Source organism: Triticum dicoccoides, chromosome 5B (genome assembly GCF_002162155.2).
Source record: "Triticum dicoccoides isolate Atlit2015 ecotype Zavitan chromosome 5B, WEW_v2.0, whole genome shotgun sequence".
Lineage (NCBI taxonomy): Eukaryota > Viridiplantae > Streptophyta > Magnoliopsida > Poales > Poaceae > Triticum > Triticum dicoccoides.
The window spans coordinates 359,260,575-359,332,663 of NC_041389.1; positions in this window are offsets into that span (position 1 = coordinate 359,260,575).

The following is a 72,089-nucleotide window of genomic DNA, read 5'->3' on the forward strand; positions in this document are numbered from 1 at the left end:
TAACTGTCAACCGATCGGGTGTCTGAAGCGACGCCTCGAAAGGTAAAATAAATAAATTGACATGCCGCAGTCAGGCGTCTGGGCGACACCACGTAAAGGGCTTATATTGGAATGTAAATGACAGTGCGTGCCACAGTCGGACGTCTACGCGACATCTCGGAAAGGGCTTATAATGAAAATAAATAACAGTGCTGCCACAGTCGGACGTCTGAGCGACATCACTGAAAGGGCTTATAATGAAAATAAATGACAAGAGTGTCACAGTCGGACGTCTGAGCGACATCACAGAAAGGGCTTATATTGAAAGTAAATAATAAGAGTGCCACAGTCGGACGTCTGAGCGACATCACAGAAAGGGCTTATATTGAAAGTTAAAAATAAGAGTGCCATAGTCGGACGTCTGAGCGACATCACAGAATGGGCTTATATTTCATCATCCATATTCAATAAATTCATGAAGATAAATCACTCACAGGAAATAATCAGTACATAATAATAAATGGCTTAGTCCATCCACAGGAGTAATCATTTAACCGTACTAAACACTCATGTTTGTTCACCGGAGACTTGTCACCGAGACTGACACTGAGACTGACAAAGATAAGTTGAACACAGTCCTTGACCAAGATACTGTTACTTGAATGATTTTGACTCTGCAGAGTTTGTACTACTTAACCACAGCTAATGGATTTCAGTAGTCACGAAGGACTAGTTCCGTTTACGGTATTTCAGTAGAAACACATCTAACCAGTACACACCCATTTCCACCTCACGATGCTAGGAATCACCCTCGGCAACGTTCAAGAAATACTTTGAGACGGGGAGGCTACAACCTCGAATAGCATGGGATCAAATTTATATACGCGCACTCTAAGGGGTGCCCCCCTCTCGGTCCCAACCGGAAACACCCATGCCCCCTGACCGGATGACTGGCTTTAATCTAGGGCCATGGAACCCTCATCATGGCCTCTCTATCTGGTGTGTACAAGGAAAGCAGTTTGCAACTTACTAAACCATATTCTTTGCAGAAAACATGTGGTAGCACAAAAGGAAGGAATGGATGATAACGTGACTTGATCCACGTTAACACTGGAGTTAAATGGTTTGGTGTAAGACTGGCATGCTTCAACACTACCATCTTATCACCTCTCATGTCACCACATGATCATGTAAACTCACATCAAATAACATATGGAGTTCCGAAGCTCACTTGCATCTGCTTTGCAGGCAATGTAACACTTATTCATATAATCATGCCATGAACTAACTACTCAATGCAAACATGCAAAACACTCATCATATCAAAGGTTCAAACATGCTTGCCTGGTTCGGAGTAGTCGGAGTCTAGCTCGGTGAAGTTCGCGGTTCTGTCACCTCCTCCGGTATCTACGGTATAACGAAAATACGCACTAACGTAAATACCGTGTGTGCACCAACAAGTGTTCCAAATATTTTTCAACAAAATATGATAAAAACTAGACAGAAAAATAAAGGTGACAGAAAAAGAATCAATCAAAAATCATTTTCTATTTAAAAGTTATTAAAGATTTAGCCCAGCGACTTGTCTGTAATGAAACAGAAACTTTCCAGGCACTTTCCAGGAAAAAAAAGTTCGAATATGACAGAGAGGCTGACGAGGGGGTCCCACTCGTCAGGTTTAAAAGTTGGAGGGAGAAAAACAGAGCGCGTCGGCGCCCGAAGGCTGCGGTGGTTGCCGGCAGCGATCCACGGCAAGGTAGAGGGAAAGGAGGGTACCTATCGGTCCCTTGGGTTCTTCCGCACCTGTGGGTGGTGGAGTTGGTCGTCGGCGAGCACCACGTCGAAGGCGGCCTCAACTCTGGCGGACGGTGGTTCGGTCATTGGCGGATCTCGTCGGGGAGAGCTACAAAGGTGGAATTGAAGCTCGGGTTAGAGTACTGGGTGCACCAGAGGGCTGCTGACGCGGTTTGGGAGGCGGGGTGGCCTCACCTGAGTGGATCGAGCTGGAGCCCAAGGCGGACCGGGGCGGTCGGAGACGGAGAAGGAGACCTCCTCGCGGGGCTCTGGTGAGGTCGAGGGAGTGGTGCTGGTCGAGGGCGAGCTAGGGGTGGCTATTTATAGCCGGCCCGAGGCGGCTCCCGCGAATGTGATAACTCCGGCGGCGGTTGCGGCGATGCAGTGGGTTGTCAGGTGATTTAGGTGGCTGGGCATCAATGTGGTGATCCAATGGCATCATCCAAATGCTAACCTCAGTTGGATTAGGCTTGCTCCACGGTTTCGACGGAACGACGCTTCACGGGCCCGTCGGCGGCAGAGAGCGGGCCCTGTGCTGGCCAGGCCACGGCGACGGTGCTGCAGTGTGGGCTGGCAAGAAGACGGCCACGCAGAGGCCTCGGGTGGTTTGGGCGGTGCTGGACGGCGCAGAAAGCTGGTGCTGGCTCCCGCTGGCCGCCACGGGTGGCTCTGCCACCGCAAAAGTTGCCGGCATCGGCGAGGCACGCCGCCACCGACACCTGCGCCCGTCCAAGAGAACGTGCGGCGCTCTGGATAAGGAGGAGGAGCAGTGTGCATAGCGCCAGAGCATGCACTGGTGAGATCGACGCCAAGTCTCTGAAGAAAACGACACTAACGGCCGACTGAAACACTGAATCTCTGAGCATGAACAGTAACAGTGCAGGCCAGGTGTTCGATGAATTGATTTTGGCATGTGGAGAATTTATCTGGAGCTGATCTTTGGTGAGGTGGCCTCCCAATGCACCTGGGGGCTGCTTGATTTTTGGCAGAATTTCTGGGAAAGGAAAAATAGGAATTTCACCAAAAATGATGAATCTGGTCCAAACTTGCAGTGAGCAAAACTTGAAAAATTTGAACTGTGGAAGAGTGGATCTTGATGGATCTAGGATGGGGGTGCTAAGGACTAGCTAGAGGAGTTGGTTTGAGATCAAAACTCAAAAGGATTCAGGTACTTCCTTTGTAAATCACCAAGGTCCAAAAATAAAGACAGAAATAGTTTTGGGGTTAAAATAAATGGAATAGAAATCCAAAATGGGTTGAACTTGCTAGAATTGGCTACTTGACTTGACCCAAAGTGGAGGGAGGTGTTTTGGGGGAAAATTTTAATATGAGACAGGGTGAAAGGGGATGGTTGGAATAAAAAGGAATAAATCCAAAACCCTAAGGGTTTCTTTTTAATTGAAAAAAAATTCAAAAATAAATTGTGGTGAGTCAACACCAATGAAGAACCTTCAAAATCAAACACCAAGGTTGAGGATGACCCAAAAATAAAAATTTGACATAAGAGAAAATATATGAGAGGGAGAGTCTTTTAAAAAGATTTTGAATAGCCTCCTTCAAATCAAATAAAGAATTTGCTGAAAACCAAATAAATTTTTTTGGAGCGTCACGACACCTACCCCCTTAGGAAAAATCTCATCCCCGAGATTTCAGCTGATCCTCAAATAGGTGTGGGTGCTCTGTCCGAAGAAAATCCTCTCTTTCCCATGTTGCTTCATTCTCGGTGTGATTGCTCCACTGAACTCTGAAAAACTTGATTGTTTTTTGACGGGTCCTCCTTTCAGACTCCTCCAATATTTTTACTGGACGTTCCCTGTAGGTGAGGTCTGGGTGAACGTCAATGTCTTCATGGGATACATGCTTCTCTGGGTTGCTTACACACTTCCTTAACTGTGATACGTGGAACACGTCGTGGACGCCTGACAATTCTTCGGGTAGGTCTAGCTGGTTGGCTACGGTGCCTCTTCGTGCAACTACATAGAATGATCCGATGAATCTTGGTGCTAGCTTTCCTTTAACCTTGAATCGTTGCAAGCCCCTCATAGGAGATACTCGCAGGTACACATACTCACCAGGTTCAAAACTGACTCCCCGATGTTTTTGATCGTAATAACTCTTCTGTCGACTTTGGGCTGTCTTGAGTCGGTCCCTGATTAGCTTAACTTTCTCCTCAGGTTCCTTGATCATGTCCGGGCCGAAGATACAGCTGTCTCCGGTCTCTGACCATTTTAGCAGGGTACGACATCTCCGCCCGTACAAGGCTTCAAAGGGTGCCATTTGTAGGCTGACTTGGTAACTGTTGTTGTATGCGAACTCTGCATATGGCAAGCTTTCTTCCCAACTAGTTCCATAGGTGAGGACACATGCTCTCAGCATGTCCTCTAGAATTTGGTTTACCCGTTCAGTTTGACCATCCGTCTGGGGGTGGTATGCTGTACTGAATGCTAATTGAGTTCCCAGAGACTGTTGTAAGTGGTCCCAAAATCTAGAGACGAATTGGGTGCCTCTGTCAGATATTATAGTCTTTGGGACTCCATGCAGGCAGACGATATGGGCAAGATAAAGCCTGGCAAGGTTCTGAGTGGTGTGGGTTGTCTTCACCGGGATGAAGTGTGCCACCTTAGTCAGTCTATCTATGATGACCCATATGGCATCATTTCCGTGTCGTGACCGAGGTAGTACAACAATAAAATCCATTCCAATCTCGTCCCATTTCCACTCGGGTATCTTGTTTGGCTGTAATAGTCCGGCTGGTTTCTGGTGCTCGGCCTTGATGCGTTGACATGAATCACAACATGCAATGAACGTGGCTATGTCCCTTTTCATACCGTGCCACCAATTTTTTTCCTGAAGGTCCTTGTACATTTTTGTTCCTCCGGGATGGATTGAATACGGAGTGGTGTGGCCTTCAGCTAGAATTTGCTGTTTAAGGTCCTCAATATTTGGTATGCAAAGCCTATCTCCGTACCACAATATTCCCTGCTCATCTATGACAAATTCTGAGGCCTTCCCAAACTCACTTTCATTTTTATGCCTTCAATGCTAGGGTGTCCATGCTGAGCCTCCTTAATCTTTTCTATCAGGGTACGCTGTATTTCCAAATTCGACACACTGCCTTTGGTGACCATTATCAAGTTGAGTTTAGCAAACTCCTGCTGAAATTCAGGTCTCAAATTTTGTATATTGTCATTGCCCGAGCTAGGGTTCCGACTAAGAGCATCCGCGACTACATTTGCTTTTCCCGGATGGTAGTGAATGCCAACACCATAATCTTTAACCAATTCCAACCAGCGTCATTGTCGCAAATTGAGTTCCGGTTGTGTGAAAATATACTTGAGGCTTTTATGGTCCGTATATATTTCACAACGGTTTCCAAGCAAAAAGTGTCTCCACTCCTTGAGTGCATGAATGACTGCTGCCAATTCCAGGTCATGAGTGGGATAATTCTCTTCATGCTTTCGTAGTTGCCTGGAAGCGTATGCGACCACTTTGCCTTCTTGCATTAATACGCATCCGAGGCCCTTTCAGGATGCGTCACAATATATTTCAAAACTCTTGTGTATGTCTGGTACAACCAATATTGTGCTGTTGTTAATTTCCTTTTGAGTTCTTGGAAACTTTTCTCGCAGGCTTCAGTCCATACAAACTTTTTATCCTTCTTGATCAACTGGGTCATTGGTTTTGCTACGGTGGAGAATCCTTCAATAAATCTTTGGTAATATCCTACCATTCCCAAGAAACTTCGTACAACCATTACGCTGGCTCGTGATTTCCAGCCAAGTATGGCCTTGACCTTTTCTGGGTCTATGGCAACACCTTCTTGGGTTAGTACGCGGCCTAGAAAACCAACCTATCTTAACCAAAATTCACATTTGCTCAACTTGGCGTACAATTGATGTTTCCTTAGTTCTCCCAGTACGATCCTGAGATGTTCAGCATGCTCTTCTGGTGTCTTGGAGTATACCAGAATATCGTCGATGAATACCACAACAAACTTGTCCATAAATTTCATAAATACTTTGTTCATGAGGTGGACAAAATATGCGGGGGCGTATGTCAGTCCAAACGGCATTGCTGTCTTTGGAATATCCTCTGTCCGTACTTTTAATTGATGATACCCTGACCTCAAATCAATTTTTGAGAAGACCTTGGCTTGCACGAGCTGGTCAAATAGGTCATTTATCCACGGCATTGGATATTTTTTTTTGATGGTGACCATGTTGATTGCTCGATAGTCTATACATAATCTTAGTGTCCCATCCTTTTTCTTGGCAAATAATACTGGTCAACCCCAAGGTGAGGAGCTGGCTCGAATAAATCCTTTGTCAAGTAACTCTTTTATTTGCTTCTTTAATTCTACCAACTCGGAGGGTGCCATTCTATAGGGCTTCTTGTAAATGGGGGCGGTTCTAGATGCTAGCTCAATGATGAATTCTATTTCCCGGTCTGGCGGCATGCCTGGTAGCTCTTCGGGAAATACGCCGGGGAACTCACATACCACTGGAACTTTGCTTAATTCTGAGATGTCCACCTTGTTCAACCTTGGTTGCCGTGATATCTGTCTTTCCTGAGCTGAAATCTTTATTGTCTTCCCATGATGGTGGGTAAGAATCACAGTCCGATTGAAGCAGTCAATAAATCCTTTGTTGGTGGTTAACCAGTCCATTCCTAGAATAACATCTAGTCCCTTATTTTCCAATACGTTGAGGTTTGCATGAAACTTTAGTCCCTCAAGATTAATAACCACACCTTGGTAGTAATTCTGAGTAACTTGCTTAATCCCAGGGGACTTGATGATCATGGATTTTTCCAAGGGAAGCATCGAAAAATCATTTTGCAAAGAAAATCTCCTTGAAATGAACGAGTGAGAAGCTCCAGAATCAAACAAAACCGTGGCAGGTATTGTGTTGACAGGGAACGTACCGAGTATGATATCCGGGGCATTCTGTGCTTCCTCCCTGGTCACATGGTTCAGGTGACCCTTCTTGTGGTTGTTATTGGGGTTGAAGTTGTTTCGCTTGGGCATTGAATTATTGCCACTGTTGTACGGCTTTGGGGCCGAGTTCCTTGGCTTGGGACACTGCTTGGCATAGTGTCCTTCTTCTCCACAAGCATAGCAAGTAACGCCTGGGCGATATGTGAACTCCTTGTCCCTTGCATGGAAATTTTTGATTGGGCGTGAGACATTGGTCGTGGGTTTGTGTGCCCCACCTTTCTGAAAATCAGTCTTGCTCCATTGGTTGCGAGCAAGTGTAGTCTGGTCCCTTTTGCGCTTGCAAAAATCCTCCAAGCTGCGTCGCTCATTTTCCAAGGTAATAGCCTTATCCACTAGTGTTTTGAAATCTGGGAAGGTATGTATGACCAGCTGGCATTTAAGCGCTGGTGCCAGACCGTCCAGGAATTTTTCCATCTTCTTCTTTTCAGTCATATGCTCTTCGTTGGCGTAGCGAGACAATAGTGTAAACTAGCTGTTATATTCAGTCACTATCATGGTTCTCTGTTTGAGGTTGTCAAATTCCCTCTTCTTGATCTTCATAATACTTCTTGGAATGTGCGCCCCATGAAAACCTTCCTTGAATTCCTCCCAGGTTATATCATTTTCATTGGGGTGCATGTGTAGGAAATTTTCCCACCATGATGCAGCTTCTCTAGTGAGATAGTGGGGTGCATATAGTACTTTCTCACGTTCTGAACACTGTGCAATAATTAGTTTTCTTTCCATGTCTCGAAGCCAATCATCGGCCTTAAGAGGTTTTTCCGTATGAGAAAATGTTGGGGGACGCGTCTTTTGTAGCTCAAACAATTTGGATTGCTGCTGATACGGTCCATGGTGATTTCCCATATTGATGACTTGGTTCATCATTTCTTGGTGTTGTTGCTGACTCTGTTCATAAAGGCGGTGAGGGAGTCCTAGATTGGGGGGTGTCCGGATAGCCGGATTACCATCATCAGCCGAACTATCGTCGGCCGGACTATCATCATCGACCGGACTCCAAGATTATGAAGATACAAGATTGAAGACTTCGTCCCGTGTCCGGATGGGACTTTCCTTGGCGTGGAAGGCAAGCTTGGCGATACGGATATGTAGATCTCCTACCATTGTAACCGACTCTATGTAACCCTAGCCCTCTCCGGTGTCTATATAAACCGGATGGCTCTAGTCCGTAGGACAACGAACAACATCAACCCTTACAATCATACCATAGGCTAGCTTTTAGGGTTTAGCCTCCTTGATCTCGTGGTAGATCCACTCTTGTAAACATCCACAATATCAATATCAATCAAGCAGGACATAGGGTTTTACCTCCATCAAGAGGGCCCAAACCTGGGTAAAACATCGTGTCCCTTGTCTCCTGTTACCATCCGCCTAGACGCACAGTTCGGGACCCCCTACCCGAGATCCGCCGGTTTTGACACCGGCATTGGTGCTTTCAGTGAGAGTTCCTTTGTGTCGTCACCGATAGGCTTGCTGGCCTCTTCAATCAACAACAACGCAGTCCTAGGTGAGACTTTTCTCCCCGGACAGATCTTCGTATTCGGCGGCTCCGCACTGCGGGCTAACTCACTTGGCCATCTGGAGCAGATCGAAAGCTGCGCCCCTGGCCGTCAGGTCAGGTTTGGAAGCTTAAACTTCACAGCCGATATCCGCGGGGACTTGATCCTCGACGGGTCCGAGCCGCATCTAAGTGCGCCGCGCTGCCACGATGGGCACGACCTAACTCTGCCACCAGACAGCGCCTTGGAGGCCGCACTCGAATCCGCTCCGACCTATAGTCCGGAGCCGATCGCGCAGATCGAGGACGGGTGGCTGGACACCGCCTCGGGAGCTGCAACCTCTACGGCGATGGAGCCGAACACTGACCTTGTCCCGCACATAGCTCATGACTCCGAGGTGCCGGACTCTCTACCGGACTCCGACCCTCCTACGCCCGTGCCAGTCGAACCCGATTGGACGCCGGTCATGGAATTCACTGCTGTGGACATCTTTCGGCACTCACCCTTTGGCGACATCTTAAATTTGCTGAAGCATCTCTCATTATCCGGAGAGCCTTGGCCGGACTATGGCCAGGATGGTTGGGACGCGGACGACGAAGAAATTCAAAACCCACCCACCACCCACTTCGTAGCCACTGTCGACGATTTAACCGACGTGCTAAACTACGACTTCGAAGACATCAACGGTATGGACAACGATGATGGAGACAATCCAGAACCAGCGCCTATAGGGCACTGGAAGGCCACCTCGTCACATGACGTTTATATGGTGGATACCCCAAAAGGGAGCGACGACGAGGATCAACGGGGGGTGGCAAAGGATAATCCCGCCGATAAACAACCAAAGCGGCGACACAAGCGCCGCCCTAAACCCCGCCTCAGCAAGAACATCATTCCCAATGACCCAGCGTTAGAGCAGGGCCAACCAGTGGACGACGAACATGCAACCAAGCAACCGTCCGGACAAGACGAACCAGATGATCAACCCCTTCCCGGAGCAACCAACAGTCCGGACAACCTCACACCGGACACACCACCGGAGCACAAGAACCTTCACAAAAGACTCGTCCCACTGCAAGAAGTTTGAAGAAGGAAAAACGGAAGCTCAAAACAGCGGAAGACATACTCAGAATGAAGTGGAACAAAATACTAAAGACCGCAAGCAAATATGGCAATGGCCATCACACAAAGAGCTACCCGAAGCGCAAGCTGCTGCCAGAATTTGACGAGGAAGCCATAGATCCCTCACCATCAAAAAATAAAGAGGCCGCCTGGCCGGATAGACGGCCAGATGACAGGCCAAAAGCGGCAAACGGCGCCGCACACAAGCTGACCTATGACCCTGGGAAAATAGACGGCCCAACTAGGTCCATCTATGGGCCAAAAAAGAGGGCCCCAAGAAGTAACACAACACGACAAGTGTACGAAGACAGAGGCACACCCAAATACAGGGGCGCCGCACACCCGGTATGTTTCACCGATGAGGTGCTGGATCATGAATTCCCAGCAGGGTTTAAACCCATAAACATAGAGGCATATGATGGAACAACAGACCCTGGAGTCTGGATAGAAGATTACATACTACACATACACATGGCTAGAGGAGATGACCTCCACGCCATAAAATATCTACCCCTCAAGCTCAAAGGGCCAGCTCGGCATTGGCTCAAAAGCCTCCCAGAAAACACTGTTGGAAGTTGGGAAGAGCTTGAGGATGCATTTAGAGCAAATTTTCAAGGGACTTATGTCCGCCCTCCGGATGCAGACGATCTGAGTCACATAACTCAACAGCCCGGAGAGTCAGCGCGCAAATTCTAGAACAGGTTCCTTACCAAAAAGAACCAAGTAGTCGACTGTCCGGACGCGGAAGCCTTAGCAGCTTTTAAACACAACGTCCGAGACGAATGGCTCGCCAGACACCTCGGCCAAGAGAAGCCAAGAACAATGGCCGCGCTAACAAGCCTCATGACGCGCTTTTGCGCAGGAGAAGACAGCTGGCTAGCAAGATGCAGCACCAGCGACCCGAGTACATCCGAGATCAGAGATGGAAACGGAAAATCACGGCACAGGAAAGATAAGCGCCGGAATAAGGAAAGAAGCCCAAAGAGCACGGCGGTTAGCGCTGGATTCAAAAGCTCGCGGCCAAACAATAAAACACAGCCTCTTAAGGACAACAGTGACGAGCTATCCAACTTAAACAAAATTTTGGATCGGATATGTCAAATCCACAGTACCTCCGGAAGGCCTGCAAACCATACCAACCAAAATTGTTGGGTTTTCAAACAGTCCGGCAGGCTCAACGCCGAACACAAGGGGCTCGATGCGCCAAGCGAGGATGACGACACACCACATCAGCAGAGCAACGGAAGTCAGAAGACTTTCCCACAAGAAGTCAAAACAGTAAACTCACTTCATGTGATAGTACGGAAAACCAACACGGCACTCACTAAGACAAGTGCCGAACGGTCCACCCCAGCGGAACACCGGGATTGGATGTCAAAACCCATCACTTTCAACCATCGGGATTATTCCAGAAGTATCCGGAACGCAGGATGGACTGCTCTGATATTGGATCCCATAATAGACGGACTGCGATTTACGCAAGTTCTGATGGACGGTGGCAGTGACTTAAACCCGCTATATCCGGACACAATCCGCAGGATGGGGATAGACCCTACTACAATTCGACATAGCCGCACTTCCTTCAAAGGAGTGGCGCCAGGCCCTTACGCCAGGTGCACAGGTTCATTATTACTAGAAGTTGTGTTCGGGTCACCTGACAACTTCCGACGAGAAAAGCTAACCTTTCATGTCGCCCCATTCAAAAGTAGCTATCAAGCACTACTGGGACGTGAAGCTTTCGTCCGCTTTAACGCAATACCACACTACGCGTCTCTTACGCTTAAAATGCCCGGTCCACGTGGCATTATTTCATTAAAAAGGTCGGCTAAGACCGTGGACACGGCTGGACAGGTCCGGAATAAATAAGCTAGGGGATACCTAGCCGCACACCCCTACAAGGGTTTGTGTATATAAGCTATAATGGACTACCATAGGCTCAGCTTTCTACATTTATATTTCAATTTTTTATGTAACTTTTTGCACGATCTCTTTTTCAAACTAAGTTCCTCTCTTTTTACAGATGAACAACGTGCACACCCGTCTAGGATACAACACAACGGAGACACATGCGCAGACGTGCAGTAGGGACCCGTTTCAAGGACTCTTTTCAGACTAAGACCCTACATAAAACTTTCTTACTGTCTCTTGTTGCTATAATCCCCTGGTTTCCCATTATAACCAGAGTGGAGGCTGGCGTTTTGGCATCGTCCGCGCCAGAGGAACCTACCTGTACCTGGACACAAGGGGCTTAGGGCATTATTCCGCCCGCTATTGTAAAAGACCGAACACCTTCGGGAGTGTTCGACGTCTCGAGTTAGGCCTTATATGCATCAGCTCCGAATCATGTCTTTGGTCAAATGTTGGGTTTGCCCGGCTCCTGTGTTTTGCTGCCTTACGTTCCGTATCATCGGCTAACGCGGCACCAGGAGAACTACTGCGATTGTGCCCCAGTTCGGCTGGGCGAGCGCCTCAGTAGAGAAAGCCGAAAACTGACTGTCATGATACAGCGAGAGACTGGTTAACCACTCGATCGACCAAGGGAATGTTTAGAATTCCTCCGCTTTGAGGAAGGGCCGTTTCCCGGTCAGGCACATACGCGCCCCGAATTCAGAGAGCGCGGTGCCCCCAGGGGCTATGTCGTAGCCCCACCCTCGAACTCCATGGCTAAGTGAAAGTGATAAAGCATTATAGTCCCTTTGCCTCGTTTGCTACGCTACCACCTCCTTTACAGGACCGAGATGTCGGATTAAGTGTGAAAATGCGCTATTTTTTGCGAACACCCCCGCACCTTGTGCGTGGGGGCTGAAGCCGACGACTGCCATCTTTCAGGTTATACACACGTATACATGAACGGCCGCATAGGAGATATTACATTACTTGAACGCACAAGTATAAAAGGCGCTTACATCATAAATATTGTTTTACAACATGAAACATTCATTTTAACGTAACATTTTTTGAACACTGCGACTCTATTACACAAGCACCATGCAGCACTTCGCCAAAATAGTGCTCGGGGGTAACCGGCTATCGTCCGAACCCAAGGTCGCAACAGCGGTGGCATCCATCTCTGTCCAATGTGTCTTCACACGGGCGAGTAACATCCGCGCACCCTCTATGCATGCCGACCGCTTCATCGCCTTCATATGCGGCACCGCCCCAAGAAATTGCTGCAATAAGCCAAAGTAACTCTTCGGCTTGGGCCTATCCGGCCAGACATGGGTCACGATATCCATCATGGCAAGCCCGGACAACCTATTCAGCTCAGCCCACTCGGCCAAACGGTCGGTCAGCGGAAGCGAACGCTCCGGACGATGGAATTGAGACCAAAACAGCTCTTCCGTCCCGTGATCCTTCTGGATTCGAAAATGCATAACGGCATCCGCCGCACTCGCTGCTAAGTCCATATAAGGGTCCTCCGGACCCCACAGTTGGCCCAGCTGAGCATACTTTGGATCCGTAAACCTTCGGCGCAGCAGAAAAGGCTTGCCAGCTACAATGTCTCCGGCCTGGCGCAGCTCTTCCTTTATAGCCCGCATTGCAGAGCGGGCATCCTTGGCATCGGCGGTGGCCTTCCCCAGGTCCTCTTGCACCACCAGGCGCTCCTTCTCAAGAGCCTCATTGCGGTCGGTAGCATCTTTTAACTTCACGGCCATTTCAGCCATCTCTTCCCTGCTTCGGCAGTGTGCGGCCCTTTCAGCCGCTAACTCTTCGGCCGCCCTCGAGGCCGCCGCATCACTCCTTCTGGCCTGCTCCTTGGCTTGATCAAGTTCGGCCCGAAGGCTCTCCACAGCAGCGGCACTATCTGCATTTCACACACATGTAGTAAGGAGACGGCTTCGGCTCCCTTACCAAGTGACCGCATAGGAACACTTACCTTGCGACTCATCAAGCCGCCTGTTGACCAGCGTGATGTCCGCATCCGCAACGATGAGTTGCCTCTTTAGTTCGGCAACTTCATCAGTCCGGCTGGCCCCCGGACGATCCGCCACCTACATAGGTACGGCGAAAATTTAAACCTGCGATTTTGATCCTCGGCACGCTGTTGCTTTCGACAACCTACCGAGTCTCAGGGGCTACTACCCATACAGGGCGCATTCTATATGCAAAACTGTCCAAAGGTGTGTCATTTTTACGTACCTCAAACCCCGCCAGCAAACTACTAACGACATTATGCAACCCGCCTTCGGCGGATGAAATCCTTTCAATCACCACACTCATTAGTGCATGGTGATCTTCTGAGATAGACGCCTTCTCAAGCAGATCCTTCGGTCGTACACTCGCTGGCGCCGAACTATCCGGCTTCACCAAACCCGGGGGCTCCCTCCTTGATGACACTTCTGACTCGTCTGCCCTATCCGACGGCGCCCCGGACGGAGGCGTTTCGCTCTCCACCATATCCGGAGGAGGTCCCCCGAAGTCGAGCTCATTTGCGAAGGACGGTGATCCGAACTATAAGGTAAAAACTTTAGTTATCCTCAGAAGCACAAATAGGGATGCCCTTTACTATAAAAATCCTTTCTTTTTACTTAAGGATCGTTGGAGGGCTGATCCTTTTAGGGAGACTATGCGGTCGGGGCCTCCCCGGACGCAGGACCCTCCGGCGAAGATTTCTTCCCCCGTTTAGGGGCCTTGGCCCCCAGGTCCTCGGAGGCAATCCTCTTCTCCCCTTGGAGGGAGGGATTCTCGATCCCCCCTCTTTCAAAAGCCTCCTTAGGCGAGGTAGTAGCTTTTTCACTTTCCCCTTCGCCTTCCTCTGGAGGCGCAACCTCCAACATCCGGACCAGCGTGGAATCCGGCGCGGTCTCTAGGAGGGGGGCCGGACACCATATTAATTTTGCTCCCGCTATCCACTCCTGTTTAAAAGGAAGTTGGTCATAAGGTGGACCACCAAAGGGCAAACAAATGATGTGTCCGTACTCGGAGCTACTTACCTGAGTATCCAGGCAATTGCAGCTTAGGCCAGCATCCTCGGTCAGTTCCGGACGCACCTCTTGTGATCCGAAGAATAATTTGTACATCTCCAGGGGTGTCATACCCATGAAATGTTGAAGAATCCGAGGTCCCTCCGGATTAAATTCCCATAGTCGGAGAGGACGGCGTTTGCAGGGCAAATAACGCCTGATCAGCATAACCTGCATCACCACGACCAGATCGATCTCCCTCGCCTGGAGATCTCGAATCCGGCCCTGCAATAGGGGCACGTCCTTTGATGGCCCCCAGTTGAGCCCTTGGTTGACCCACGACATCAACCGTTGTGGAGGTCCCGGGCGGAATAAGGGCGGCGACTTTTGTTTGCGGCCCCTTGGAATGGTGATATAGAACCACTCTTGCTGCCACAAGCCAAGCTCCTCTTGGAAGGAGCCTGCGGGCCACGGGGCGTCGGCCCTCCTACTGACGGCCGCCCCGCCGCACTCCGCTTGACGCCCCCCAATCATCTTCGGTGTCACATTGAAGGTCTTCAGCCACAAGCCGAAGTGAGGGGTGACGCGGAGGAAGGCTTCGCAGACGACGATAAATGCGGAGATATGGAGGATGGACTCCGGAGCCAAATCGTGGAATTCCAACCCATAGTAGAACATGAGCCCTCTCACAAAAGGATCTATCGGGAAGCCTAAACCCCGACGGAGGTGGGATACAAAGACGACATAGTCGTCGGGCTCGGGGGCGGGGATGGCCTGCCCTTCTGCAGGCAACCTGTGCGAAATCTCGTCAGTCAGGTACTTGGCTTCCCACAGCTTTAGCACGTCCTCCTCCGTGACGGAGGAAGGCATCCACCGGCCCTGGAGGTCGGAGCCGGACATTGTTGAAGGTCCGAAGCGCTCGAATCTGGAGCTCTAGGTGCTGGAACTTGGGGCGGGAGGAGGATTCGATGGAGGATTGAAGAAAACAAACGAGCCTTGGTCCCGTTATAAAGGAGGGAAATACCAAGAGCCGTCTCCGTGACCGTTCGGGACTCGCCTTTGATAGAGGGGGCGTGGCGACGGGCGCGGTTGGGTTACCCACGTTCGTATTGATGAGAATCCCGGATTAAGGGGGAACACGATCTCTGCTTCGACAAGACGTGCCAAGGAAACCGCTTCACCAAATGCGCTGAGGTGGTAAAATAAAAAACGTAATGGCTTGGTAGTGGTGTGACGTCACGCCGCAAAAAACGTCAGCGGATTGAACTTGTGTATATATATATATTATTCTCTCTACGGTGGAATGTGGAATTTATTTTACAGAGCCGGACACTATCCTGGTGTTCACAATCTTCTATGAATTATTCGGAGGGGGAACCCGCCTTGCAATGCCGAACAATATGCGCTCCGGACTCATCGTCATTGAAGCCTAGTTCAGGGGCTACTGAGGGAGTCCTGGATTGGGGGGTGTCCAGATAGCCGGATTACCATCATCAGCCGAACTATCGTCGGCCGGACTATCATCATCGACCGGACTCCAAGATTATGAAGATACAAGATTGAAGACTTCGTCCCGTGTCCGGATGGGACTTTCCTTGGCGTGGAAGGAAAGCTTGGCGATACGGATATGTAGATCTCCTACCATTGTAACCGACTCTATGTAACCCTAGCCCTCTCCGGTGTCTATATAAACCGGATGGCTCTAGTCCGTAGGACAACGAACAACATCAACCCTTACAATCATACCATAGGCTAGCTTTTAGGGTTTAGCCTCCTTGATCTCGTGGTAGATCCACTCTTGTAAACATCCACAATATCAATATCAATCAAGCAGGACGTAGGGTTTTACCTCCATCAAGAGGGCCCAAACCTGGGTAAAACATCGTGTCCCTTGTCTCCTGTTACCATCCGCCTAGACGCACAGTTCGGGACCCCCTACCCGAGATCCGTCGGTTTTGACACCGACAGGCGGCATACTTGAGAAAATGCGGCATCACTGCCTTGCTGACTTGACTGTCCCTATGTGAAGTTGTTGCTTGTCTGCGTACCATAATTTTCTTCTGGCGGACTTGGCATGGAACGAGTCCAAGGACGAGGCATTTTCCACTCTGGGGTAATTTTTTTGTAAAACTTGTGAGAAAAGCTGAGTGGCATAATAAATAAATTTGCAAGATGGGAAAAATTAAGAACTCCAACATTTTTCAAGGAAATATTTGATTGCGCACGGAGAAGGACCGCTCAGTACATATCTTACACGCAAGAATAATTATACAATACCTCACTCAGGATGTGCGTACACATTCCTGACATGTTATTTAGGCTACTGCACTTCTCCCAGTTCCTACATGATGCGCACACAAACTACTTCTCACAACCTATATACATATAAACATATCATACAAGCTGACACACTGCACGGCTGCTGGGCGCACTTAGTCGGAGATGGTGAGGATTTCCCTTGGCCTGCCAAGGGTAAGGTCCAGTGGTGCTAGAGATTCCACTTCCTCCTCAATAATAGGTTCTAGACATGAAGCACTGAGCTGTGGAGCTGGTGCGGGTGCGGTAGGTGGTGCAGCTCTTACTGGGGTAGGAGCGATGACTCGGTCAAATTCTTCAGTAGTAGGCAGGCGTCGAGCAGTGGCGAGGGTGGCAGGTGTGTGGGATGCCGAGGACGAGACGTAAGTCAGTGGTGGAGCTGTATGGAGAATCTCCCTCCTGTTGGCAGAACAGCTATGCACGACGGCCATACGAGCAGCCACGAGGTCGTCCACAAGGTTATCAAAAGCTGCCTCGAGTGCCTTGAGATATTCAACCAGCATCTCAATAGCCTCATCCCTCTCTCCCCTAGGGCAAGCAAAAGCATAGTGACATGTGTAAGGCACGTGGCAGGGGAGATAGCGGTAGCGATGAGTCTTCATTGAAGGAAGAACATCCCGAAGACGAGCTATCGCCTCACGGGCAGCCATCTGCATAGCATGCCTCTCCGTAGGCATGGCTCTTCCCACAAACCGGAAGCGGCAAAACTCAACACGCCCTCCCTTGAATTGTACCGCGGCCTGATGCATGGACAGACTGTCGTTGATCTTGTGCTGGTAGAGTGTGAACTCCGGACGAGTCGATGGCCCGATCGCGATTTTGACGATGGAGGTGAGGAGCTTGACGAACCCCTCAGGTACGTTGGCGAACACCTGTGACTCACAGTCGTTGCCAGCCATCTACAAAAGTAGGCAAAAATTCTGAACGGTGAGATCATAAATTTATGCTAACTATCAGAAAATGACTACATTTGCAAAATATTAAAATAGCACTAATTACGCTAATAACTGATTAGCGATCGCACCTAGTGGCTTCCTACAGTCAGCCTCGCTCTGGTACCAAGTTTGTCACGACCGGTTTTTCAATAAAAAGCTTATTGAGAAACCGACCTTTATATAAACCAGTATAGGAAAAATCCTCCTTACTGGTAGACAAATACTTGATACAGAAGTCCAGTAGTATTAAATATTATACAGGGTTGAGCTGAGGTTGCTCAACAGTTTATTACAAGCGCGCCAATATTATACATAATGGCGGATATGACACAAGGATGTGGTGGCATACTACGGACTCGTAATAAAGGTGGTGGTGGATATGTCACAGTGGAGTGGGTAACATGACTCCTACTCTTGCAGCTCATCGAGCGTCGAAGTGAGGCTCGATGAATTTATTCGGGTAGCGGAAGCGTGTATGATACAAGTGACCAAATCCAAGATCGCACGAGACTGACTGGGACTCCTCTAGGCGTCGGACTCGCTATCGTACTCTTCATCCATGAGATCGCCTTCATCAACATCTGGCCAAATCAACAAGCCAGGTGAGTACTTTGAATGTACTCGCAAGACAGTTCAGACATAAGATATAACAAATGCAAACATGATGCACCATGAGCAGTTAGCAATGCACACTCAAATAATAAATTTACACGGCATGTAGAATAAAATGGAAGTCAGGCTAGTCCTCCCGAGATCCCAACAAAATAACTGTCAACCGATCGGGTGTCTGAAGCGACGCCTCGAAAGGTAAAATAAATAAATTGACATGCCACAGTCGGGCATCTAGGCGACACCACTAAAAGGGCTTATATTGGAATGTAAATGACTGTGCGTGCCACAGTCGGACGTCTACGCGACATCTCGGAAAGGGCTTATAATGAAAATAAATAACAGTGCTGCCACAGTCGGACATCTGAGCGACATCACTGAAAGGGTTTATAATGAAAATAAATGACAAGAGTGCCACAGTCGAACGTCTGAGCGACATCACAGAAAGGGTTTATATTTAAAGTAAATAATAAGAGTGCCACAGTCGGACATCTGAGCGACATCACAGAAAGGGCTTATATTGAAAGTTAATAATAAGAGTGCCACAGTCGGACGTCTGAGCGACATCACAGAAAGGGCTTATATTTCATCATCCATATTCAATAAATTCATGAAGATAAATCACTCACAGGAAATAATGAGTATATAATAATAAACGGGTTAGTCCATCCACAGGAGTAATCATTTAACCAGACTAAACACTCATGTTTGTTCACCGGAGACTTGTCACCGAGACTGACACTGAGACTGACAAAGATAAGTTGAACACAGTCCTGGACCAAGATACGGTTACTTGAATGATTTTGACTCTGCAGAGTTTGTACTACTTAACCACAGCTAACGGATTTCAGTAGTCACGAAGGACTTGTTCCGTTTACGGTATTTCAGTAGAAACACATCTAACCAGTACACACCCATTTCCACCTCACGATGCCAGGAATCACCCTAGGCAACATTCAAGAAAAACTTTGAGACGGGGAGGCTACAACCTCGAATAGCATGGGATCAAATTTATATACGCGCACTCTAAGGGGTGCCCCCCTCTCGGTCCCAACCGGAAACACCCATGCCCCCTGACCGGATGACTGGCTTTAATCTAGGGCCATGGAACCCTCATCACGGCCTCTCTATCTGGTGTGTACGAGGAAAGCGGTTTGCAACTTACTAAACCATATTCTTTGCAGAAAACATGTGGTAGCACAGAAGGAAGGAATCGATGATAACGTGACTTGATCCATGTTAACACTGGAGTTAAATAGTTTCGTGTAAGACTGTCATGCTTCAACACTGCCATCTTACCACCTCTCATGTCACCACATGATCATGTAAACTCACATCAAATAACATATGGAGTTCCGAAGCTCACTTGCATCTGCTTTGCAGGCAATGTAACACTTATGCATATAATCATGCCATGAACTAACTACTCAATGCAAACATGCAAAACACTCATCATATCAGAGGTTCAAACATGCTTGCCTGGTTCGGAGTAGTCGGAGTCTAGCTTGGTGAAGTTCGCGGTTCCGTCACCTCCTCCGGTATCTACGGTATAACGAAAATACGCACTAACGTAAATACCGTGTGTGCACCAAAAAGTGTTCCAATTTTTTTTCAAATAAATATGATAAAAACTAGACAGAAAAATAAAGGTGACAGCAAAAGAATCAATCAAAAATCATTTTCTGTTTAAAAGTTATTAAAGATTTAGCCCAGGGACTTGTTTGTAATGAAACAGAAACTTTCCAGGGGCTGAACAGAAAAGGCCAGAAAAATGTTTCAGATTGAAAGCGTATTTGCCCGAAGGCACTTTCTGAAAGAAAAACAGTTTGAATATGAGAGAGAGGCTGACGAGGGGGTCCCACTCATCAGGTTTAAAGTTGGAGGGAGAAAAACAGAGCGCGCCGGCACCCAAAGGCTGCGGTTGTCACCGGCGGCGATCCACGGCGAGCTAGAGGGAAAGGAGGGTACCTACGGGTCCCTTGGGTTCTTCCGCACCTGTGGGTGGTGGAGTAGGTCGTCGGCGAGCACCACGTCGACGGCGGCCTCAACTCCGGCGGACGGTGGTTCGGGCATTGGCGGATCTCGTCGGGGAGAGCTACGAAGGTGGAAATGAAGCTCGGGTTAGAGTACTGGGGGCACCAGAGGGCTGCTGACGCGGTTTGGGAGGCGGGGGTGGCCTCACCTGAGTGGATCGAGCTGGAGCCCGAGGCGGATCGGGGCGGCTGGAGACGGAGAAGGAGACCTCCTCGGGGTCCTCCTAGCGGCTAGGCGGGGCTCTGGTGAGGTGGAGGGAGTGGTGCTGGTCGAGGGCGAGCTCGAGGTAGCTATTTATAGCCGGCCTGAGGCGGCTCCCGCGAACGGGATAACTCCAGCGGCGGTTACAGTGATGTAGTGGGTGGTCAGGTGATTTAGGTGGCTGGGCATCAACGTGGTGATCCACTGGCTTCATCCAAATGCTAACATCGGTTGGATTAGGCTTGCTCTGCGGTTTTGACGGAACGGCGCTTCGCAGGCCCGTTAGCGGCAGAGAGCGCGCCCTGTGCTGGCCAGGGCACGGCGACGGTGCTGCGGCATGCGCTGGCAAGCAGACGTCCACGCGGAGGCCTCGGGTGGTTTGGGCGGTGCTGGATGGCGCAGAAAGCTGGTGCTGGCTCCCGCTGGCCGCCACGGGTGGCTCTGCCACCGCAGAAGTTTCCGGCGTCAGCGAGGCACGCCGCCACCGACACCTGCGCCCGTCCAAGAGAACGTGCGGCGCTCTGGATAAGGAGGAGGAGCAGTGTGCATAGCGCCAGAGCATGCACTGGTGATATCGACGCCAAGTCTCTGAAGAAAACGACACTGACGGCCGACTGAAACACTGAATCTCTGAACATGAACAGTAACAGTGCAGGCCAGGTGTTCGATGAATTGATTTTGGCATGTGGAGAATTTATCTCGAGCTGATCTTTGGTGAGGTGGCCTCTCAATGCACCTGGGGGCTACTTGATTTTTGGCAGAATTTTTGGGAAAGGAAAAATATGAATTTCACCAAAAATGATGAATCTGGTCCAAACTTACAGTGAGCAAAACTTGAAATTTTTTAACTGTGGAAGAGTGGATCTTGATGGATCTAGGATGGGGGTGCTAAGGACTAGCCAGAGGAGTTGGTTTGAGATCAAAACTCAAAAGGATTCAGGTACTTCCTTCGTAAATCACCAAGGTCCAAAAATAAAGACAGAAATAGTTTTGGGGTTAAAATAAATGGAATAAAAATCCAAAATGGGTTGAACTTGCTAGAATTGGCTACTTGACTTGACCCAAAGTGGAGGGAGGTGTTTCGGGGAAAAATTTTAATATGAGACATGGTGAAAGGGGATGGTTGGAATAAAAAGGAATAAATCCAAAACCCTAAGGGTTTCTTTTTAATTGAAAAAAAAATTCAAAAATAAATTGTGGTGAGTCAACACCAATGAAGAACCTTCAAAATCAAACACCAAGGTTGAGGATGACCCAAAAATAAAAATTTGATATAAGAGAAAATATTTGAGAGGGAGAGTCTTTTAAAAAGATTTTGAATAGCCTCCTTCAAATCAAATAAAGAATTTGCTGAAAACCAAATAAAATTTTTGGAGTGTCACAGACGAGCGGCTTCACCTTCTTCTTCCTCGGCTTGGGGGCCATGACAAATGCCAAAAGAAGGGTGAGGCGCTGGCGCCAGATCTATGGACGTGGCGGCAAGGTTGGGAAGGAGCAAACGAGAGCCGAGCACGGTAATCTACGAAGAGCGAGCTGCACCGGCAATGGGCGAATACTGGGCCTGCCAGATATCAAGGTGGCATGGGGAAGTGGAGACACCCACGTCCCATCAACCACCATGTGTCATCAAGGCCGTAGGCGGTTAGGGCCCGCGGTGCTCTGCACTTGCCCTTTGGCTTCGTCTGGAAGCCAAGTCTGAGCGTGCCTTGGGCCCGGGGGCTACAGTCGGCATCCTGGATTTCGGGGTATCCAGCCCTACCTGCCTGCGGCCCACCACGTGGCTCCATCAACGGCCTGGTACGGCCCGGCTTCAGCATTGAGAACACAAGACCCTCGCGAGGGGCCAAGCCTCGTAAGGCGGATGACACCAAGACCCCCGAGGGGATCGCCCTCGTCAGGCTGGCTTTTGAGGGGCAGAGAGTTCTATGCAAGGTTTACCTCATGAGGCTCAGCTGACGTGAGCCATGATGACGAAGGCTAGGCGGGCACCAGGAGGGCGCAGAGCGCAGGTTTCCTCTTCGGTGCAAAGGAGGCAAGCCACAGGTGCGGAGTCCCAAGGAATCAGCCAAAGGTTTCCATTTCGGTGCAACGAGACCAAGACCGCCAGGATGCCAGGACGGTGGTAATCCACGAGCCCACCGCAGCGTCACGACCAGAGGCTTTTCGCAGGCGAAGAATACTTTGTAAGGATAAGCTGTACTACTTGTCCCCTTTCAAAAACGGTCGTTGTGGGATCCCTTCCCGCCAACATTTGGGAAGAGGACCAAGGACACTATAAGTAGGACTAGCCACCACCATAGAAGGGGGGAGAACAAGTCGAACTAGCGCACACCACACCAGCTCAAGAACACCTCACCTCCTGAGGCCAGTTCATCCACTATACTATTTCATCCTCAGCCCTTCGAGGCAATCCACCAAAATGCTAGAGTAGGGTATTACACCGCATGGTGGCCCGAACCAGGATAAACTGATGTGTCTCTTTGTCTCTTTGAGCTTGTCACGCTAAGCTTAGGAGGATCGCGAGTAGGCAGGCTGGGTAGGTTGAGATCTCCGCATGCACCCAGAGTTCGAACCTCTCAAGGGTTTGCGGATCCCTTAATCCAACATACAATTTGCTTATCCTTTTGTGCAGTTCCACTAAAATAAAGTGCCACTGTGGTGACAGTGACGACTCATCTTGCAAAGGCTAATAAAATGTTGCACGAGATTACCAGCAGAATTTGACGGATATTTTGGTAACTCTAGTCACCATTTTGTGCAGTTCCACCAAAATTGAGAGATGTTGCCCACATGAAATTTTAGTTGAACTACACAAGAAGCTCATTACAAAAAAAGTGTTTTGTGGAGTACACAAAAAGGTCACAATAGCAACAAGGTGAAATGGATATCCCTATCTGTCCAAAAAGATAGAAAGAAAATAGTTCCTGGTCAACAACAAGATACGAAACATACATGAAATGAAAAGAAGCATCTTGATTATGTTCATGGGAATCACACAAGGATAGTAGAAATTTTAAAACGTCACCAATGCTTCATGTTACCGGAAGCATTATGATCAACAATGACATTCGTCAAATATGGGATTACTTTAATGGTGGCATTGCTTGTTTACCAGATACAGTAGATCAACATCAACTAAAGAGTTGTTTTAAGGGCATGGGACCATGGGGACACCACGACACTCAGTAGTGTAAATAAGCAACTTACTTATCATACTGGGTAAAACAAGAGGAGTACCATTTGTAACATAGTTTAATTGCATGATATCGCTGGAGGCATTAGATAGACAATAACACTGGTTAGACATGTCCTTAAGGTAACAGTGTGATTGCTTCATTTTACATGCACCCTTACATGAACAACAGCAAAAACTTGGTATACGGACATGCGACAGTGGATGCATCAGCATAATGTACGTACCAGGAGGCATAAAGTGGTGATGGTGAGGTTTTTCATACTCTATGAGCGCAGCAAATCTAATCCTGGAGGCCTTTTACTATGTGAGGGTAGCAAATCTAATCCTGGACATACTCTGTTGACTTGTCCACCAGCCGCCACTTTCTATCCCTTTTTCAACCAAATACTAGATTTGTTCCTTATTCAGTTAGTACTGCCTTTTCCCTTTATTTCCCTTTTCCACCAAGAGACCGGTTGGATATCCAATCTTACGTTCCCCCTGTTATTTCCTCTTTGAATCAAGTCCTAGATTCATGCTACAAATTCCCCTTTCTTCGTTGTTTGAACCAAGTCCTAGATTCGACTGCATGAAGTAGCTCCCGCGCCGCCTCGCCGCCCCACCCTCCCCGAAACCACTCCCCACTGCCAGTCCGCCATCGCCCCGGCCATCCCTCTAGCCCCCCCACCCGCGTCGAGCTTTTTCTCTGGCGATCCCACGCCACCGCCTCAGCCCCCACCCTGAACCCTAAGATAGATAGTGTGGTATGTCTCCGGCAAGCCTCCTCCCCACTGCGGCTGGTTCTTCCTTAACTACGGTGAGCCACCCCCACCCCCTGAAAATTGAGTGACCCAAAAGTCGATTCAGTCGACTGAAGGGTAGCTAAATCGAAAAGATGCACATGCAGACATGTGGGGAGTTGGGGCAGTAGAGGAAGGCCGCTTTGGAAGAACTTATACCCGAGGGTCGTCGGGATGTCAGCGGCGACATGTCGGATCTGTGAACAATACGGCGGGGAGGAAGAAGGGTCAGATGACCTCCCGAGCCGGCACTGTGTCGGAGAGAACGGCATGGGCAGAGGATTGGGACATGCCGGCAGCTGTGGGTTTCCTCCCTTGCAGCCGATGACCGCGTGAACAATGCACTAGTCCTCTACACACACCGGCCGAAGGGATCCGGCCGGATCTATGACACCGGCAGAGAGAAAATGTCGATACCACTGTCTTTTCCTAATAAAGCAAGCATTCAGGCCCTTGCCTATATATATATATATATATATAGTGGAGTGATTATCTTTTACTCTCCACAACAAGCGTTTTAATTTGTGTACATGGCATTAAAGAAAAGAAAGTCTTTATTTAATGCCACTAACTTCACGACTCCGACTTACTAGTACGGTAGTAGTATTGTTTCATTGTGCTCCCCGGTCATCCATTCATTGGACAACCTCATAGGTGAATAAACATACAACACTAGTATTTATATAGAACGAACCAGCTCGATCTATTTTTGCTTTGAGATATCGATGATACAGTTTGACCACATTGCATCAATGGACTCAGTACTTTGAAGTAACCTATACGTATATGCACGTTTTACATTCTGAATCACTAGCTAGAACTTGAACTGTATTTGTTTGCATGTACCACATTTTCCTTTTGGTTTTCTCCTCCATGGCGCAATTCATCGATACAAAATTATACTATGAGTAGTTAAAAGTTGAGGGTGGGGATTTTCCCGGGCAGTACATGCGGTAGTTTTCATGTAGGCGGTTTGGCAGAGAGGCGAGGAGGCTGAGGGAGTAGTGGATTCAACTTACTGCTGGAAAGGTAGGGCTATGCGATTTGACGATGTGTTCTGCTGGAAAGATGGGGTCTTGTGATATGACTACTCACTATAGTCATGAATTACTGGCGCTACGACCAGGGTGATGCCCCCCATCCATTCCCACTCTAATCTGGTGCATGACACATCGACCCGAATTCTGGCTCTCCCACATGTCGACGAAGTACGCAAGAAGGAGCAAAGAATCATGTGGCATATATAGTGTATATACTAGTACTACTACTCATGTCGGAGGAGTGCGAACCACGGCAGCCCAGTGAACCAGCAGGCGATTGGCCATTGTCACAGCCCCAGTTCAGGCCTTGCTTGTCTCTACATAAGCATCTATGCATCATGTTTAAATTTAAAGAAACTTGAAATGGCGATTGTTTAAACCCTAGCACCAAATGAATGCAAATAGGCTCAAATAAAATCATTTTTCAATGAACCCAAAATGCCTTTGAAAATGTTCATGATTTTTGATAAAGGTGAAAACCTGTGCCAAAAATGATGAACCTATTTCTAGGTTATTTCTGGATTCTTGAATTAAATCATAAAGTATTTGCATTTGGGCATTTAAATGCTAATAAATAGTTTAAATGCTCAAATAATCATAAACTAAAATGTTTGCTGTTGGTTATATTTCAAACAGTGGCATTGATTAGTTTCATGATTTTTGGATCTGTTTAAGTATTTTAAATAAAGCCCTAAAGACTACAGAATATTAGAAATAATAGAAAATAGAAAATAGAGGAGAGAGAGAGAACTTACCTGACTTACCTATCGCGGCCCAGCTGGCCAGCCCACCTGCGCAGCCCAGCCCGCCTGGCCCCTCCTCTGTCGTCTTCCTCCTTGCCAGGAGGACGGGTGCGTGCCCGACGCACGCGCACCGCCGTGCGCCACCTCCTGCTTGACGCCGAGGGCCTGGACGCCTCTGGCGTTGCCACGCACCCCCCTGGACCTCTCTCACTCTCCCCCGTGCTTTCCCCCTCCTCTGTCTCGCTCTCCTCCTCACAGCCGAGCGCTGCTGTCGCCACCGATGCCGTTCGCCGTAGCTGCAGCCACCGCCTCCCCCTGGCTTCTCTGACCGGCCCAGAGGCTCCGCCTCGACCCCCTCTTCCTCCCAACCGAGCCACGCCCTGCCAGAAGCCCTGCAATGCCGTCCTCGATGCCATCTTCGTCCTCTGCACCGACGGCCGCTGTTGCTCGATTCGCCGCCATAGAGCATCCCCGGCCTCGCCCTCGCGCTCGTTGGACTCGCGGTGAGCCGCTGACCCGTTCCCCTCTTCTTCCCATGCCGTTTGGCCTCTCTAGCCAATGTTTCCGCCAAGCCCGAGAGCTCTTCGCTGCCGGCCATGTCGCCACCATGGCTACGGCTGCTGAAGCTCGCAGTAGATCACACCGCTGCACTCAATGCCTCACCACGAGCCCGTAGCACGCTCCAGCTCGCCTTCCTGTGCCCCCTAGCTCTCGCTCGCGTCTCGCCCGAACTCCGGCCGCCGCCGCGAGCTCGCTTCCGACGAGCTCGGTCCACCCTAGCTGCTCCCGCTTGCCCCGTTAGATGTGCCACTCCTCTAGCTCCCTGTAGAGCCAAACCCCGTCGCAAACCACCGTCTGTAGCACTGTCCCGAGCAACTCCGGCGAGGTCCCGCCGTTGCCGTGGTCGCCGGCGTCACTTGCTGACGTGGCGCCGGTTAGTTAGCACTAATGACCCTACTTAACAGCCTTAGGGCCACTGCCATGTGGGCCCCTATGCCGATTAGGTTAGTCTAATTTTCTATTAAGATTAGTACTAATCTGGGTGGGCCCCACGTGTCAGCTTTGACCTTGGTCAAGTCAACGTTGACCGGTCCCACCTATCATACACCCAGACCAGCCTAAGACACTGACATATGGGTCCCACAGGTCAGGTTTGACCTGGCCGACCCAGTTGACCTGCTGGCGTCATACCTATGTCATGCTGACGCAATAACCCTTTTCTGGATTTATTCTTTTACAGGAAATTCCATAAAATAGTGCTAACTTCTAAAATTCATAGTAATTCAACCGTAACTCCAAATGAAATAATTTATATATGAAAAATGATCAGAAAAATCCAATCTATCCATCTGTACCAGTTTCATGCATGTTTAAACAAGTTAACTTGCTGTTTAGTGCAAAACATGATAAAGCACTATTTAAGATCACAAATGTGTTTGAACTTTGAATCTTTGGTTCAAAATAGCTCAAACCCATCTGGTTGTAGTTGCATTAGCCCAATACACTCATTTTACCATGTCATGATCATGCATCATACTGTGCATTGCATTGATTGTGTTTCTTCTCTGTTATCGGTATTTGTCCCCTCTCAATAGACGTGGTTTCGACGATGAGATCGATGACACTGATGAAGAGCTATATTATCTTCGGAAGTGCCAGGCAAGAAAAACCCCCTTGTTCATTCCGATACAATCCCACTCTCTCGCTCCTGCTCTCTTTTACTGCATTACGACAACAACGATTCATCTATTACTTGTTGCGGTAGCTGAACCCCTTTATCCTTTGCATGACCTGTCATTCCACAGTAAATAGATGAAACCCACTAGCATGACTAGGAGTTTCTTGAGCCCTGTTGTGCCTACTCATTCATGCTTGTTGTCATGCCTGCTACTTCTTAGAGTTGAGTCAGGTCTGATTCATCGAGGATGAATCAGAGGTGTGTGAACATGTCCTACTGTGTGTGACCTAAGTGTGTGAACACGATTTGGTAAAGGTAGCGGTGAGAGGCCATGTAGGAGTACATGGTGGGTTGTCTCATTGCAGCCGTCCTCAGGAACTGAGTTCTGTGTTTGTGATCCATGATACAGTTACTACCACGCATTGGGCCCGAAACCAATGGACCCTCTCGGCTTCTTAATCACCCTTGTCCTCTGTCCAGGAGTTGCAAGTAGTTTCTGGTGTTTGTAGTATGCTGGGGGCCGTGGGCAGCGCTGACCGGAGGGGTGGGCTATGATGTGGTAGGCACATGGCCGGGTATACCGGGCGCCCGTTTGGTGTCACGGAACCCTGTACACATCGTTTGGGGCTATGAGCGAAACTTCGGCCGGATCTCCTCGCGGATGGAACCCGAATAGGCGATAAACCTGGACTAGAGACTTGAGTGTTTAGGTAGGTCGTGTCCGACACCCATGTTGGGCTTCCGCTTGAAGGTTGCCGAGTACATGTCGTGTAAACGGCGGTAAGTGGTGAGAGCGTGTGTGAAGAAGTACACCCCTGCAGGGTTAACATCATCTATTCGAATAGCCGTGTCCGCGGTAAAGGACTTCTAGGTCGCCTGTATAGTTCATAGACAAGTGAAAGTGGATACTCTAAAATGCGCAAGATAAGTGTGAGTGCTATGGATGGCGTTCTCGTAGGGAGACGGGAGCGGATCCATAGTGGTGTATTGATATGGTGAATATGTGGACTCGTGTGCGCCACCTCAAAAGAGTTACTTGCAGTTGTATTTTAGGATAGCCACCGAGTCAAAGCTGGCTTGTTGCTGTTAAACTCCACCATCCCCTTTGTTGATAATGATGCATATGTAGTTAGTTCTGATGTAAGTCTTGCTGGGTACATTTGTACTCACGTTTGCCTATTTTATGTTTTTGCAGAGAGACCTCGATCTCGCTAGTAGTTCCGCGTGGACTTCGACATTTAGCTTGTTACCTCAGCTACGATCTTGTGCCCTCGGCAGGATCTAGTAGATAGTCAGGCTTCTCAGCCTTTTTCATTTGTAGATGTCTGTACTCAGACATGTTAAGCTTCCGCATGTGCTTTGACTTGTATGCTCTGAATGTTCGGTCGTGAGACCCATGTTTGTAATATCTCGCTCCTCGGAGCCTATTGAATAAATACTTGAGTCGTAGAGTCATGTTGTGATGCCATGTTGTATTTGCACATATCGAGCATATTGTGTGTATGTTATTGAAATGCTTGGTATGTGTGGGATCTGACAACCTAGTTGTTTATCCTTGGTAGCCTCTCTTACCGGGAAATGTCTCCTAGTGTTTCCACTGAGCCATGGTAGCTTGCTACTGCTCCGGAGCACTTAGGCTGGCCGGCATGTGTCCTTCTTCGTTCCTATGTCTGTCCCTTCGAGGAAATGTCACACGATGAATACCGGAGTCCTGTTAGCCCGCTACAGCCCGATTCACCGGAGTCCTGCTAGCCCAGTGCTACAGGGATTCACTCGCTGATGACCGACACGTTCGATGTTGGGTCATGGATGCCTGTCCCTGTAAGTTTGTGCCACTTTGGGTTTACGACTAGCCATGTCAGCTCGGGCTCCTTATCATATGGATGCTAGCGACAATATCATGTACGTGTGCCAAAAGGCGCAAACGGTCCCGGGCAAAGGTAAGGCGACACCCGTGGGACTACCGTGCGTGAGGCCGCAAAGTGATATGAGTTGTTACATGCTAGATCGATGTGGCATTGAGTCGGGGTCCTGACAGTCATAGAAAACAATGTGGTGATATGGCCATAAAAAACAATGTGCTATAGTCTAGTCTGTAGCATGTACGGTACTAGTCTTCCTCCTCGCCTCGGTTCATCGCCATCATACTTTCCCTGTTCCTGTGTTTTTAGTATCCTGCGAATCAAAGAGGCCCTTAGACTGGTTTAGGTCCAGTCGTTTTTTATAAATGTGTTATGTCTAAACTTTCATGAACGTGCTCCGGTTTTTATGAAAATAATCCAATTTGCATGTAGTAATTCATTCATTTATTTATTCTTCTGTGGGGGGTTTGCATGTAATTCGTGAGGTCTGAAATGTAAAGTATGCCAGCATGGCTGCATATGCTCCGAGTCGTGCATGCACTACGACCCAGAAGCTCCATGTCCCACATGTCGGTGAAAAGGAGCATGTGGAAATAGAGGAGTACATATAGGAGGATAAATGCATGAAAAAAATATGTACTATGAAATGTAGCTGCGGTTCGAAAAGGAGACCTAAAGTGATGGCAGGTATAGGTCGCATGCACCAAACTAGTGGTACTAGACGTACGACTAGTTTTTCCCTAAAAAAGAGGTACGAGTAGTCATTACTCCTATTATATTAACACAAGTCCCATCTGATAACAGCGTCCATGCTACAGCTAGCTCTTCTCCCTCATTTCTCTTTTCTAATTCTAACCCAGCCGACGCGTGGTGGGCGGGGTGGGGATTTGCCGATGGTCGGTTTGCTCAACCACGGCCCCACCTCACAGTGAAAATGTTATGATTGGAGAATGGAGCGTACGCTCCGTTGGCAAGGCGAGGGAGTTCGCAGCTAGCCCACCAGGGTTTGAGTCTCGGCTCGAGCGCTTGGTACTCAAGGAGTTTTCTTCTATAAATAATGCCAACATGCAGGCTAGCCCGGGTTGGTCTCGTTTTCTTAAAAAAATGTTACAACTGGAATAAAAGTGCCATACACTAATAAAACATTAATGCCACGAGACGATGCACTGCTAGTTATAGGAGGCAAGAAGGAAATGCATCCATCGACGACGTCAACCTCCTCGACTCAGGGCGCTGGCCCACCGAACGGCGGATAAGTAGAAGCGGCTTTCGTGGCCAGGTCGACGTGCTTCTGAACAACGGCGTCCAAAGATTCCAGCTGCTGGAAGAAGGCCAACTTCTTTCAGTCCTCGCTGGCCTTGCAGTGGCCTATGTAGACGATTTCCTCGTAGGCGTGGATGTGCAAGTCGACGGTTTCTTGCAAGGTGAGGCGTTGTGCCGCGAGCGCGGCCTCGAGGTGCACATTCTTCGTCGTGACCTCCGGCAACTTCAGGGATACCAGGGATTGAAAGAGTTCGTCACCATGGAGGCTAATGAGGGTGGCAGGCAATGAGGAGCCTGGGCACGAGGGCTGGAGTAGTACGGCAAGGTTGTCCACTCGCTTCTTGACGGCGGTGAACTTGCGGATGGAGTGGACCATCATGTCGTCCATGCAAGAGATGAAGCTGGCATCGGCGAGGGCTACAACGCTGGCGGTCGCAAGCACCATCTGGAAATGTTGCATGGTGCGGGGCAGCAAGCCGACATCTTGGATGATCTGGCACAGCCGACTGCCGCTCGCGACATCGCCTCGGTAGGTGCTTGTGGCTTCTGGTCACTTGGTCTTGGATTGGAGTGAGCAGTGTTGCGCAGAGACTAGGAGTAGATGGATTGAAGTGATGGGGCGCCTTTATATGAGAGTCCAAACTCTGTTGCATTCACATCGTGTTGGCTCTATTCTGCTTCTCCAATTAATTCCCTCTGCATGCTAATTGAGGATGGATCATTGATCGTTCAATGTCTCGGGAACCACTACCCACTCCCTCCTTGGCATTCAAGCCGTATCAATGTAAATGCGGGTCAAGAAGAGACTAGTCATTTACTACATTGTGCACCATCACCGTGCGGGGGTGCGACACGAATGGCACAGGCATGTTGTACTTGTTCCAGTTTCTCGCTTTGAACTCGTGACGTGTAGTAATGCTCAGTTTTGAATATATAAGTTTGGTGGTCACGCCAATATATACAACACTCCCTCCATGTAGGTTGGGTTGCCAAAGTCAATATTAGACACAAAATACGATCATGACTGACCAATCTACCTCCGTCCTGGTTTATTGCCCCCCATCATAATCTGTGCCAAATTCTGGACCATAAATTTGACTAACAAAAGGTTCATGGAATTCACCAGAATTATATCATTGAGAACTATGTTCAAATACAAATCAAATGGTATAATTTTTGTTGACATGCACTAATGTTTTGTCAGTTAAATCTTTGGTCAAAATTTAGTACAAATTACAAAAGGGAGTAATAAACCAGGACCTAGGTAGTACACTAGGTCGAAGACAGTGATACTACAAATAATTAACACCAAATAAGAGCAAGGGATCACACATGTCATTTATGACTGGAATAAAAATGACATACACAAATATAACATTAAGGCCACAGGCGATGTAGTGCTGGTTATAGGAGGTAAGAAGAAATATGTATCCATCTATGACGTCCACCTCCTCGACTCAGGGCGGCGGCCCACCGAATAGCGGCAAGGTAGCAGCGGCTTTAGTGGCCAGGTCAACGTGATTCTGAACAATGGCGTCCAAAGATTCCAGCCGCTGGAAGAAGGCCAACGTCTTTTTGTCCTTGCTGGCCTTGTAGTGGCCTATGCAGACGATTTCCTCGTAGACGTGGATGTGCAGGTCAACGGTTTCTTGCATGGTGAGGCGCTGCGTGGCAAGAGCGGCCTCGAGGTGCACATTCTTCGTCGCGACCTCCGACACCTGCAGGGCCACCAGGGCTTGAAAGAGTTCATCACCATGGAGGCCGATGCGGGTGGCAAGCAATGAGGATCTGATAAATCGCAATTATACGGGATAGTTGTAGCCTCTTTCGATAAGTCAGAATGTCGAACCCAACGAGGAGCTAAAGGTAGAACAAATACTCTCTCAAGTCCTATCGGCCACTGATATGACACTACGCACGCTTGACGTTCGCTTTACCTAGAACAAGTATGAAACTAGAAGTACTTTGTAGGTGTTGTTGGATAGTTTTGCAAGGAAGTAAAGAGCACGTAAATAAAGACTAGGGGCTGCTAAGGTAAAGAAACAATAAAGTGAATATAGCGAGTGTGGAAAAGTGGTGGTAGGAGTTGTGGAATTGCCCCTAAGCAATTGACTATGTTACTAGACCGAAAGCAAGTTTTATGTGGGAGAGGCATAAGCTAACATACTTTCTCTTCTTGGATCATATGCACTTATGATTGGAACTCTAGCAAGCATCTGCAAGTACTAAAGATCATTAAGGTAAAACCCAACCAGAGCATTAAAGCATCAAGTCCCCTTTATCCCATATGCAACAATCTACTTACTCGGGTCTGTGCTTCAGTCACTCACGCCACCCACCATAAGCAAATCATAAACATATTGCAAACCCTACAGCGTGAATCTCTCACGCTTGTGAGACACGGAGGGCACAATAGGAGAGAACCAATAATAAAATATGCAACTCAAACCAATCATAGCAATTCATCAATCACTGATAGGACAACGAAAATCTACTCAGACATCATAGGATGGCAACACATCATCGGAAAATAATATGAAGCATAAAGCACCATGTTCAAGTAGAGGGTACAGCGGGTTGCGGGAGAGTGGACCGCTGTAGATAGAAGGAGGAAGGTGATGGAGATGTTGGTGAAGATGGCGGAGGTGTTGGTGAAGATCGCGGTGATGATGATGGCCACCGACGGCATTCCGGCGCCATCGGAAGCAAGGGGGAGAGAGCCCCCCCTTCTTCGTATTCTTCCTTGACCTTCTCCCTAGATGGGAGAAGGGTTTCCCCTCTGGTCCTTGGCTCCCATGGCGTGGGCGTTGGAAATATGCCCTAGAGGCAATAATAAAAGTGTTATTATTATATTTCATTGTTCATGATAATACTCTTTTATTCATGCTATAACTGTATTATCCGGAAATCATAATACACGTGTGAATACATAGACCATAACATGTCCCTAGTGAGCCTCTAGTTGACTAGCTCGTTGATCAACTGATAGTCATGGTTTCCTGGCTATGGACATTGGATGTCGTTGATAATGGGATCACGTCATTAGGAGAATGATGTGATGGACAAGACCCAATGCTAAGCATAGCACAAGACCGTGTAGTTCGTTTTCTAGAGATTTTTCAATGTCAAGTATCTCTTCCTTAGACCATGAGATAGTGTAACTCCCGGATACCGTAAGAGTGCTTTGGGTGTACCAAACGTCACAACGTAACTGGGTGATTATAAAGGTGCACTACAGGTATCTCCGAAAGTGTCTGTTGGGTTGACACGGATCGAGACTGGGATTTGTCACTCCGTATGACGGAGAGGTATCTCTGGGCCCACTCGGTAATGCATCATCATAATGAGCTCAAAGTCACCAAGTGGTTGATCACGGGATCATGCATTACGGTACGAGTAAAGTGACTTGCCGGTAACGAGACTGAACAAGGTATTGGGATACCGACGATCGAGTCTCGGGCAAGTAACGTACCGATTGACAAAGGGAATTGTATACGGGGTTTGATCGAATCCTCGACATCGTGGTTCATCCGATGACATCATCGAGGAGCATGTGGGAGCCAACATGGGTATCCAGATCTCGCTGTTGGTTATTGACCAGAGAGTTGTCTCGGTCATGTCTGCATGTCTCCTGAACCCGTAGGGTCTACACACTTAAGGTTCGGTGACGCTAGGGTTATTAGGAAGACTTGTATGTGATTACCGAAAGTTGTTCGGAGTCCCGGATGAGATCCCGGACGTCACGAGGAGTTCCGGAATGGTCCGGAGGTGAAGTTTTATATATGGGAAGTTGTCATGCGGACACCGGAAAGTTTCGGGGGCATATCGGTATTATACCGGGGCCATCGGAGGGGGTTCCGGGGGTCCACTGGGAGGGGCCACCCCTCTCGGAGGGCCACATGGGCCACAAGGGGCAAGGAGCCAGCCCCTAGAGGGCTGGGAGCGCCCCCCACCTTGGGCCCATGCGCCTAGGGTTGCGGGGAAACCCTAAAGGGGGCGCCCCCCTTGCTTGGGGGGCAAGTCCCCCCTCCCTGGCCGCCGCCCCCCCTCTAGATCCCATCTAGAGGGGTCGGCCCCCCTTGCCCCTTCCCCTATAAATAGAGGAGTGATGGGAGGGCTGCTAAACACAACTCAAGGCGCAGCCCCTCCCCTCCCCAACACCTCTCCTCCTCCGTACGTGCTTGGCGAAGCCCTGTCGGAGTACTGCTGCACCAACAGCACCACGCCGTCGTGCTGTCGTTGGAGCAATCTTGCTCAACCTCTCCTTCCTCCTTGCTAGATCAAGACGGAAGAGACGTCGTCCGTCCCGTACGTGTGTTGAACGCGGAGGTGTTGTCCATTCAGCACTTGGTCATCGGTGATCCGAATCGCGGCGAGTACGACTCCATCATCACCATCCCCTTGAACGCTTCCGCACTCGATCTACAAGTGGTATGTAGATGCAAACTCACTCCCTTGACTCGTTGCTTAGATGAACTCATAGATGGATATTGGTGAAACCGTAGGAAAAAATTTAATTTTCTGCAACGTTCCCCAACAGTGGTATTAGAGCCTGGTTTATGCGTAGTTCTCTATTGCACGAGTAGAACACAATTTTGTTGTGGGCGTAGATCTTGTCAACTTGCTTGCCGCTACTAGTCTTATCTTGCTTCAGCGGTATTGTGGGATGAAGCGGCCCGGACCAACCTTACACGTACGCTTATGTGAGACCGGTTCCACCGACTGACATGCACTAGTTGCATAAGGTGGCTGGCGGGTGTCTGTCTCTCCCACTTTAGTTGGAGCGGATTCGATGAAAAGGGTCCTTATGAATGGTAAATAGAAGTTGACAAAATCACGTTGTGGTTATTCGTAGGTAAGAAAACGTTCTTGCTAGAACCCAATTGCAGCCACGTAAAAGATGCAACAACAATTAGAGGACGTCTAACTTGTTTTTGCAGCAATTGTCATGTGATGTGATATGGCCAGAAGTTGTGATGAATGATGTATGATATATTGTGATGTATGAGATCATGTTCTTGTAATTGGAATCACGACTTGCATGTCGATGAGTATGACAACCGGCAGGAGCCATAGGAGTTGTCTTTATTTTTGTATGACCTGCGTGTCATTGAAGAAGGCCATGTAAATTTACTTTACTTTATTGCTAAACGTGTTAGCCATAGAAGTAGAAGTAGTCGTTGGCGTGACAACTTCATGAAGACACGATGATGGAGATCATGATGATGGAGATCATGGTGTCATGCCGGTGACAAGATGATCATGGAGCCCCGGAGATGGAGATCAATGGAGCTATATGATACTGGCCATATCATGTCACTACTATATATAATTGCATGTGATGTTTATTATGTTTATGCATCTTGTTTACTTAGAACGACGGTAGTAATAAGATGATGCCTTACAACAATTTCAAGAAGTGTTCTCCCCTAACTGTGCACTGTTGCTAAAGTTCGTCGTTTCGAAGCACCACGTGATGATCGGGTGTGATAGATCCTTACATTCACATACAACGGGTGTAAGACAGTTTTACACATGCAAAACACTTAGGGTTAACTTGATGAGCCTAGCATGTACAGACATGGCCTCGGAACACGGAGACCGAAAGGTCGAACACGAGTCGTATGGAAGATACGATCAACATGAGAATGTTCACCGACGATGACTAGTCCATCTCACGTGATGATCGGACATGGCCTAGTCGACTCGGATCGTGTAACACTTAGATCACTAGAGGGATGTCTAATCTGAGTGGGAGTTCATTATAATAATTTTATTAGATGAACTTAATTATCATGAACTTAGTCTAAAAACCTTTGCAAATATGTCTTGTAGATCAAATGGCCAACGCTCATGTCAACATGAACTTCAACGCGTTCCTAGAGAAAACCAAGCTGAAAGATGATGGCAGCAACTATACGGACTGGGTCCGGAACCTGAGGATCATCCTCATAGCTGCCAAGAAACAATATGTCCTAGAAGGACCACTAGGTGACGCTCCTGTCCCAGAGAACCAAGACATTATGAATGCTTGGAAGACTCGTGCTGATCATTACTCCCTCGTTCAGTGCGGCATGCTTTACAGCTTAGAACCGGGGCTCCAAATGCGTTTTGAGCATCACGGAGCATATGAGATGTTCGAAGAGCTGAAACTTGTTTTCCAAGCTCATGCCCGGGTCGAGAGATATGATGTCTCCGACAAGTTCTATAGTTGTAAGATGGAGGAAAACAATTCTGTCAGTGAGCACATACTCAAGATGTCTGGGTTGCACAACCGCCTGACTCAGCTGAACATTAACCTCCCTGATGAGGCGGTCATTGACAGAATCCTCCAGTCGCTCCCACCAAGCTACAGGAGCTTTGTGATGAACTACAACATGCAAGGGATGGTGAAGACCATTCCTGAAGTGTTCTCAATGCTGAAGTCGGCAGAGGCTGAAATCAAGAAAGAACATCAAGTGTTGATGGTCAATAAGACCACTAAGTTCAAGAAGGGCAAGGGCAAGAAGAACTTCAAGAAGGACAGCAAGGATGTTGCCGCGCCCGGTAAGCCAGTTACCGGGAAGAAGTCAAAGAGTGGACCCAAGCCTGAGACTGAGTGCTTTTATTGCAAGGGGAAGGGTCACTCGAAGCGGAACTGCCCCAAATATTTAGCGGATAAGAAGGCCGGCAACACCAAAGGTATATTTGATATACATGTAATTGATGTGTACCTTACCAGTACTTGTAGTAACTCCTGGGTATTTGATACCGATCCCGTTGCTCATATTTGTAACTCACAGCAGGAGCTGCGGAATAAGCGGAGACTGGCGAAGGACGAGGTGACGATGCGTGTCGGGAATGGTTCCTGTTGGTGTACTAGAGTAGGGGTAACCTAGTATCCCAAACTTGTGCATGGGCAGTCGCAGCACCCCGCGGCAAGGCTTGCCGGGTGACCGCAAAGGTCCTCTGTGGTTCCTTTGGAGCCATTCAAGAACAAAGTATTCAAGGCAAGGAGACAAGGCCCCGGCAAGAGGAGCTTGCCGGGAAGGCCAACCAAGGCATCTCAAGGAACTTGCCGCGACACGCCACGCGTCCCGGCGAGGCCAGGTGAGCGACAAGCTTCCGGACACGACAAGACAACGACCGCGGCAAGGCACTTGCCACGGCAAGCTACCACTCTATACCCGCGCTCCAGCACATCCACCAACGTGTCACCCTGGGGCCTTTCCAGGCGCGCGTGGCAAGAGGCTGTGCAGCCAGCGGTGCACGGTGGCAAGCGACGCTGACAAGATTGCCATCGTGGCAAGCGGTGGCGTCCCTGACGGTCCTTTTTTGCACTATTTGGGCAACGCAGATGGGCATTTATTGCCTTTGTCCCCTGCCGTCAGGGTTAGGTATGATACACTGTACAGGTAGTTGTACCAACCGCAATTCCTTTTCCATTTTTACCCTTGTCTATGTTGCCACCTGTCGGTGACCCCTTTAGCATATAAAAGGAGGCCCATGCGCAACATAGAGGGGGGTTCGAAGGCTGAAAAACACTCACGCTCGGTCTCGTTAGCAGCTAGTGTGTACTATAGCACTTAGCGCTCCCGAGCAAGAACTCAATACACTCAGACATGCAGCAGTAGGAGTATTATCTCTCCGGAGAGCTCCGAAGCTGGGTAAACTGCTTGTGTGCTTCGCCTCGATCCGCTCTTCGTGCAATCTCCTCCCCCCGCCGAACCGAAAGGGGCTCGGTCCGCCGGTCCCATAGGTGTTCGTGGATCAGTTTCCCCGACATCTTTGGCGCGCCAGGTAGGGGGCGTCGAGGTTGTGTGGACCTGATCCGGCGTTCACACGAGCTGGATCTTCATCTTCTTCATCAACATGCCACCAAAGAAGAAGGCTTCGGGGGCAGCTGTTCCATCCACGTCGATCCCACCACCACCGGAGCAAACGGGTGGTGGGGTAGACACCGACGGAAGAACGGGCGTCGACGAGGGAGCTCACGGTGCCGCCAGGTCCAAGGACAAGGCTGCGCAGACCTCGGCGTCCGTACATGCACCGCGCCCATCTCAGGAGGCGCAGGACTGACAGCGTCATGGTACTCTCGGTGCCATACGTTCGTTGGACCAAGATCAAGCTGGTGGATCTCGGGGTGCTCAAGACCAGCATGCACGCCAACATGCTGGCACGAGCGAGACACGGTCGCCTGGACGGGATACTGCTCCTTCTAACATAGTTAGAAGTCCGAGCATATCCCGCTCCTCGCACCGTTCGCCACTACCACCCACCACTTCAGCAGAAGCTTTGGCGCGAGCTCAACTGGTGGCGGTGCAAATGGAGGGCCACCATTCAGAGTCTCATCGGCTTCGCCAACGGCGACACTCCGCGGTAGCTGAGTACATCGCTGCCGCGGCAGGACTGCCAGGCACGAGCCGATGGCGACAAAACTGGTGGCGGTGCAACCACCATGCACACTCCACCCCGAAGGCCAAGATCGCCGACTCGCCGGATCCACCTCGACGGCGACTCCACCACATCATCAGATCCACGAGCTCGTCGCGATCAGCGCCAAGTTCTTCACGAACGATAGCAAGAAGACGCTCGTACTCGCACCGAGCGCCGAAGAGAAGCGCGGCGTCAATCGGACCAGCGCGCTGGGCCCTCTGTCGACATGCATGCACCAGGGGAACCAGGCGACTTGCCGTACGCGGTAGGTTGCCCTGCGTTCACTCGTGAGTTGCGGCAAGTCCAGTGGCCCAGCACGAAAAATTTCAAGCCAGATGTACCAGAGAGGTACGACGGCAAGTCGCATCCGTCGGAGTTCCTCAGCATCTACACCATCGCGGTGCAAGCTGCTGGGGGGCGGGACGACAAGATCCTTGGCAACTACTTCCCGCTGGTGCTCAAGCCCAATGTCAGATCCTGGCTCATGCACTTGCCGGACAACTCCATATCCTCCTGGGCAGACCTATGCCATCAGTTTGTCGGCGCCTTTACAGGCGGCCACAAGCCTCATGGCCAAGAGAGCGACCTTCATCTGCTCGCCCAGAAGGAAGGAGAGCCCTTGCGCAAGTATATTCAGAGATTCAGCCGTGTACAGCACAACATCCCAGATGTCCACCCTGCCGCGGTAATCAGCGCGTTCCATCAGAACGTGCGAAACCGCAGGATGCGGGAGGAGATGGCGACGTGCAAGATCAGAGACGTCAGTGAGCTATATGCCCTGGCCAACAAGTGTGCACGTGCTGAGTAAGGGAGGAAACTCCCCGGAGAGAATACAGGAGCAGGAGGATCTGATAGTGAGTATGCTGCTCCGGCAAAGAAAAACCGGCGGCGGAACAACAGGAAGAAGAAAGGCAAATATGTGCTAGTCGTTGAGCAGTCCGGCAACGGAGGTGGCGCCAAGAAAGCCAAAGCTGGTACCTCCGGCGAGGAGATTGCCGCAGGCACCAACTACCAGGCTGTGGCGGTCGCCGACAAGCAGGACGGCACCAATAAGCAGTACTGCAAGATCCACCGCACCAAGGGCCATGACCTCCAGAGCTGCAAGAAGGTCGAGCAGCTTGTCGAGCATAAAAAGGCTGAATACGAGCGACACGACAAGGAGAAGGCCCATGAAGGTGCTGGAGGAGCCGGCAAGAAACGCCCTAGCCGAGGAGGACGCTGCGGCAAGGCCAAGCAGCAGCAAGGAGACAGACCTCCCCGCGGCCGCGACAAGGATGAAGATGACGACGACGATGAAGATATGGATGATGACGAGACTGATGAGCAGGAGTTCCAGAAAGCCACAGAGGTCATGTGCGTTGACGGCGGTGCTTCTCTGCATACTTCACACCGCCAGCTCAAGTAGTGGGTGCGGGAAGTCAATGCCGCAGAACCACCCGTCGAGTCACGCAAGCCTCTGAAATGGTCCAGCACGCCTATCATCTTTGATATTGAGGACCACCCTGATCGCATAACTGCAGTCGGGTGCTTGCCGATGTTGGTTTCACCAACTATGTGCAACCTCAAGGTCACTAAGATGCTAGTTGACGACGGGGCCGGCTTGAACCTGATCTCCTCCGCGGTGCTCCAGAAACTCCAGATCCCTGATAGCGAGCTCGAAGAGACCGGCACATTCCAAGGAATCAATCCGAGGAGGAGCAAGCCGAAGGGAAAGATCACGTTGTCGGTGACATTTGGCAGCGAGTTGAACTTCAGGACTGAGAGGGTCACTTTTGACGTTGCTGACTTTCCGTTGCCTTACAATGGGATACTCGGTCGTCCAGCACTCGTCAAGTTCATGGCAGCCTCTCACTATGCATACAACATGCTGAAGACGCCAGGCCCGATAAGTGTCATCTCTGTCCCTGGTGACAAGAAGGATGCTCTTATCTGCGCCGACAAGATCTACCGGGAAGCAACAGCCGCAATAGATCGCAAGTCACTTGCCGTTGAAGCTCCCGGGGGGAAGAAGAAGACCAAGTCCGGCAAGAGTTCTGATGCCCACTCCGGCAAGCGCACCTCTTCGGAGTGCTGCGCTACCGTCGAGGAGGCACCATCGAGCTCCACCGGCAAGTGTAAGAAGACAATGGCAGCTCCACCAGAGACCAAGAGGGTGTCCGCCAAGGAGGACGGCACTGGTGTTACCTTCACCATCAGTGCCACTCTCGACCCTAAATAGGAAAGCGCGCTCGTTGCTTTCCTGCGGGCGAACGTCGACGTGTTTACGTGGCAACCGTCTGACATCCCCGATGTTCCCAGGAAAGTAATCGAGCACCATCTTGCCGTTTGTCCTCATGCGCGGCCCGTCAAGCAGAAAGTGAGGAAACAAGCAGTGGAGCGCCAAGAATTCATCGCAGAAGAAATCAAGAAATTGGAAGCAGCAGGCCTTGTCAGAGGAGTGCTCCATCCTACGTGGTTGGCCAATCCTGTAGTCGTGCGTAAGGCAAACGGGAAATGGAGGGTTTGTATCGACTTAGCTTGTCCCAAAGACCCATTTCCCTTGCTGCGCATCGACCAGATTGTTGACTCCACAGCCGGATGTGACTTGCTTTCATTTCTTGACGCATACTCAGGATACCATCAGATCTTCATGGGAGAAGAGGATGAGGAGAAGACTGCATTCATCACTCCATGTGGCACATACTGTTTCGTACGGATGCCTTTCGGTTTAAAGAATGCTGGTTCAACATTTGCAAGGGTAGTCGATGACGCTTTTGAGCCACAAATACACAGAAATGTGGAAGCCTACATGGATGACATAGTGGTCAAGAGCAAGGACAAGGCGACTCTGATTCAAGATTTAGACGAAACCTTTGCAAATCTGTGCAAGATCAACCTCAATCTTAACCCCGAGAAGTGTGTGTTTGGAGTCCCCTCTGGCAAGCTTCTCGGGTTCTTCGTGTCTCAGCGAGGAATTGAAGCCAATCCCGACAAGATCAAGGCCATTGAGCAGATTGAAGCACCAAAGCGCGTCAAAGATGTACGAAGACTTGCCGGTTGCGTGGCTTCTGTCAGCAGGTTTATCTCTAGGTCTGCTGAGCGCGCCCTGCCATTTTTCAAAATATTGAAAAAGGCAGGTCCAATGAAATGGACTCCGGAAGCGGAGGCTGCACTGCAGGACTTAAAGAGATACTTGTCCTCCACTCCAACACTTGTTGCACCTAAGCCACAAGAGAAGTTGCTGCTATATATAGCGGCAACCAATCAAGTGGTTAGTGCTGCGTTAGTGGCGGAGAGGGTGGCCGATGATGAGCCAGCAACCACGGCAGATGCATCCAATGACAAGCAGGGGACTTCACCGACAAGCTCTGGTCCCGACAAAGATGGATCTGCGCAGGCGCGTGAAGAGATGCAGAAGAGAATGGTGCAGCGCCCAGTTTACTTTGTCAGTTCCCTTCTGCAAGGGGCTAGGTCAAGGTACTCTGGTGTGCAGAAATTGCTTTTCGGCCTTCTCGTGGCCTTGAGAAAGCTGCGCCATTACTTCCAAGCACATGAGATCACAGTTGTCACTCGTTTTCCGTTGAAGAGGATACTGCAGAATCCAGAAGCAACAGGCAGGATTGTCGAGTGGGCACTGGAAATGTCAAGCTTTGGCCTCAAGTTTGAGAGCACTTCAACTATCCAAAGCAGAGCATTGGCAGAGTTCATAGCAGAGTGGACGCCAACACAAGATGAAGAAATTCCAGAAACGAGCATCCCCGTCAAGGAAGCAAGCAAAGAGTGGCTGATGTACTTTGATGGTGCCTTCTCGCTGCAAGGCGCCGGTGCGGGCGTGCTACTTGTTGCACCCACCGGAGAGCACCTCAAGTACGTAGTCCAGATGCACTTTCCCAAGGAGCAAGCAACGAACAATACCGCAGAGTATGAATGTTTGCTTGCCGGTCTCAGGATCGCAGCAGACCTTGGGATCAAGAAGCTCATTGTCAGGGGTGACTCACAGCTTGTCGTCCGCCAAGGGAACAAGAATTATCAGAGTCCGTTGATGGAAGCTTACGGTAATGAAGTGAGAAATCTAGAAGAGCACTTTGGCGGCCTACAGATGGAACATGTTCCAAGAGTTCAGAACGACATTGCCGACGGCCTGTCGAAGTGTGCCGCACTTAAGTTACCTGTGGAACCAGTGATCTTTGTGCTCAAAAGGACTCAACCGTCTGTAACGCAATCAACTAGACAGAGGAAGAAGAGGAAGTTGATTTCTGGTGACTATTTTTCGGCAGAGCTCCCCGAAGCTGCCACCAAGAAGGTCCCCAAGATCAACACCAAAGGTGCTGAGGAGCAGTCTGCTCCGGCAAGCCCTAGGATTTGTTCCGTTGAAGCAGACGCTCCCGACAAGTTTTTCTCCGGCAAGCTTGCCGGGGAACGTCAAGCTCCGGCTGAGCCGCAGGTTCTCGCCGTAGAAGCGGATGTTCCCGCAGCAGAAGATGTGCCTTTAGTCCTTGATGTCGAGCCGCAAGCTCCAGCATGGGCACATCAGATTGTCCGTTTCCTTCAGACAGGAGAACTTCTCGAAGAGCAAGAAGAAGCGGAAAGAGTAGCCCGGCAGTCAAGTATGTACCAGTTTGTCGACAACACACTGTACAGAAGAAGGCTCAACGGTGTGAAATTGAAGTGTATTCACCGGGAAGACGGACAAAAGCTGTTGGCAGAGATACATGGAGGCATATGTGGTCACCACATTGGTGCAAGAGCACTTGCCGGCAATGCGTTCCGGCAAGGTTTCTTTTGGCCGACAGCCCTCCAGGATGCAACTGCACAAGTAACCAAGTGTGAAGCATGCCAGTTCCATTCCAAGCAGTTACACCAGCCAGCTCAAGCTCTCCAGACGATCCCTTTATCCTGGCCATTTTCGGTTTGGGGGCTCGACATCCTCGGCCCCTTTCCCCAAGCTGTCGGGGGCTTTGAGTACTTGTACGTTGCAATCGACAAGTTCACAAAGTGGCCGGAAGTGGAAGCAGTGAGGAAGGTGACAGCACAGTCAGCAGTCAAGTTCTTCAGGTCGATTGTTTGCCGCTTCGGGATACCTAACAGGATCATCACCGACAACGGCACGCAATTCACGAGCCGCACCTTCATGCAGTACGTCCAAGATCTTGGTGCCAAGGTCTGCTTCGCTTCTGTTGCTCATCCAACAAGCAACGGTCAAGGGGAGAGGGCGAATGCTAAAGTGCTGCACGGGCTCAAGACCAGGACTTTCGATAGGCTACGCAAGTGCGGAAAGAACTGGATTGAGGAGCTGCCGGTGGTTCTTTGGTCGGTCAGGACGACGCCAAATCGAGCCACTGGCCAGACACCTTTCGCTCTAGTCTATGGAGCAGAGGCAGTTCTCCCGACGGAACTCATATACGGGTCACCTCGAGTGCTCGCTTATGATGAGCTTGAGCAAGAACAGCTGCGACAAGATGACGCACTGCTCCTTGAGGAAGACCGTCTTCAGGCCGCTGTACGAGCAGCTCGATACCAGCAAGCTTTGCGCCGCTACCATAGCCGCAAAGTTAATGCCAGAAATCTCGAGGAAGGCGACCTTGTTCTTCGGCGCGTTTAGTCCGCCAAGAATTCCAACAAGTTAATGCCGAAGTGGGAAGTCCCTTACCGGGTGAAACGAGTCACTAGGCCTGGCGCTGTCCGCCTTGAGACCGAAGATGGCATTCCAGTGAGCAACTCCTGGAACATTGAGCATCTTCGTAAGTTTTACCCATAGGGCGCGGTTGCCGGAACCTGTTCCGGCAGCCACCTTTTGTACAAGTCTTGCCAATGTTGCATGTAATCCTTTGTACGAAGCCGGGCGCAGACCCCGTGCATAAGTAAAGCTCATGTGCTCCGCACATCTTGTCAATTTCATGCTTTCTACTTTTTTTTGCATGTGTTATCTGACACTTTGTGCAGTGCCTACACCCAGTAAGCAATTACGAGCCGTAAGGCTCCATATCTTTATTTTCTCTTCTTTCTCTTTCTCAAAGAAAGGAAGGTTCCTTCGCCCACAAGTTTGCCGGGGGGAAAGGAGAAGATAATGGTGTGGACCAAGCGTCGTTCGAGGAAGTTTCGCCTTACCGGGAAGCAAACGACAGAAAAGCTAAGTTGCTAAAGTTTGAGCAATCAGTTTTAAAAATTTTAAGTTATCTTCCTCGAACGACCGTGCTTTGTATGGAAAACCTATGCGCGGAGGAACCAACTCGTAGCTAGTTGCGCCCTTACTTTGTTTCGAGTCCGCTCAACAACTTAAGTGAGCTACAACTAGTTGCGACAAGGTTTCTTGTCGGTAGCGGCACCGCCAGCAGGCTGCTGACGTCCCGCACTCAGTGCTCGCGGCTAAGGTGCCTGCGCCGACAAGTTCCCTAAAAGCGTAGGGCAAAAACATACAAAGAAAGGACTCAAGTATAGGAAATAACATAGCAATCGCTACTGAAAATAGAGTCATATTACAAGATAGCTTGTCGCAGCTCTAACAGATTGTTCTCATAACATGACCAGTAGCGACAAGAAAAAGAGAAAACGGGCGGCCTAATCTACGCAATTGCCCTCAACCCTCTTGATCCCGCTCACCTTGTCCACAATGGGTGCGACCAGGGTCTTGAACGCTTCTAGATCAGCATCCGGCGGCAAGGTCCTGAGGACGTTGGTGAGGTTGAGGCCTGGGTTGCGGAAGGACACCTTCACCAGCACCTTTTGAAGAGCTCCCGCGCAGATCTTGCGCGACTCGTCGGCCAGCTGCTTTGGAATCTTCTCCCGGAGTCGCTGGAGGGCCGTCGCCACGCCTTTGAAGAACAAGCTGAGCTTGGCGCTGGGTTGGAGGTGCTCATCGGAGGAATACCCGAGATCCTCCATCCCCAGCTGCGCCAGCTCCCTGTCGATAGCTGCGGCAACATCCACGAGACCCTCCGTCCAGTGCTCCACATTCTCCCTAAAAGTGTTCTGGGCGGCAGCAGCACTCGCCAGCAGCGCCTCATCGGCCTTGATCTGCTCCTTCAAGGCCACCTCCTGCTTCCTGGTGCCGTCCAGCGTCTTGGTCAAAGTAGTCAGCTTCAACTCAAGATCTGCATTGGAGTCCTTGGCGGCGCTAAGCTCCTGGCTCCTCTCGGCGAGACGACCCTGCAGCTCGCCAAGGGTGTAGGCGTCCTTCTCGCGCTCGCGCTTGAGCGCAGCAAGCTCCTCGCCGCTCGCCTTGAGATCGGCCTCCAGCTGCGCCACCTTCGTCTCCAGCTCCTTCTTGGCGGCCTCGACAGCTGCGGCAGCATCCTCTGCTTCCTTGAGACCCCCGCCGAATGTTGGCTCGCGCGCGGCAAGCTCCTCCTCGTGGCTGTCAAGGTTGACCTTCCGCTGCGCCAACTCGCCTTCCTCCGCAGACAGCTTCTCGGCAACAAGCCGCTGTTGCTCTTCAACTTCAGCCTTCTCGAGGAGGAAGGCTTTCCGCTCCTCGGCGAGTTGCTCCCGCTCCTCTGCCAGGGATCGGAGAGCTTCCTGGTTGAGACCCCGGAGCTCCTCCACGCGCTTCTCGATGTCCACTCCCGCCTTCGCGACAAGCGCTTCTCGGGATTCCAGCTTGGCCCGTCGAGCGCAGTATAGTGACAACATCTTCCGTAGCAGCCGCTCCTCCTCAGACTTGCCGCTGCTACTGCTCGGCGGATCAACTAGCGTCAGCCCAGCGGAGGCGAGCACCTCTCCATCCAAGATTTCTCCTTCGACCGGCGCCCTGGAGCTTGACGCCCAGGGGAGCTTGATGAAGACGCCATCGCCGGCCTTCAAATAGGCGCCGGGCTGGGGCTCTTCGGAGCCTGACGCTGCAGTAGCGGCGGAGGGATCAGCGGTCGGCGTAGCGCCTGACACTCCTGCGGCCTCGGGGCCGTCAGTGCGATCGCCGGACCCCTCGCCAGCTTCTATGGCGGCAGCTTTTGCGGCCTCTTTGCCGGCGGGATCATCAGCGCCGGCTTCTTCTTCGGTGGCAGCGGCGTTCTCCTCGCCGGCGACCTCGGTTTCCATCGGCTCCGTGGCAGGTGGATCTGACGACCGGAAAAGGGAGAAAAGTCAAGCAAATATTCAAAAAGAAAATCAGAAGAAGAAGAACCCAAGGGAAGTTTTCAAGCAAGAGGATTACCTGTACTAGGATCTACAGTCGTGGTCTCCGCCACCGGGGGGTCGCTGGTGTTGTCCCTTGCCGGAGAACTGTCCCTTGCCGGAGACTTCTCCCTTACCGGAAAATTCTCCCTTGCCGGAGAACGCTCCCTTGCCGGGGAATCCTCCCTTGGCGGTGTAGTCGAAGCAGATGGCATGTCGGGAGCGGCTTCCGGGCACTCCTGGTGAGGCTGCTCTGCTCCTACGCAAACCAATAGTCAGGTGTCAGCAAAGAAAGAGCATCCATGCGCGCCTAACAGCAGGAAGTAAACCATATACTTACGCTGGGGGCTGTGTTGGGGGCTGCTTTGGGGAATAGTTGCCGGGTCCGACAAGGTGGTCTCGGACACGTCCCCTACTGTCGCGGTGGGTTCGTCCTCGATGACAATCACCGGGACCTTGGCTCTCTTCGCCGCTCTCTGGGCCAGAGTCCTGAAAAGGAATGGGTTCGGAGTAAAGCAAATCAGATACAAGACAAAACAGCAAGAATTGAAGAACTACAAGTACAACAAAGAATCTTACTCTTCCTCTTCCTCGTCGGAGCTGAGCGCGGAGAGGTCGAAGTTCGGCCCACCTTCGGCGCGACAAGGCGGAGGAGTAGGTTCCCTTAGCCGTTTGGTAGGAGCAGAAGCGGTGGACCGAGAGGACCCTGCTCCAGTTGCCGCAGCGGCGTGAGGTGCTCCTGCGGCAACAGTGCTTGCCGCGGTAGAGCGTGTCGCGCGGCGCGGCGGCTGTTGACTCGTCTGCCGCCCCACTACGTCCCCGGCCTTGCGGAGTCGTCTTGTTGGTGGAGCTGGGGGCTCTGCTTGCGGCGAGCTGTCTGAAGGTGGGGATGAGGAGGAGTCGATCTTCAACGAGTCGCTCGCGCCCTCGGCGGGCTCGCTCGACCCAGCTTCAGGCCCCGCAAGCTCTCCCTCGCCGGCAAGCCCCTCTCGCTCGGCAAGGCTTGCTGCCTCTGCTGCCTCTGCCTCCTCCACGGTGAATCCAAATTCGCCGCGGCAGCGGCTGCCGTCGCCTCTTCCAGCCTAGTGGCGATGCGCTGCATCTCCGCATTGGTGGTTTCACGAGTAAGGCTCTTCTGTTCATCAGAGCGGACCGGCACCTCTACCAAGCCGTCAAAGAACTCCTGCACGACATCGTCTGCAGGCTCTTGCCAAGTTGGGACAATTCCATGCGAATCGCACAGCGGCATCATTGCATGGATGCGGTCGAGCGAGGAGTTGTTGCACAGCGGAACGACACCCCTCGACAACCTGAACACTTCGGGATGTTGAGGATCGTGCTTGAACAGTTCCAGGAGCATCGCATCCAATTCCAGGATAGTGAAGTTCAAGTTGAGGCCCGGGCGCAGCCTCATGATATCCGCCGCATTCTAGAACTCCCAGGTGGGTCTCCTCCTCTCCTGCAGGGGGGCGATGCGGCGGCGGAGAAAATCTGCGCCAACGGCGCCTATAGTGAGCCCGGCAAGCCTGAGGCGTAGGATCCGGGTGACGGCAATCTTCAGCCTATCGCCTTCCGGGGCCACGTTGCTCCAATCGTTGTCGCGCGCTACTAGGGCTTGGCGCTGGGCGGTATATGGCTGCGGGTTCTCCTCGACAATCCAGCACCAGTCTGCTCTCCATTCGTCCCACTTGCTGCGGAGCTCTCCCTCCAGATAAGCTTCTTTCTTGCCAGTTCTCGAGATCCAGGCGATTCCGCCGGATAAAGGCTCCCCTCTCTCAACTCGGGGCATAAAGAAGTGGGGAAAAAGAGCTACATTTGGATAGAATCTGACAAAGTTTTCGCAGAGATGTGCGAAAACTGCCATGGTCAGAATGGCATTGGGGGTGAAGTCAAGGAGGCGAAACCCGTAGGTGTTCATAATGTCGCAGAAAAACTCAGAGAAAGGCGGGCAGAGCCCGCAGTAGAAGAACAACGCGAAGAAGGGATATCCATTCGGAGCTAGTTCCGAAGCGGCGGCTGAGAGTACCTTCGTGCGCCGATGCGCTCGCGTCTCCGTCGACCAGAAGAGGTAGTAGTACTCCCTCAGCTCCTTCGCGGCGAGCTCGGGGGGGAAGGTTGCCCGCTCCTTTCGCAGCGCCGCGAGCCGCTGCGCCTCGGCCGACTTCGGGCCCTTCCCCTTGTCGGCTTTCGGAGCCATGGCGGAGGTGGTGGGGGAGATCGACGGTGTTGGTGGTGCTGGTGGTGATGGGGGGCGGAGCGCTGCTCTCTTTCAGGTTTGGGAAGAAGGGGGGGAGTGGCAGAGGTTTTTGAGATTGGAGTAGCAACCGGCGAGATCGGCGAACTGCCCCTACTTCCCCTGCTTATAAAGAGGGAGGGGGCGGATGTTCCGTCTTTCCGAATAAAGAAACCACCCACGATCTCTCCCATGACGCCGCATTCGACGCGTGCCGTTCGGGGAGGGCGCGGTAGATACGGAGTAAGATACGGCGTAACCCAGGCCGCGCGTGCCCGTGCCCTGTTTTGGGCCTGGCCCAACAGCGCTCGGCACCGTGTGTGGCCCAGGCCCGGGGGCTCCTGTCAGTGTACTAGAGTAGGGGTACCCTAGTATTCCGAACTTGTGCACGGGCAGTCGCAGCACCCCGCGGCAAGGCTTGCCGGGTAACCGCGAAGGTCCTCCGTGGTTCCTTTGGAGCCATTCAAGAACAAAGTATTCAAGCCAAGGAGACAAGGCCCCGGCAAGAGGAGCTTGCCGGGAAGGCCAACCAAGGCATCTCAAGGAACTTGCCGCGACGCGCCACGCGTCCCAGCGAGGCCTGGTGAGCGACAAGCTTCCGGACGCGACAAGACAACGACCGCGGCAAGGCGCTTGCCGCGGCAAGCTACCACTCTGTACCCGCACTCCAGCACATCCACCAACGTGTCGCCCTGGGGCCTTTCCAGGCGCGCGTGGCAAGAGGCTGTGCAGCCAGCGGTGCGCGGTGGCAAGTGACGCTGACAAGATTGCCATCGTGGCAAGCGGTGGCGTCCTTGACGGTCCTTTTTTGCACTATTTGGGCGACGCAGACGGGCATTTATTGCCTTTGTCCCCTGCCGTCAGGGTTAGGTATGATACACTGTACAGGTAGTTGTACCAACCGCAATTCCTTTTCCATTTTTACCCTTGTCTATGTTGCCACCTGTCGGTGACCCCTTTAGCATATAAAAGGAGGCCCATGCGCAACATAGAGGGGGGTTCGAAGGCTGAAAAACATTCACGCTCGGTCTCGTTAGCAGCTAGTGTGTACTGTAGCACTTAGCGCTCCCGAGCAAGAACTCAATACACTCAGACATGCAGCAGTAGGAGTATTATCTCTCCGGAGAGCTCCGAAGCTGGGTAAACTGCTCGTGTGCTTCGCCTCGATCCGCTCTTTGTGCGATCTCCGCCCCCCGCCGAACCGAAAGGTGCTCGGTCCGCCGGTCCCATAGGTGTTCGTGGATCAGTTTCCCCGACAGTTCCAGAGTCGATGTGATCGCCGTCGGCACGCTACCTCTACATTTACCTACGGGATTAGTTTTGAACCTTAATAATTGTTATTTGGTGCCAAGTTTGAGCATGAACATTGTATCTGGATCTCGTTTGATACGAGATGGCTACTCATTTAAATCCGACAATAATGGTTGTTCTATTTATATGAGAGATATGTTTTATGGTCATGCTCCGATGGTCAATGGTTTATTCTTAATGAATCTCGAGCGTAATGTTACACATATTCATAGCGTGAATACCAAAAGATGTAAAGTTGATAACGATAGTCCCACATACTTGTGGCACTGCCGCCTTGGTCACATAGGTGTCAAGCGCATGAAGAAGCTCCATGCTGATGGACTTTTGGAGTCTCTCGATTATGAATCATTTGACACATGCGAACCATGCCTCATGGGCAAGATGACCAAGACTCCGTTCTCCGGAACAATGGAGCGAGCAACCAACTTGTTGGAAATCATACATACCGATGTGTGCGGTCCAATGAGCGTTGAGGCTCGCGGAGGATATCGTTATGTTCTCACTCTCACAGATGACTTGAGTAGATATGGGTATGTCTACTTAATGAAACACAAGTCTGAGACCTTTGAAAAGTTCAAGGAATTTCAGAATGAGGTAGAGAATCAACGTGACCAAAAGATAAAATTCCTACGATCAGATCATGGAGGAGAATACTGAAGTGACGAATTTGGTACACACTTAAGGAAATGTGGAATCGTTTCACAACTCACGCCGCCTGGAACACCTCAGCGTAACGGTGTGTCCGAACATCGTAATCGCACTCTATTGGATATGGTGCGGTCTATGATGTCTCTTACCGATTTACCACTATCATTTTGGGGGTACGCTCTAGAGACAGCTACATTCACTTTAAATAGGGGACCGTCTAAATCCATTGATACGACACCGTATGAATTATGGTTTGGGAAGAAACCTAAGCTGTCATTTCTAAAAGTTTGGGGATGCGATGCTTATGTCAAGAAACTTCAACCTGAAAAGCTCGAACCCAAGTCGGAAAAATGCGTCTTCATAGGATACCCTAAGGAAACCGTTGGGTATACCTTCTACTTAAGATCCGAGGGCAAGATCTTTGTTGCCAAGAACGGATGCTTTCTGGAAAAAGAGTTTCTCTCGAAAGAAGTAAGTGGGAGGAAAGTAGAACTCGATGAAGTACTACCTCTTGAACGGGATAGTAGTGCAGCTCAGGAAAATGTTCCTGTGATGCCTACACCTACTGAAGAGGAAAATAATGATGATGATCAAGGTACTTCGGATCAAGTTGCTACTGAACTTCGTAGGTCCACAAGGACACGTTCCGCACCAGAGTGGTACGGCAACCCTGTCCTGGAAATCATGTTGTTAGACAACGGTGAACCTTCGAACTATGAAGAAGCGATGGCAGGCCCAGATTCCAACAAATGGCTTGAAGCCATGAAGTCCGAGATAGAATCCATGTATGAAAACAAAGGATGGACTTTGACAGACTTGCCCGATGATCGGCGAGCGATAGAAAACAAATGGATCTTTAAGAAGAAGACGGACGCAAATGGTAATATTACCGTCTATAAAGCTCGACTTGTCGCTAAGGGTTATCGACAAGTTCAAGGGATTGACTACAACGAGACATTCTCTCCCGTAGCGAAGCTGAAGTCCGTCCGAATCATGTTAGCAATTTCCGCATACTATGATTATGAGATATGGCAAATGGACGTCAAAACGGCATTCCTTAACGGGCATCTTAAGGAAGAACTGTATATGATGCAGCCGGAAGGTTTTGTCGATCCTAAGAACGCTAACAAAGTATGCAAGCTCCAGCAATCCATTTATGGGCTGGTGCAAGCATCTCGGAGTTGGAATATTCGCTTTGATGAGATGATCAATGCGTTTGGGTTTATGCAGAGTTATGTAGAAGCCTGCGTTTACAAGAAAGTGAGTGGGAGCTCTGTAGCATTTCTCATATTATATGTAGATGACATACTCTTGATGGGAAATGATATAGAACTTTTGGACAACATTAAGGCCTACTTGAATAAGTGTTTTTCAATGAAGGACCTTGGAGAAGCTACTTATATATTAGGCATCAAGATCTATAGAGATAGATCGAGACGCCTCATAGGTCTTTCACAAAGCACATACCTTGATAAGATTTTGAAGAAGTTCAAAATGGATCAGTCCAAGAAGGGGTTCTTGCCTCTATTGCAAGGTGTGAGATTGAGCTCGGCTCAATGCCCGACCACGGCAAAAGATAAAGAAGAGATGAGTGTCATCCCCTATGTTTCAGCCATAGGATCTATTATGTATGCCATGCTGTGTACCAGACCTGATGTAAACCTTGCCGTAAGTTTGGTAGGAAGGTACCAAAGTAACCCCGGCAAGGAACACTGGACAGCGGTCAAGAATATCCTGAAGTACCTGAAAATGACAAAGGACATGTTTCTCGTTTATGGAGGTGACGAAGAGCTCGTCGTAAAGGGTTACGTCGACGCTAGCTTTGACACAGATCTGGATGACTCTAAGTCACAAACTGGATACATGTATATGTTGAATGGTGGAGCAGTAAGCTGGTGCAGCTGCAAGCAGAGCGTAGTGGCGGGATCTACATGTGAAGCGGAGTACACGGCAGCCTCAGAGGCAGCGCATGAAGCTATTTGGGTGAAGGAGTTCATCACCGACCTAGGAGTCATACCCAATGCGTCGGGGCCGATCAAACTCTTCTGTGACAACACTGGAGCTATTGCCCTTGCCAAGGAGCCCAGGTTTCACAAGAAAACCAGGCACATCAAGCGTCGTTTCAACTCCATCCGTGAAAATGTTCAAGATGGAGACATAGATATTTGCAAAATACATACGGATCTGAATGTCGCAGATCCGTTGACTAAACCTCTCTCGCGAGCAAAACATGATCAACACCAGAACTCTATGGGTGTTCGATTCATCACAATGTAACTAGATTATTGACTCTAGTGCAAGTGGGAGACTGTTGGAAATATGCCCTAGAGGCAATAATAAAAGTGTTATTATTATATTTCTTTGTTCATGATAATAGTCTTTTATTCATGCTATAATTGTATTATCCGGAAATCGTAATACACGTGTGAATACATAGACTATAACATGTCCCTAGTGAGCCTCTAGTTGACTAGCTCGTTGATCAACTGATAGTCATGGTTTCCTGGCTATGGACATTGGATGTCGTTGATAACGGGATCATGTCATTAGGAGAATGATGTGATGGACAAGACCCAATGCTAAGCATAGCACAAGATCGTGTAGTTCGTTTGCTAGAGCTTTTTCAATGTCAAGTATCTCTTCCTTAGACCATGAGATCGTGTAACTCCCGGATACCGTAAGAGTGCTTTCGGTGTACCAAACGTCACAACGTAACTGGGTGATTATAAAGGTGCACTTCAGGTATCTCCGAAAGTGTTTGTTGGGTCGACACGGATCGAGACTAGGATTTGTCACTCCGTATGACGGAGAGGTATCTCTGGGCCCACTCGGTAATGCATCATCATAATGAGCTCAAAGTGACCAAGTGGTTGATCACGGGATCATGCATTACGGTACGAGTAAAGTGACTTGCCGGTAACGAGACTGAACAAGGTATTGGGATACCGACGATCGATTCTCGGGCAAGTAACATACCGATTGACAAAGGGAATTGTATATGGGGTTTGATCGAATCCTCGACATCGTGGTTCATCCGATGACATCATAGAGGAGCATGTGGGAGCCAACATGGGTATCCAGATCCCGCTGTTGGTTATTGACCAGAGAGTCGTCTCGGTCATGTCTGCATGTCTCCCGAACCCGTAGGGTCTACACACTTAAGGTTCGGTGACGCTAGGGTTATTAGGAAGACTTGTATGTGATTACCAAAAGTTGTTCGGAGTCCCGGATGAGATCCCGGACGTCACGAGGAGTTCCGGAATGGTCCGGAGGTGAAGTTTTATATATGGGAAGTTGTCATGCGGACACCGGAAAGTTTCGGGGGCATATCGGTATTATACCGGGGCCACCGGAGGGGTTCCGGGGGTCCACCGGGAGGGGCCACCCCTCTCGGAGGGCCACATGGGCCGCAAGTGGCAGGGAGCCAGCCCCTGGAGGTCTGGGCGCGCCCCCCACCTTGGGCCCATGCGCCTAGGGTTGGGGGGAAACCCTAAAGGGGGCACCCCCCTTGCTTGGGGGGCAAGTCCCCCCTCCCTGGCCGCCGCCCCCCCCCCCTCTAGATCCCATCTAGAGGGGTCGGCCCCCCTTGCCCCTTCCGCTATAAATAGAGGGGTGAGGGGAGGGCTGCTAAACACAACTCAAGGCGCAGCCCCTCCCCTCCCCAACACCTCTGCTCCTCCGTACGTGCTTGGCGAAGCCCTGTCGGAGTACTGCTGCACCAACAGCACCACGCCGTCGTGCTGCCGTTGGAGAAATCTTCCTCAACCTCTCCTTCCTCCTTGCTGGATCAAGACGGAGGAGACGTCCTCCGTCCCGTACGAGTGTTGAACGCGGAGGTGCTGTCCGTACAACACTTGGTCATCGGTGATCCGAATCGCGGCGAGTACGACTCCATCATCACCATCCCCTTGAACGCTTCCGCACTCGATCTACAAGTGGTATGTAGATGCAAACTCACTCCCTTGAATCGTTGTTTAGATGAACTCATAGATGGATCTTGGTGAAACCGTAGGAAAATTTTTAATTTTCTGCAACGTTCCCCAACAGTGGGAGGGGTGAGAGCCCCTCCGAGATTGGATCTATCTCTCTGTTTCCGCGTTCTCTTTTGGCTGTGTTTCACCGTTTTGTGTATATATGGAGATCTGTAACTCCGATTGGCCTGAAACCTTCACCGTGATTTTTTTCTGAATATTAGCTTTCTTGCGGCAAAAGAATAGCGTCAACCGCCTTACAGTGGGCTCACGAGGGTAGGGGGCGCGCCCAGGGGGGCAAGCGCGCCCCCTGCCTCGTGACCACCTCGGGCACTGGTTCGCGTTGATTTTTCTTCCGGAATTTTCCATATTTTCCAAAAATAAGCTCCGTCCGTCTTTATCCCGTTTGCACTCCGTTTGATATGGATATTCTGCGAAACATAAAACATGCAACAGACAGGAACTAGCACTAGGCACTGGATCAATAAGTTAGTCCCAAAAATAATATAAAAAGTTACCAAAAAGTATATGAAAGTGAATAATATTGGCATGGAACAATCAAAAATTATAGATACGATGGAGATGTATCAGCATCCCCAAGCTTAATTCCTGCTCATCCTCAAGTAGGTAAATAATAAAAAAGAATAATTTTTGATGTGGAATGCTACCTAGCATAATCTTGATCATATGTCATTAAGACACGAGTGATTCAAAGAAATAGTCTATCATTTGACATAAAAACAATAATACTTCGAGCGTACCAATAAAGCAATCATGTCTTTTCAAAACAACAAGGCCAAAGCAAGCTTATCCCTACAAAATCATATACTTTGGCCATGCTTCATTTTCGTCACACAAAATGCCCCCATCATGCACAACCCCGATGACAAGCCAAGCAATTGGTTCATACTTTTTAACGCGCTTCAGCTTTTTCAACCCTCACGCAATACATGAGCATAAGCCATGGATATAGCACTATAGGTGGAATAGAATATAATGATGGACGTTATGTGGAGAAGACAAAAAAGGAGAAAGTCTCGCGTCGACGCGGCTAATCAACGGGCTATGGAGATGCCCATCAATTGATGTCAATGCGAGGAGTAGGGATTGCCATGCAACGGATGCACTAAGAGCTATAAGTGTATGAAATCTCAACAAAAGAAACTAAGTGGGTGTGCATCCAACTTGCTTGCTCATGAAGACCTAGGGCATTTGAGGAAGCCCATCATTGGAATATACAAGCCAAGTTCTATAATGAAAGATTCCCACTAGTATATGAAAGTGACAACATAGGAGACAATCTATATGAAGAACATGGTGCTACTTTGAAGCACAAGATATGAGACTCACTACATGAAGAACATGGTGCTACTTTGAAGCACAAGTGGGAAAAAGAGATAGTAACATTGCCTCTTTTCTCTTTCTCTTTTTTGGTGGGCTTCTTTGGCCCCCGTTTTTTTTAGGCTTCTTTGGCCTTTCCCTTTTTTATGGGGCAATGTTCTATAATGATGATCATCACACTTTTATTTACTTACAACTCGATATTACAACTCGATACTGGAACAAAGATATGACTCTATATGAATGCTTCTGGTGGTGTACCAGGATGTGCAATGATCTAGCGTAGCAATGACATCAAAAAACGGACAAGCCATGAAAACATCATGCTAGCTATCTTACGATCATGCAAAGCAATATGACAATGAATGCTCAAGTCATGAATATGATGATGATGGAAGTTGCATGGCAATATATCTCGGAATGGTTATGGAAATGCCATGATAGGTAGGTATGGTGGCTGTTTTGAGGGAGATATAATGAGGCTTATGTGTGATAGAGAGTATCGTATCACAGGGTTTGGATGCACCGGTGAAGTTTGCACCATCTCTCGAGGTGAGAAAGGGCAATGCATGGTACCAAAGAGGCTAGCAATGATGGAAAGGTAAAAGTGTGTATAATCCATGGAATCACATTAGTCATAAAGAACTCATATACTTATTGCAAAAATTTATTAGCCCTCGAAGCAAAGTACTACTATGCATTCCCCTAGGGGGATAGATTGGTAGGAAAAGACCATCGCTCGTCCCCGACCGCCACTCATAAGGAAGACGATCAAAGAAACACCCCATGCTTCAAATTTGTCACACAACGGTTACCATACGTGCATGCTACGGGACATGCAAACCTCAACACAAGTGTCTCTACAATCCACAACCACCCACTAGCATAACTCTAATATCACCATCTTATATCGCAAAACTATTGCAAGGAATCAAACATATCATATTCAGCGATCTACAAGTTTATGTAGGATTTCATGACTAACCATGTGAATGACCAATTTCTGTCATCTCTCTAAATAGATATAAGTGAAGCAAGAGAGTTTAATTCTTTCTACAAAAGATATGTCCATGCTCTAACAAATATAAGTGAAGCAAAAGAGCATTCTACAAATGACGGGTTTCTATGTAAAGAAAACAGGCAATCCAACTTCAAATGATATAAGTGAAGCACATGAAGCATTCTATAAAGCCATACTCAAAAGATTTAAGTGAAGTGCAATGAGAATTCTATAAATCAACCAAGGACTATCTCATACCAGCATGGTTCATAAAAGAAAAATAAAAACCTAATTGCAAAAGACGCTCCAAGACTTGCACATAATGCATGAACGAAATGAATCCGAAACATACCGATACTTGTTGAAGAAAGAGGGGATGCCTCCCCAGCATCCCCAAGCTTAGATGCTTGAGTCTCCTTGAATATTTAGAAGGGGAACGCGAAATGACTTTAGGTTTTGTTGATTTATTGAGCGATGATTTTATTGAAAAAGATCGTGCTCGCGGTATCTTTTTCACTCAGGACTGGGTATCCATGCCAGGTGTTATACCGGTAGCTTCAGGTGGTATTCATGTTTGGCATATGCCAGCTCTGACCGAAATCTTTGGGGACGATTCTGTATTACAATTTGGTGGAGGAACTTTAGGACATCCTTGGGGAAATGCACCTGGTGCAGCAGCTAATCGAGTGGCTTTAGAAGCCTGTGTACAAGCTCGTAACGAAGGGCGCGATCTTGCTCGCGAAGGTAATGAAATTATCCAAGCAGCTTGCAAATGGAGTCATGAACTAGCCGCAGCTTGTGAAGTATGGAAGGCGATCAAATTCGAGTTCGAGCCGGTAGATACTATTGATAAGTAGATAAAACTAAAGATAAAGAAGAGAAGGTATAAATAAAAAAGAAACAAAATAAAAAGAGAAAAAAATAAGTTATGAAATGCAGTAATTCTTCTTTATTCTTCTAATTGATTGCAATTAAACTCGGCTCAATCTTTTTTATAAAAAAAAGATTGAGCCGAATAAAAATAGATCATGATATGATCATGAGACTTGACAAATCGAGATTCGTCTATTCTATATATCTAGAATATATATATTAAGGTATAATACAATAAAGAAATACAAATAAAATAATAAAATATAGTATTATCATATGATAATGGAATCAAATACGCAGTATTTACAGAAAAAAGTCTTCGTTTATTGCCTCGGGCATCCCCAAGCTTGAGCTCTTGCCTCTCTTCCTTCTTCTCACATCGAAACATCCTCGATTAGACACTACATCCACACAAAACTTCAACACAAAACTCGGTAAGATCCATTAGTATAATAAAGCAAATCACCACTCTAAGTACTGTTGCAAACCAATTCATATCTTGTTTTTTCATTGTGTCTACTGTAATATAACTTTTCCATGGCTTAATCCACTAATATAAATTGATAGATTCATCAAAACAAGCAAACTATGCATCAAAAAACAGAATCTGTCAAAAACAGAACAGTCTGTAGAAATCTGAACAACCACCATACTTATGGTACCCCAAAACTTCTACCAAAATTAGGAAAAATAAAAAATTTGTACATAAAGACAGTGCAAAAGGAATCAGAACCATTTGACCTTCCAGTTAAAAATGTAAAATCGCGCACTACAGCTAAAGTTTCTGTCCAGCACTGTACAAACGAACAAGCATTGTAAACATCCTAAAGGCAAACCTTGGCACATTATATTATAATACAATGGAATTGTACAAGGGGATAATTATTTTTATTGAAAAGTTTCTGTAATTAAGATTCACAAAGTTCCCATGGGCATGAACAAAGTTCAAGGACGTCCCCCACTTTCACAATGCTCGTCTCTCTTACTTTCACTTCTCTTTTTGAAAAGTTTTTGGTTCCCCTCTTTATTTTTGTTGTTTTTAAACTATATGAAAGCACTCAATAGAAATAAATGACTCTCTAAAACTTCCGGGTTGTCTCCCTGGCAGCGCTTTCTTTAAAGCCATTAAGCTAGGCATTTGGTGCTCAAGTAATGGATCCACCCGGATCCCAAGGTATATCAAAGCCAATTTTAATTAACAATGATTTGTAATTTAGCAGTGAGCACAAAGTAACATATATCATGCAACAACGAATTCTAACTCTCTTCCTATGCATCGGCATGCCATAAGAGAACAATTCATACACACCGAGTAAAGGCCAATGCATAGTATAAGCAGTTTCTTGCAATTTCATAGTATGGGAAACATAGGGAGGTGGAGAAATAGTTCCTCTCTCATAATAATTGCAAGTAGGAGCAGCAAGCACATGCATATTATATTCATCAAAATCATCATGTGCAACGGTAAAAGGTAACCCATCAATATAATCCTTAATAAGGGCAAACTTCTCCGATATAGTATATTCGGGAGAATTCAAAAAGATAATAGGACTATCATGCGTGGGCGCAATAGCAACAATTTCATGTTTAACATAAGGAACTATAGCAAGTTCATCTCCATAAGCATAATTCATATTGGCATCTTGGCCATAAGCATAGCAAGCATCATCAAAAAGGGGTATTTCAAGAGAATCAACGAGATCATAACAATCATCATAGCAATCATTATAGAAATCATCCTTCGGTAAGCACGAAGGGGAATTAGACAATGTATGAGTTGAAGAGTTACTCTCATTAGAAGGTGGGCACGGGTGATCAATCCGCTCTTCCTCCTCTTGTTCTTCGCTCCCCTCATCATCTTTTTCATCCAATGAGCTCATAATTTCATCAATTTCTTCTTCCATAGCTTCCTGCAAAATATTAGTCTCTTCTTGGACAGCAGAGACTTCCTCAATAAATTGTTTAACATAGGCATTAGAAGCATAATTGTCATAGCAATATTCAAGTATGGCAAAATTTTCAGATTTGTGAAAAGTAGCATCATACGTTCCAATCAAATAAGCAATTTCATAATCACCCTTAAAAGCAACAAATTCTTCAATTTGTTGAATATCATAGTAACTATAAACACCTTTAGCATACGAAGATACGATTCCATTATAACTAAACTCACATTGATAGGGAAGGTGTTTGTTAGAGTTTTCAGAACAACAAGTAACATCATATATTTCACATAAATTCCAAGCATAGCATTGCAAACGATGAATTTGACCCAATAAAATTTTCCCTTTTTCAGATATACGGTGTTGCACATAACAGGCATGCTCATCTAAAGATTTGCCCTCAACTAAGCTAGTTGGGGTTTCAGCACGAGCACATAGGGATCGAAGATGATCCAAGTAATAAGCTTCAACAGTGTGATAGATTTTGAGTGGTTCTTCAACCATTGGTTCAGCAGGTACAACTAATTCTTTTGGTATTTTGCGTTTCCTACCCATAACCAAAGATAGAAAATAACTAAGAATAGAAAATAAAAATTACTTAGTGATAAAGCAAACAAGCACACACGAGAATATTCACCCCACGCTATGACTCCCGGTAACGGCGCCAGAAAAAGGTCTTGATAACCCGAAAGTATACGGGATAGTTGTAGCCTCTTTCGATAAGTAAGAGTGTCGAACCCAACGAGGAGCTAAAGGTAGAACAAATACTCTCTCAAGTCCTATCGGCCACTGATATGACTCTACGCACGCTTGACGTTCGCTTTACCTAGAACAAGTATGAAACTAGAAGTACTTTGTAGGTGTTGTTGGATAGTTTTGCAAGAAAGTAAAGAGCACATAAATAAAGACTAGGGGCTGCTAAGGTAAAGAAACAATAAAGTGAATATAGCGAGTGTGGAAAAGTGGTGGTAGGAGTTGTGGAATTGCCCCTAAGCAATTGATTATGTTACTAAACCGATAGCAAGTTTTATGTGGGAGAGGCATAAGCTAACATACTTTCTCTTCTTGGATCATATGCACTTATGATTGGAACTCTAGCAAGCGTCCGCAACTACTAAAGATCATTAAGGTAAAACCAAACCATAGCATTAAAGCATCAAGTCCCCTTTATCCCATATGCAACAATCTACTTACTCGGGTCTGTGCTTCTGTCACTCACGCCACCCACCATAAGCAAATCATAAACAAATTGCAAACCCTATAGCGGGAATCCCTCACGCTTACGCGACACGGAGAGCACAATAGGACAGCACCAATAATTAAACATGCAACTCAAACCAATAATAGCAATTCATCAATCACTGATAGGACAATGAAAATCTACTCAGACATCATAGGATGGAAACACATCATCAGAAAATAATATGAAGCATAAAGCACCATGTTCAAGTAGAGGGTATAGCGGGTTGCGGGAGAGTGGACCGATGTAGATAGAAGGGGGAAGCTGATGGAGATGTTGGTGAAGATGGCGGAGGTGTTGGTGAAGATCGTGGTGATGATGATGGCCCCCGGCGGCGTTCCGGCGCCATCGAAAGCAAGGGGGAGAGAGCCCCCCCTTCTTCGTCTTCTTCTTTGACCTTCTCCCTAGATGGGATAAGGGTTTCCCCTCTGGTCCTTGGCTCCCATGGCGTGGGAGGGGCGAGAGCCCCTCCGATATTGTATCTATCTCTCTGTTTCTGCGTTCTCTTATGGCTCTATTTCACCGTTTCGTGTATATATGGAGATCCGTAACTCCGATTGGCCTGAAACCTTCGCCGTGATTTTTTTCCGAATATTAGCTTCCTGGCGGCAAAAGAATAGTGTCAACTGCCTTACGGTGGGCTCACGAGGGTAGGGGGCGCGCCCAGGGGGGCAGGCGCGCCCCCTGCCTCGTGACCACCTCGCGCACTGGTTCACGTTGATTTTTCTTTCGGAATTTTCCATATTTTCCAAAAATAAGCTCCGTCTGTTTTTATCTCGTTTGGACTCCGTTTGATATGGATATTCTGCGAAACATAAAACATGCAACAGACAGGAACTAGCACTAGGCACTGGATCAATAAGTTAGTCCCAAAAATAATATAAAAAGTTACCAAAAAGTATACGAAAGTGAATAATATTGGCATGGAACAATCAAAAATAATAGATACGACGGAGATGTATCAGGATCCTAGGCGCGCGAGATGGAGCATTATGGCAAGGTCATCCGCGCACCTCTTGACGGTGGTGAACTTGCGGATGGAGCGGACCATCATGTCGTCCATGCAAGAGGCAAAGCCGAAATCGGCGAGGGCTACGACGCCGGCGGTCGCCAGCACCGTCTAGAAACGCTACGCGGTGCGGGGCAGCAGGCCGGTGTCTTGGATGATTTGGCACAACCGACTGCCACTCGCGTCGATCGCCTCCATACCTGCTTGTGGCTTATGGTCACTTGGTCTTTGATTGGAGTGAGGAGTGTTGCGTAGAGACTAGGAGTAGATGGATTGGAGTGGTGGGCGCATTTATATGAGAGTCCAAACTCTATTGCATTCACATCATGCCGGCTCTATTCTGCTTCTCCAATTAGTTCCCTCTGTATGCTAATTGAGGATGCATCATTGACCGTTCAACGTCTCGGGAACCACTACCCTCTCCCTCCTTGGCATTCAAGCCGTATCAATGTAACTGCGGGTCAAGAAGAGACTAGTCATTTACTACATTGTGCACCGCGACTGTGTGGGGGTGCGACGCGAATGGCACTGGCATGTTGTACTTGTTCCACTTTCTCGTTATGAACTCATGACTTGCAGTAACGCTCAGTTTTGTATATATAAGTTTGGTTGTCGCGCCAATATATACAACACTCCCTCCATGTAGGTTGTGTCGCAGAAGTCAAAGTTAGACACAAAACACGATCGTGGCAGACTAATCTACTTCCGTCCTAGTTTATTGCTCCCCGTCGTAATCTGTGCCAAATTTTTGACCATAAATTTGACGAACAAAAGGTTCGTGCATGTCACTAGAATTATATCATTGAAAACTATGTTCAAATACAAATCAAATGATATAATTTATGACATGCACTAACATTTTCTCACTTAAATCTTTGGTCAAAATTTAGCAAAAAATTACAAAAGGGACTATTAAACCAGGACCTAGTTAGTACACCAGGTCGAAGACAGTGATACTACATATAATTAACACCAAATAAGAGCAAGGGATCACACATGTCATTTACGACTGGAATAAAAATGCCATACACTAATAAAACATTAAGGCCACAAGGCGATGCAGTGCTGGTTACAGGAGGCAAGAAGAAAGATGCATCCATCAATGACGTCCACCTCCTCGACTCAGGGTGCCGGCCCACCAAATGGCAGCTAAGTAGGAGCGGCTTTCGTGGCCAGGTCGATGTGCTTCTGAACAATGGCGTCCAAAGATTCCAGCCGCTGGAAGAAAGCCAATGTCTTTCTGTCCCTACTGGCCTTGTAGTGGCCTATGTAGACGATTTCCTCGTAGACGTGGATGTGCAGGTCGACGGTTTCTTGCATGGTGAGGAGCTGCGCAGCGAGCGCGGCCTCGAGGTGCACATTCTTCGTCGCGACCTCCGGCAGCTGCAGGGCCACCAGTGTTTCAAAGAGTTCGTCACCTTGGAGGCTGATGAGGGTGGTAGGCAACAAGGAACCTGATTGCATGGGCTGCAGCAGCACAACAAGGTTGTCCATGCGCTTCTTAATGGCGGTGAACTTGCGGATGGAATCAAGCATCATCTGGCACATGCGAGAGGCGAAGCCGGCATTAACGAGGGCTATGATGCCGGCGGTCGCGAGCACCGTCTGGAAATGTTGCACAGTGCGGGGCCACAGGTTGGCTTCTTGGACGATCCAGCATAGCTGACTGCCACTCGCGTCCATCGACGCCATGGGTGCTTTTGGCTTCTGGTCACTTGGTCTTGGTCTTGGATTGGAGTGGCTACTGTTGCGCAGAGACTAGGAGTGGTGGGGCATGCTTATGAGAGTCCAAACTGTGTTGCATTCACATCATGCTGGCTCCATTCTGCTTCTCAAATTACTTAATCCTAGCTCTGCATGCTAACTCAATGTGGAGGCATCATTGGCTGTTCAAAGTTTCGGGAACCACTACCCTCTGCTTCATTGGCATTCAAGCCATATCAACGTAAATGCATTTCAAAAAGGGACTAGTCAGTAGTTTTTTTTATTGCAATGAAGTAGTCAATAGTAGTATACTCAATATTGTGCACTGCGACCAAGGCGGGGAGGAAAACGAGATAACTACATATTTATTTATGGTGTAGATTCACTCACTTTGCTCCGTATGTACTCATTTAGGGTGTACTCCTGGTCACTTGTTGAAATCTCTAGATAGGAAAATACTCCCTCCGTTTTTATTTACTCTGCATATTAGAGTTGACTGAAGTCAAATTTTCATAAAGTTTGACCAAGTTTATAAAAATAATATAAACATTTATCATAACAAATAGAGTATATATGATGTGAAAGTACATTCAATAATAAATCTAATTGTATTGGTTTGTTATTGCTTATGTTAATATTTTTTATAAACTTGGTCAAAGTTTATAAAGCTTGACTTTTACCAAATCTAATACGCGGACTAAATAAAAACGGAAGGAGTAGCCCCTCCTTTCCGGTTTACAGGGCTATACTATTAAGAGCAAGTACAATAGTGGGCCTATAGCCTGCTTACATGGCAATTTTGTCTCATGCAAGGGACTGGCTATATGCGTGCTCCAATGCTCCTCACGACACCCCACCCCTTCACAAAGACTGCCACGCGAGTGTTCGCAACTGCCATGTTCGGGTTGCGCTTCGATCTTCGCCTCTTTGAGAAGACGAACAATGATGTTACTAATTCTACAGTATTGAATCAACTGATGCATGTCCGTCCACCGCGTGCAGGAGGGATAGCTTGTTGTAGTAAGCAAAAGTCTGTCCTCGTCTGTGAGCCACCGCGCGCATGGGCGAGGGAGAGGGCGTGTAGTAGTAAAATCAAGCTTCTCCTCATTGTATGAGTTGACGCAACACATCATATCACTAGCCCCACATGCTTGCCTCTAAACTTGGCTAAAAGACCAGCAATGTACAATATATTTGCTGCAAACTCTAACATTTACCCCACCACAAATTAAAGTATATATTCCTGTCTTGACCAGATGAGTGTGCAAACTACAATCACCAGGATGATAGGTAGGGCTAGAAGATTATTTTAATCAAAAAATTCTTCAAGACAGCCTCCTAGCATGGAGCCGACTCCAACAATTTTAAGCTTAGAGGCACTGTACACGCTATCCTAGACTACGTCACTCTGCTACCTCCACTACACATGAAACTGCCACACAAGCGTCCGGGTTGCGCTTGGATCTTCGGCTCTTTGGGAAGTCGAACAATGATGGTACTACTGCAGTGGAGTACTACTAGTATGCTTCTGGCCATTTGACACCGAGAGAACTGCTGCATGTCCATCGCGTGCTGGAGGGAGAGCGTGTAGCGAAAGCTTCTCCTAGTCCTGCGAGCCACCACTCTCATGGGCGAGGGAGAGGGCATTGTAATCAAACTTCTCCTTGTTGTACAAGTTGACGCGACACATCAAAGCAGTGCACTCGATATATCTCAATAATTTGCGTTTACCGATGCATTAATTACAACGAATGCATGCATGCCATGACTTTCCTTTTGATATTGTACTTGCATGTGTTGATTTAATGCACGTTGACGTAGTATGAATATGTGATGTAATGCCCCGGCCCTAAAGCGAGAGATGGTTGTGCAAGAGGAGGGAGAGATCATGCCAATGGAACACGACCCGATGATGGAGCTCTCTATGGTCTCTATGGACCTCACCTTGCTCCACTTCCCCTTGTGCCTTTGACCCTTGAAGCCTCCAATGTATGAGGTTCGAATACACCTCGTCCATTTGGCTGACTGGGAAAGGTGTAGGTTTCTTGATTGATGTGCTGTTCGATTGATTTGTGCAATGCAAGGGACGACACCTGGCCTGCACGTACTGCCGTGGCGAGCGCCCCGAGAACCAGCGGCACTCCAAGAAGTGCGAGCGCGGTGGCGGCTTCGACATGAGGAACACGACGATGGAGGCCGTCCTCTCCTCAGTGAGGGGGAAGTGCCTGCATAAAGGCTGTGGGCTCTACGTCACTTACCGCAAGCTCGACGATCACCACAGCGTGTGTCTGATCTCTCCCTGCAAATGCCATGTGCCCGTCTGTGGTTACGAAGGCCCACCGCCGTTGCTGTCCCACCACATCAGCACCATGCATCCCATGCCCGTGCATAGGATCCAGTATGACAAGGTGCACCAGCTGCAAGTGCTAGTGTCGGAGCCATGGCTCTTGCTATTTGTGGAGGAGGACAACCACGCATTTTTCTTTGTCGGTGGCGTGCTCGACTTCGGCACGCCTATAACCTTGTCAGTCGTTTGCATCAGAGCGGGGGCGTCCCCACTGCCGCACTACACGGCCAAGCTATGGGCAAACGGTTCGCCGGGGGTGCCCAGAGGCAGGACCAGCATTGTCAAGGTGGAAATCGAGGTGACAAGCAGCAAGGATCCCGGCGACGTCGACGTGCAGAAACTGACCTTCTTCTCAGTTCTACCCAAGCTGCTGGCCGGGGCTCGGTTGTGAGGACGGTGTCCCTCCACATTTAGATTGACAAGCTCACCTGCTAAATGATTCTGTGCCTTCTGCTTATCTTAGTAATATGCTAATATAGAGGTTATCTCGATCTACTTTAGCTTAAGAGTAGGTGGGTTTTGGTGGCGGCGCAGCAATTACTTCGACATCAGATTAGCCGTTAAAGTAATTTCCAACAGTCGAATGGACATTTTTGTCTGTTGGATATAAAGATCCTCTAGGTAAGAAGTATAAGCAGCTTATATGCTTGTTTGTTCAGGAAGTGTTGCATCCTTGTGCGAGTTGACGCCAGACATCAAAGTACTACTACTACTAGTAGTACTCACCCAACTGCGTACCAGCCAGACAAATCTTCATGTCGTGTTGGTGTCGTGTGTGGCCCGCACATTAACCAAAACCTCGCTCCTCCAGCTTAGCCTCCGTGTTTTAAACTTCTCAATCTCAAGGCCAAGGAGCAACGGGAACCTATTATAGAGCCAATCGGATGATTGAGAACACTACAATTTGTAGCTACAGATGCGTGTGTGAGAGAGGACGACTGTGTGCGTGCACCTCTTCTCTTTGTGTATAACATACTAAACTCAGAGTACAAGTGTATGTGGGTGACATCGACCTAGGGACTTAGAGATGGTGTGTGCGACAAGTCCAGAGAGACTAGATGTGTGCGTGGTAAAAAGGGAGAGAGATGATATGTGTCGATGTAATGCGTGTGAAAAAAAGACTAGTCTATAGCTCGCCACGAGGCTATTCCTGTCGAACGCCCCAATAACCGTAAGATATGTATCCGACTGTGCCAGTTATTGCATGTACACAGCTGTAGAAAAAGAAGTACCATGGCATATTAGAAAACAGCTACACCACAGCCGAGAACAAGTGCCCAGGTTACGCCATCCGGTAATAGTGCCGCACTTTGAAACCAGAACCGTCAATAAATTTTGAGCTTGTGTCTCGTCACATTCCAAATTACTACTCCTGTTCACAACGATCACACTGATATAGTATTTAGTTGAGAACTTGTTCACACCGATCACAACCTAAACCGTTTCCCACTAAGGAGCGTATTAGTTCTTTTTTACAAATACTACTATGCCAAGATGACTGCACATTCCTCCTCAACTCCTCATCCACAAAAGCAAACAAGTCATTCAACATCGTTCTCTTACATCTGCCATGGCAGCGTGAGTTCTGGATCGAGAGATTACCACCAGGGAGAGGCGAGCATGGAAGTGGAAGCACGAGAGATGTCCCGCCTAGCCACGATAGTAGCCGACATGTCCCATGCTACCTCTTGAGCACTATGTTGGATTTCCCTTGAAGAGGAAAGGGTGATGCAGCAAAGTAGCGTAAGTATTTTCCTCAGTTTTGAGAACCAAGGTATCAATCCAGTAGGAGGCTCCTCAAAATTCCCTCGTACCTACACAAACAAACAAGAACCTCGCAACCAACACGATAAAGGGGTTGTCAATCCCTTCACGATAACTTGCGAAAGTGACATCTGATAGAGATAATATGATGTAGATTGGAAAGTAAAGATTGCAAATAAAAGTAGATGGGAAACTTATATGATAAAAGATAGACCCGGGGGCCATAGGTTTTACTAGTGGCTTCTCTCAAGATAGCATAAGTATTACGGTGGGTGAACAAATTACTATCGAGCAATTGATAGAAAAGTGCATAGTTATGAGGTTATCTAGGAATGATCATGTATATAGGCATCACGTCCGCAACAAGTAGACCGAAACGATTCTGCATCTACTACTATTGCTCCACACATCGACCGACTCCTGCCTGCATCTAGAGTATTAAGTTCATAAGAATAGAATAACGCATTAAGAAAGATGACATGATGTTGAGGGATAAACTGAAGCAATATGATATAAACCCCATCTTTTTCTCCTCGATGGCAACAATGCAATATGTGCCTTACTGCCCCTACTGTCACTTGGAAAAGGACACCACAAGATTGAATCCAAAGCTAAGCACTTCTCCCATTGCAAGAAAGATCAATCTAATAGGCCAAACCAAACTGATAATTCAAAGATACTTGCAAAGATAACCAATCATACATAAAAGAATCTAGAGGAGATTCAAATATTTCTCATAGATAAACTTGATCATAAATTCACAATTCATCGGATATCAACAAACACACCGCAAAAACACTTACATCGAATAGATCTCCAAGAAGATCGAGGAGAACTTGTTATTGAGATTCAAAGAGAGAGAAGAGTCATCTAGCTAATAACTATGGACCCGAAGGTCTGTGGTAAGCTACTCACAACTCATCAGAGAGGCCTTGGAGATGATGTAGAGGCCCTCCGTGGTCGATTCCCCCTCCGGCGGAGCGCCGGCGAAGGCTCCAAGATGGGATCTCGTGGATACAGAAGGTTGCGGCGGTGGAAATTGTTTTTTGTGGTGCTCCTAGATGTTCTCGGGGTACGTGGATATATATAGGAGAAAGAAGTAGGTCGGTGGAGCCACGAGGGGCCCACGAGGGTGGGGGGTGCACCCACCCCCCTAGAGCGCGCCCTCTTGCCTCGTGGCCGCCTCGGCTGCTTCTTGACATCCACTCCATGTCTCCTGGATTGCATTTGTTCCAAAAAGATCGCTCCCAAAGGTTTCATTCCGTTTGGACTCCGTTGGATATTCCTTTTCTTCAAAACACTGAAATAGGCAAAAAAAAACAGCAATTCGGGCTGGGCCTGCGGTTAGTAGGTTAGTCCCAAAAATGATATAAAAGTGTAAAGTAAAGCCCATAAACATCCAAAACGGGTAATATGATAGCACAGATCAATCAAAAATTATAGATACGTTGGAGACGTATCAAGCATCAACAAGCTTAATTCCTGCTCGTCCTCGAGTAGGTAAATGATAAAACAGAAGTTTTGATGTGGAGTGCTACCTAGCATATTTCTCAATGTAATTTTCTTTATTGTGGCATTAATGTTCAGATCCAAATGATTCAAGACAAAAGTTCATATTGACATAAGAAATAGTAATACTTCAAGCATACTAACAACGCAATCATGTCTTCTCAAAATAACATGGCTAAAGAAAGTTCATCCCTACAAAATCATATAGTTTGGCTATGCTCTATCTTCATCAGACAAAGTATTTAATCATGCACAACCTTGTTGACAAGCCAAGCAATTTGTTTCATACTTTTATGTTCACAAACTTTTTCTACTTTCACGCAATACATGAGCGTGAGCCATGGATATAGCACTATGGGTGGAATAGAATGGTGGTTGTGGAGAAGACAAAAAAGGAGAAGATCGTCTCACATCAACTAGGTGTATCAATGGGCTATGGAGATGCCCATTAATAGATATCAATGTGAGTGAGTAGGGTTGCCATGCAACGGATGCAGTAGAGCTATAAGTGTATGAAAGCTCAACAAAAGAAACTAAGTGGGTGTTCAACCAACTTGCTTTCTCACGAAGACCTAGGGCATTTTGAGGAAGCCCATCATTGGAATATACAAGCCAAGTTCTATAATGAAAAATTCCCACTAGTATATGAAAGTGACAACATAGGAGACTCTCTATCATGAAGATCATGGTACTACATTGAAGCACAAGTGTGGTAAAAGGATAGTAACATTGTCCCTTCTCTCTTTTTCTCTCATTTTTTGGTCCTTTTTATGGCCTTTATCGTTTTTATGGCCTTTCTCTTTTTTTTATAAACTCCGAAGTATCATCCCGACTTGTGGGGGAATCATAGTCTCCATCATCGTTTCCTCACTTGGGACAATGCTCTAATAATGAACATCATCACACTTTTATTTACTTACAACTCAAGAATTACAACTCAATACTTAGAACAACATATGACTCTATGTGGATGCCTCCGGTGGTGTATCGGGATATGCAATGAATCAAGAGTGACATGTATGAAAGAATTATCAAGGTGGCTTTGCCACAAATATGATATCAACTACACGATCATGCAAAAGCAATATGACAATGATGGAGCGTGTCATAATAAATGGAACGGTGGAAAGTTGCATGGCAATATATCTCGGAATGGCTATGGAAATGCCATAATAGGTAGGTATGGTGGCTGTTTTGAGGAAGGTATATGGTGGGTGTATGGTACCGGCGAATGTTGTGCGGCACAAGAGACACTACAGGAATCAGCTACTTTGCCGTCTGCCATGGCGAACAGCAAAGGCATGAATGGCAGACGGCAAAGGTCTTTGACGTCCGCCACAGACGGCAACAGGCTCCGACAAAGTAAGGTTCGGTAAAGAGCTACTTTGTCGTCTAGTTTTGGTGGCTGACGACAAAGGGGCCTTTGCCGTCAGCAGCGGACGGCAAAGAAAGCAGACGGCAAAAATTGCACTGTTAGTCCGTTAGGTGGCTAACGGCAGGCCTTTGCCATCCGCCACTGACGGCAAAATTTGTCCTGCCTTTGCCGTCCGCCGTATGATGTCAGCTAGACGTCACTACACGGCAGGCCTTTGCCGTCTGCCTCTGACGAAAAAATTGTTTACTCTTTGCCGTCTGCCACTGTAGGCAAACTGACCAAATGGGTCAGCTCGTAGGAACCATAGTTGGCTGCCACGTGTCTTCTTTGCCGTCTGCGGCTGTTGGCAAAGAGCCCGTTGCCGTCGG